Genomic DNA, 72,089 nt, shown 5'->3' on the forward strand with positions numbered 1-72,089 from the left:
TCATACTTTGGTTCAGCGTTATTGTTGGATGAAGCGGCCCAGACCGACATTACGCATACGCTTACGCGAGACCGGTTCTCCCGACGTGCTTTGCATAGAGGTGGCTTGTGGGTGACAGTTTCTCCAACTTTAGTTGAACCGAGTATGGCTACGCCCGGTCCTTGCGAAGGTTAAAACGGAGTCAAATTGACAAACTATCGTTGTGGTTTTGATGCGTAGGTGAGATTGGTTCTTACTTAAGCCCGTAGCAGCCACGTAAAACTTGCAACAACAAAGTAGAGGACGTCTAACTTGTTTTTGCAGGGCATGTTGTGATGTGATATGGTCAAGGCATGATGCTGAATTTTATTGTATGAGATGATCATGTTTTGTAACCGAGTTATCGGCAACCGGCAGGAGCCATATGGTTGTCGCTTTATTGTATGCAATGCAATCGCGATGTAATGCTTTACTTTATCACTAAACGGTAGAGATAGTCGTGGAAGCATAAGCTTGGCGAGACGACAACGATGCTACGATGGAGATCAAGGTGCCGATGACGATGGTGATCACGACGGTGCTTCGAGGATGGAGATCACAAGCACAAGATGATGATGGCCATATCATATCACTTATATTGATTGCATGTGATGTTTATCTTTTATGCATCTTATCTTGCTTTGATTGACGGTAGCATTATAAGATGATCTCTCACTAATTATCAAGAAGTGTTCTCCCTGAGTATGCACCGTTGCGAAAGTTCTTCGTGCTGAGACACCACGTGATGATCGGGTGTGATAGGCTCTACCTTCAAATACAACGGGTGCAAAACAGTTGCACACGCGGAATACTCAGGTTATACTTGACGAGCCAAGCATATACAGATATGGCCTCGGAACACGGAGACCGAAAGGTCGAGCGTGAATCATATAGTAGATATGATCAACATAGTGATGTTCACCAATGAAACTACTCCATCTCACATGATGATCGGACATGGTTTAGTTGATTTGGATCACGTGATCACTTAGAGGATTAGAGGGATGTCTGTCTAAGTGGGAGTTCTTAAGTAATATGATTAAATTGAACTTAAATTTATCATGAACTTAGTCCTGGTAGTATTTTGCAAATTATGTTGTAGGTCAATAGCTCGCGTTGTTGCTTCCCTGTGTTTATTTTGATATGTTCCTAGAGAAAATTGTGTTGAAAGATGTTAGTAGCAATGATGCGGATTGGATCCGTGATCTGAGGTTTATCCTCATTGCTGCACAGAAGAATTATGTCCTTGATGCACCGCTAGGTGACGGACCTATTGCAGGAGCAGATGCAGACGTTATGAACGTTTGGCTAGCTCAATATGATGACTACTTGATAGTTTAGTGCACCATGCTTAATGGCTTAGTATCGGGACTTCAAAGATGTTTTGAACGTCATGGAGCATATGAGATGTTCCAGGAGTTGAAGTTAATATTTCAAGCAAATACCCGAGTTGAGAGATATGAAGTCTCCAACGAGTTCTATAGCTCAAAGATGGAGGAGAGTCGCTCAACTAGTGAGCATGTGCCCAGATTGTCTGAGTACTACAATCGCTTGAATCAAGTGGGAGTTAATCTTCCAGATAAGATAGTGATTGACAGAATTCTCTAGTCACCATCACCAAGTTAGTAGAACTTCGTGATGAACTATGATATGCAAGGGATAACGGAAACAATTCCCAAGCTCTTCATAATGCGGAAATTGACGAAGGTAGAAATCGAGAAAAACATCAAGTGTTGATGGTAGACAAGACCACTAGTTTCAAGAAAAGGGCAGAGGGAAGAAGGGGAACTTCAAGAAGAACAGCAAGCAAGTTGCTGCTCAAGTGAAGAAGCCCAAGTCTGGTCCTAAGCCTGAGACTAAGTGTTTCTACTGCAAAGGGACTGGTCACTGGAAGCGGAACTACCCCAAGTGATTGGCAGATAAGAAGGATGGCAAAGTGAACATAAGTATATTTGATATACATGTTATTGATGTGTACTTTACTAGTGTTTATAGCAACCCCTCAGTATTTGATACTAGTTCAGTTGCTAAGATTAGTAACTCGAAACGGGAGTTGCAGAATAAACAGAGACTAGTTAAGGGTGAAGTGATGATGTGTGTTGGAAGTGGTTCCAAGATTGATATGATCATCATCGCACACTCCCTATACTTTCGGGATTAGTGTTGAACCTGAATAAGTGTTATTTGGTGTCTGCGTTGAGCATGAATATGATTTGATCATGTTTATTGTAATACGGTTATTCATTTAAGTAAGAGAATAAATTGTTGTTCTATTTACATGAATAAAACCTTATATGGTTACACACCCAATGAAAATAGTTTGTTGGATCTCGATCGTAGTGATACACATAATCATTATATTGAAACCAAAAGATGCAAAGTTAATAATGATAGTGCAACTTATTTGTAGCACTGCCGTTTAGGTCATATTGGTGTAAAGCGCATGAAGAAACTCCATGTTGATGGGATTTTGGAATCACTTGATTATGAATCACTTGATGCTTGCGAACCATGCCTCAAGGGCAAGATGACTAAGACTACGTTCTCCGGAGCGAGCAACTGACTTATTGGAAATAATACATACTGATGTATGCGGTCCGATGAGTGTTAAGGCTCACGGCAAGTATCGTTATTTTCTAAACTTCACAGATGATTTGAGCAGATATGGGTATATCTACTTGATGAAACATAAGTCTGAAACATTTGAAAAGAATTTCAGAGTGAAGTGGAAAATCATCGTGACAAGAAAATAAAGTTTCTACGATCTGATCGCGGAGACAAATATTTGAGTTACGAGTTTGGTCTTCAGTTAAAACAATGTGAAATAGTTTCACTACTCACGCCACCTGGAACACCACAGCATAATGGTGTGTCCGAACATCATAACCGTACTTTATTAGATATGGTGCGATCTATGATGTCTCTTACCGATCTACCATTATCGTTTTGGGGTTATGCATTAAAGACAGCTGCATTCACGTTTAAAAGGGCACCATCTAAGTCCGTTGAGATGACACAATCTGAACTGTGGTTTGGCAAGAAACCAAAGTTTCGTTTCTTAAAGTTTGGGATTGTGATGCTTATATGAAAAAGTTTCAGCCTGATAAGCTCCAACCCAAATCGGAGAAATATGTCTTCATAGGATACCCAAAGGAGACTATTGGGTACACCTTCTATCACAGATCCGAAGGCAAGACATTCGTTGCTAAGAATGGATCCTTTCCAGAGAAGGAGTTTCTCTCGAAAGAAGTGAGTGGGAGGAAAGTAGAACTTGATAAGGTAATTGTACCATCTCCCTTATTGGAAAGTAGTTCATCACAAAAATCTGTTCTTGTGACTACTACACCAATTAGTGAGGAAGCTAATGATGATGATCATGTAACTTCAGATCAAGTTACTACCGAATCTCGTAGGTAAACCAAAGTGAGATCCGCACCAGAGTGGTACGGTAATCCTATTCTGGAAGTCATGTTACTAGACCATGACGAACTTGCGAACTATGAAGAAGCGATGGTGAGCCCAGATTCCGCAAAATGGCTTGAGGCCATGAAATCTGAGATGAGATCCATGTATAAGAACAAAGTATGGACTTTGGTTGACTTGCCAGATGATCGGCAAGCCATAGAAAATAAGTGGATTTTTCAAGAGGAAGACGGACGCTGATAGTAGTGTTACTATCTACAAAGCTAGAATTGTCGCAAAAGGTTTTCCACAAGTTCAAGGTGTTGACTACGGTGAGAGTTTCTCACTCGTATCTATGCTTAAGTCTGTCCGAATCATGTTAGCAATTGCCGCATTTTATGAAATCTGGCAAATGGATAAACAAAACTGCATTTCTTAATAGATTTATTAAAGAAGAGTTGTACATGATACAACCAGAAGGTTTTGTCAATCCTAAAGGTGCTAACAAAATATGCAAGCTCCAGCGATCCATCTATGGACTGGTGCAAGCATCTCGGAGTTGGAATATACGCTTTGATAAGTTGATCAAAGAATATAGTTTTATACAGACTTGCGATGAAGCCTGTATTTACAAGAAAGTGAGTGGGAGCACTACAGCATTTCTGATAAGTATATATGTATGACATATTGTTGATCGAAATAATGTAGAATTAATCTGCAAAGCATAAAGGAGTGTTTTTAAAGAAGTTTTTCAAAGAAAGACCTCGGTGAAGCTGCTTACATATTAAGCATCAAAATCTATTGAGATAGATCAAGACGCTTGATAAGTTTTTTCAATGAGTACATACCTTGACAATATTTTGAAGTAGTTCAAAAATGGAACAGTCAAAGAAAGAGTTCTTGGCTGTGTTACAAGGTATGAAATTGAGTAAATACTCAAAGCCCGACCACGGGAGAAGATAGAAAGAGAATGAAAGTCATTCCCTATGCCTCAGCCATAGGTTCTGTAAAATATGCCATGATGTGTGCCAGATCTATTGTATACCCTACACTGTGTTGAGCAAGGGAGTACAATAATGATCTAAGAGTAGATCACTTGACATTGGTCAAAATTATCCTTAGTGGAATAAGGAAATATTTCTCGATTATGGAGGTGACAAAAGGTTCGTCGTAAAAAGTTACGTCGATGCATGTTTTGACACAGATCTGGATGACTCTAAGTCTCAATCTAGATACATATTAAAAGTGGGAGCAATTAGCTAGAGTAGCTCCATGCAGAGCATTGTTGACACAGAAATTCGCAAAATACTTACGGATCTGAATATGGCAGACCCGTTGACTAAAATTATCTCACAAGCAAAACATGATCACACCTTAGTACTCTTTGGGTGTTAATCACATAGCGATGTGAACTAGATTACTGACTCTAGTAAACCCTTTTGGGTGTTGATCACATATCGATGTGAACTATGGGTGTTAATCACATGGTGATGTGAACTATTGCTGTTAAATCACATGGCGATGTGAACTAGATTATTGACTCTAGTGCAAGTGGGAGACTGAAGGAAATATGCCCTAGAGGCAATAATAAAGTTATTATTTATTTCCTTATATCATGATAAATGTTTATTATTCATGCTAGAATTGTATTAACCGGAAACATAATACTTGTGTGAATACATAGACAAACAAAGTGTCACTAGTATGCCTCTACTTGACTAGCTCGTTAATCAAAGATGGTTATGTTTCCTAACCATGAACAATGAGTTGTTATTTGATTAACGGGATCACATCATTAAGTGAATGATCTGATTGACATGACCCATTCCATTAGCTTAGCACCCGATCGTTTAGTATGTTGCTATTGCTTTCTTCATGACTTATACATGTTCCTATAACTATGAGATTATGCAACTCCCGTTTGCCGGAGGAACACTTTGGGTGCTACCAAACGTCACAACATAACTGGGTGATTATAAAGGAGTACTACAGGTGTCTCCAAAGGTACATGTTGGGTTGGCGTATTTCGAGATTAGGATTTGTCACTCCGATTGTCGGAGAGGTATCTCTGGGCCCTCTCGGTAATGCACATCACTTAAGCCTTGCAAGCATTGCAACTAATAAGTTAGTTGTGAGATGATGTATTACAGAACGAGTAAAGAAACTTGCCGGTAACGAGATTGAACTAGGTATTTGGAATACCGACGATCGAATCTCGGGCAAGTAACATACCGATGACAAAGGGAACGACGTATGTTGTTATCCGGTCTGACCGATAAAGATCTTCGTAGAATATGTAGGAGCCAATATGGGCATCCAGGTCCCGCTATTGGTTATTGACCGGAGACGTGTCTCGGTCATGTCTACATTGTTCTCGAACCCGTAGGGTCCGCACGCTTAAAGTTACGATGATAGTTATATTATGAGTTTATGCATTTTGATGTACCGAAGGTTGTTCGGAGTGCCGGATGTGATCACGGACATGACGAGGAGTCTCGAAATGGTCGAGACATAAAGATTGATATATTGGAAGCCTATGTTTGGATATCGGAAGTGTTCCGGGTGAAATCGGGATTTTACCGGAGTACCGAGAGGTTACCGGAACCCCCCGGGAGCTATATGGGCCTTAGTGGGCTTTAGTGGAAAAGAGAAGGGGCAGCCCAAGATGGGCCGCGCGCCTCCCCCCCTCCCCTAGTCCTATTAGGACAAGGAGAGGTGGCCGGCCCCCCTCTCTCTTTTCCCCCTCCGCGAATCCTATTCCAACTAGGATTGGGGGGGGGATCCTACTCCCAGAGGGAGTAGGACTCTCCTGGCGCACCCTCCTTTGCCGGCCAGCCTTCCCCCCTTAGTCCTTTATATACGGAGGCAGGGGCACCCCAGAGACACACAAGTTGATCCACGTGATATATTCCTTAGCCGTGTGCGGCGCCCCCAGCCACCATAGTCCTCGATAATATTGTAGCGGTGCTTAGGCGAAGCCCTGCAGCAGTAGCACGTCAAGATCATCACCACGCCGTCGTGCTGACGGAACTCTTCCCCGACACTTTGCTGGATCGGAGTCCGGGGATCGTCATCGAGCTGAACGTGTGCTAGAACTCGGAGGTGCCATAGTTTCGGTGCTTGATCGGTCGGATCGTGAAGACGTACGACTACATCTACCAAACGCTTCCATTGTCGATCTACTAGGCATGTAGATCATACTCCCCCCTCTCGTTGCTATGCATCACATGATCTTGCGTGTGCGTAGGAAATTTTTTGAATTACTGCGAAACCCAACACTTCGCCACGGAAGTAGTCGTACATGTTTTCATAGAGGTTCGGGGTCAACGACACGACACTTGACGTCCACGGGGTCTTTGCGGGTCGACGGTAGTGGTACACGGCGGCGTAGTGGAAGTAGTTGTTCAGGGTATCGACGGTAGCCGAACTTGGCGAACCGGAGGGGTACACTTAAGTCGTTGAGGGAACTTGATGAATCCGAGGGCTACGGGCGTCGTGGTACTCCGAACAAATCCACGAAGGCAGTATTGGCGTTCCGGGTCTTGCAGTGCTGTCGAACTTGGCGTATCCGAAGGGGTACTTGGTCTTGAGGGTCGACGGTAATCGTGCATTCGATGTTGTGGTACTTGTCGATCTCTTGCCTCGGATGGTGGTCGTACAAGGTTCTGTGTCGTCAGTAGAGGTACTTGGCGAATCCATGGAAAACGGCAGCTGCAGTTTCTTTGTTGGCTTGAGCAGGGGACGGCCGGTAGGCGAAGTAGGCACTTCGCTAGAGGTGCGCGGTGGCCGCTTGGTGCTCTGGTTGTTGTTGCGGACGAGGCAGAGCTTGGCAGGGTCGGGAACGGCACAGGATGCCCGTCGTCATCTCCTCGAACGAGGGCAGAGGCAGGAGGTCAACGCGAGGGGAGACTCGCTGCGAAGCAGGCGCGATGCGGCGCTGAACTTGACGAAATCCGGCGAGGCTGGCAGGGGCACGCGGGGTCGGACGGGTCTGGATGGAGGCGGCACGGACATGCTTGAGGCCGCCGGCTGGTGAGATGGTGATGGTGCTGTAGCAGCGGAGGACCTGCGAGGAGGGAGAGGGCGGAGGGCGGAGCATATCCGGCGAGGACGATGCAGGGGAGGCCCAGCAGGCTGTGGTGCCCGGCGTCCCTGGCGATGTGGCAGGGCGGCGAGCTCGGCCCTCGCGCCCATGGAGGCAAGGAAGGAAGGCCATGGAGGAGGCGCGGGGCGGGGTAGAGCAGAGGGAGGCAACGGTAGTGGGGATGGCAGGGGCGCGCGGCTGCGCAGGGCTTCATGCGGCGGAGGAGAAAGGACGCACATGCTTGGCTCCTGTGGGTGCAGCGTGAGGAAGAAGGTGAGGGAGAGACGAGGGTACGAGCGATGGGATCGGGCAGCGCTCTCCCTGTGGCGGCGCGAGGGGAGAAGCTCCCTGGCGCTAGGTTAAGGAGGAGGTGGGCCGGTGCGGGAGTTGGCCTAGGGAGGAACAGTGGAGAGGGAGGCGCCTAGGCGCAGATGGGCCTGCCTGTCTGGGCTCTGAGGCCGACTGGGCTGCAGGTTTTCTCTCCCTCTCTCTCTTTCTCTGAATTCTCTTTTTCCATTTAAAAACAAAACAGAAAAAGAGAAAGAAAAGAAAGAGAAGTTAGGGATGGAATCTGGGCATGGGGATAATTTTCACGGACTCGCAAAAATGCGCATGTTCCAAGAAAAATGGAGTGGGCATTTTTGAAAGTTTTAAATTCAAACTCATTTGATTTAAAATCAAATGGTTTGAATAGGAAGTGAGGGTTAGAAAGGTCAAAAAATGTTCGGATTTTTGGTGGAGCTCCGGAAAAAGATAAAAGAATTTATGGGCGAAGTTTGAGGAGCAAACTCGAAGCAGAAAAGACATGTGATTATTTGCAAGTGTGTTCATGGGTGATTCTGAAAATGGAATATTTAATATAGCTCCCTAATATCGGGAGGATATGTTATAAAGAGAAGTCACCATGTGAATTCCCTCGATTTAAATGGATCAAAGATCCATGCCATTTATTTAGATGAGATGCAAAAGATTTATGAGAAGATGGCATGATAACATGATGCAATGATGAATGCAACAAACCAACAACTCACAAGACGAACCCCGAAAAACATGGAAGGCGTCTGAAGCTCCGGCCTTGGGGCGTCACAACACTCCACCACTACGAGAGGGTCTCGTCTCGAGATCTAGGATGGCACCAGAGGGAAAACGGAAGAGAAAGAGAAGAGGTAAAACTAAATTGCTTCTTTGACAAACGAGTGAAACCAAAGAACCTTGAGAGGTTGAACAAAATGAAAGAAAGAATACAACGAAGATGAACAAAGTTGAAAACAAACCGGTAGAAAAGAGGAACAAGGAACATTACGAGAACCTTGTAGGTTGAAAGACATAATAAAAAAAGGTTGCAATGGACAATAAGTACATGCAAGCACTCCGGTTGAAACAAGATGTACAAGGAACGATAAAGATCAGTTACGACAACACTCCGGTTGAAAAGAGATGCAAGACTTTATAAGGAGAAAAGAACTTGAGCAGAGGGCACAACATTCCGGTTAAATGGATAAGCACGAAAAGAAAAACACAATCCTCAACATTCGAGATGATGAGAGGAGAGAGCAACAACACAATGCCTCCGGAACGAAAGAATAGAAGATAAATGGAGAAGAAAATGGCAACTTCTTCCACAATTGGGCTTTAAAAGGCATCCTTAGGAGAAGGGTCGAACGGAGTTGTTGGAAAACCAACAACGAAAAGAGTAAGCTTGTAGTGGGCTTATAGAGAACATCTCAAAATTAAGGTGTGAAATTCCGCCACTAACAAAAAACAATGGATTTGAATTGATATGAATAAGGAGGTGAGAAACTATTTCACCTGCAGGATAAAAGAGCTTGGGTCATTTATAAGCACCATAAATAGCAACAATCCTTAGGGAAAACTTTAGGTGAAATATAACCCAAGATAATTCCAAAGAAGAGATTGATGGATTGAAAAGATGTCTTGAACGAAAAGAAAATGATGGATTTTAGATATGTCACTCTTGAAAACTTGTGAATCATGAAACACGAAGGGAAATTATCAACAATGACATAACACCACCTCAAAAGATGAGATATAAAAGAATTGCACTTCGGAATGCAAGACGAAGAATACTTGAAGTATAGCTTGGCAGATCATAGCTTCGAGAGATATCTTGAAGAACAAATGAAGAATGAAAAGAATCCTTGCCGAACCACCATGTAGCCTTCATGAAGAACTCCGGTAATAAAAGAATAATGAAAGAAAGATAAGTCGAAAGCACAAGGTGAAGCCTTGCAATGATTTAGATGGAGCTTGCGACGAGATAAAGTGGAAACTTGGAACTCCGGAAGAAAAGATAAAGCATCTCGAACCGAGAATGTGATATGATGAACCACTCCAGAAAGAAGAAATTAGATCACTTGTATGAAACAATAATAAGAATTACGTTATGCGCATCCTTCACCAATTTAGATTGATGGCAAACAATGGATTTGGCATACTACTTATTCTCGTTGAAAAGGATTAAGATAGATATAGCGCAAACTAGAGAAAAGACTTGAACGAACCACCGGTAAGATTGGAAAGAACGAATAAATTGATATGATACCAAGAGAAAAGGAATCTTGAATGAACCACCATGTGAATTGAATATGAACGAAGAAAAGATAATGAAACACTGGGAAGAAGTACAGAACGAATGAAGATACTTGAGGGAATTTAGATACAAGAGAACGAAGAGATCACGAACTGATTAGAGAATATTTTGAATGATGCACCGGTAAGATTTAGAGAGCGAGAGCTGAAAAACTGGAAAGAATAATTCTGATATGATGGCCTCCGGAGAATCAAACTGAAAAGACTTCTGAAATGATCCGGATGAATGAAAAGAATTCTCACAATCAAAATAATTATGGGAGGATGGCATCAAGCTAGAATCATGAATCTTTGGGAGAACGAATAAGATTTGGAAGAAAAACTCTTCTTCGGTCTTGAAATGTTGAGAATGGCGATGAGAAACACCACCATGAATAGTTGAGATACTCCGGGATGACGAATAGAAAGGTTGAGCCAACGATGAAAAGAATTTGACAGATCTTGGAGAAATACAAATGACTGATGATAATCCATTCTTACGTCATGCTTGAAATGAATTTGAGAAATAACTCCGGATGAAATTAGAAGAGTCAGGTAAGATCCTGGAAAAAGACCTGTGGGTTAGGGCCCACTCAAGAGAAACACCGTTGAAATAATTTGAAGAGAGAGATTGCACCGGTTGAATTAAAAGGCTTGAATGAGATAACATCCTCGAAAGAGCTTGAACGAAAGCAGAGTGGAAACACGAATCTTTGAGATATCTTGAGCACTCCGGAACGATAGAATAGCGAGCGTGGAATGATTATGAGGTGCACCGGTCATGGGAAAAGCATTTGAAACGAGGAAAAGATATGATCAACACTGAAAAATTGCATTGAAAACACCGGGAAAGATAAGAGAAACAAAGGATGATAAACTTGAAGCTTCATTTATCATCTTCATGAGAATCACATGATAAGAACATGAAGGAAAAGAATGGAGAGACTTCCATCGATAAAATGGATACTTGATTAAGAAATCTGAGTCCTTGAAGAAAAAGGGTGGGTGGGCGGGAAAAACAAAGGCAACTTGAGGACAGATGAAATGAACAATGTTAGGAAAACCGAGAGGTGATCTTGCGGATGTTGAAAAAGATCGGATCCACTTGAAGAGAAGCATGTTGGTTGAAAAGGATTGACACGACAACCTCGATGATCAAGAAGGATTAGTATGCATATAGAAGTATGAGAACACCGCTTAGGAAAGGTATGGATTCCACATTTGACTTTGAAGCAACCGAGTACCACAATGAAAACAAAACAAAGGATTGGCTTGCAGAATAAGCCGGAACAAACATATGATAGAGATTTCGTCTGAAGTTTTCGTGGTGGGGCCCACACGGGCTCGATCGTATAGCACCATCATGTACAAGGCAGTGCACATGACATACGAAGCATCCCCGAGTCAGCATAGCCAAGGACTCTTTAAGACACAACGAGACCACTGTACAACCAACCGTGGATGGGCGGACCACTAGACATCGAACCCCAATCTCATATCATGCATTTGTCGAAAGATATCCTAGGAGCTACTTGAATTCCCACTTATATACTCCCGAAATTTTCCGGTTATGCAATCAGGTGTTGGGGATACAGGGGAAGCATAATATCTCACCCAAAACTAACAAATCCTACATCCAGTTGTATCCATCCTTCAACACATAACCAAGAAACCTTCGGAAATCATTTACCTCAACCTTCGAAAGCATCCGTTATACGAGTTATCGCAATACTCCCGAACTCCCGCCCCAGTACTGGGTGGCGTCGAGGTTATCTCACCAACAACTGCATAAAAGAGATTTTCAATGTCGGCAAAACTCAGGTATTCCAGAATCTCAATGATAAAATTGTGACGACAACACCTCGGAGCTCAACTCCCCGGGACACTGCCACAACCCCTAAATGTCAGGAGGCACCAAGAACAATGTTCTCGTCACAAAACCATCAGAATGATTCTAAGATACCCGCGTGATCCTAAAAAAAATTTAGTGAAATTTGAGAAGAGAAGAGTCAAAACTCTACGTCAGGATGCCTCACCAGAGCGACGAAGGGACTGAGGAGTAAAAAGAATCCTACTCTCCGATATATATAATCCTATAAGACTCAAAACATTTTTCTAGACTCCACAACGCCAGCGATTCGATCAAGCAGGGGGCTCCTAAGTCGGGGATGGCTCTGATTACCAACTTGTAATGCCCACGATGCGGCTATATCTCCCACGTGTCGAAGCACGACTTAGAGGCGTAACCGCATTGTAAGCAATGTCGCAAGAGAGGTAATCTTCACACAACCCATGTAATGAATAAGGAAAGGGATACATAGTTGGCTTACAATTGACACTTCACACAATACATGAATAAAGCATTACAACATACAGATACAATCAAGGTCCGACTACGGAACCAAAATAGAAGAAGACTACCCCTAATGCTACAGATCCCCGATCATCCCAACTGGGCTCCACTACTGATCAACTGGAAACGGAAAACAACATAATGAACACGATCTTCAACAAGCTCCTCCTTGAGCCCGGTTGCGTCTTCTGCACGGTCATCATCGGCACCTGCAACTGGTTTTGGAAGTAATCTGTGAGTCATGGGGACTCAGCAATCTCACACCCTCGCGATCAAGACTATTTAAGCTTATGGGCAGGACAAGGTAATGAGGTGGAGCTGCAGCAAGCACTAGCATATATGGTGGCTAACTTACGCAAATGAGAGCGAGAAGAGAAGCAAAGCACGGTCGTGAACTAAAAGTGATCAAGAAGTGATCCTGAAACTAGTTACGTTCAAGCATAACACAAGAACCGTGTTCACTTCCCGGACTCCGCCGAAAAGAGACCATCGCGGCTACACACGCGGTTGATGCATTTTAATTAAGTTAAGTTTCAAGTTCTCTACAACCGGACATTAACAAATTCCCATCTGCCCATAACCGCGGGCACGGCTTTCGAAAGTTCAAAACCCTGCAGGGGTGTCCCAACTTAGCCCATCACAAGCTCTCACGGTCAACAAAGGATATTCCTTCTCCCAGGAAGACCCGATCAGACTCGGAATCTCGGTTACAAGACATTTCGACAACGGTAAAACAAGACCAGCAAGACCATCCGTTGTGCCGACAAATCCTGATAGGAGCTGCACATATCTCGTTCTCAGGGCACACAGGATACGCTAAGCGTACCAGAGCCGACGTAACCCAAGTTGCCAAGGGATGGCCCTGCACAGTGCTCTAGTTTGGACCAACACTCGGAGGGGCACTGGCCCAGGGGGTTTAAAATAAAGATGACCCTTGAGTCTGCAGAACCCAAGGGAAAAAGGCTTAGGTGGCAAATGGTAAAACCAAGGTTGGGCCTTGCTGGAGGAGTTTTATTCAAGGCGAACTGTCAAGGGGTTCCCATTATAACCCAACCGCGTAAGGAACGCAAAATCAAGGAACATAACACCGGTATGACGGAAACTAGGGCGGCAAGAGTGGAACAAAACACCAGGCATAAGGCCGAGCCTTCCACCCTTTACCAAGTATATAGATGCATTAATTAAAATAAGAGATATTGTGATATGCCAACAAATATCCATGTTCCAACATGGAACAAACTCCATCTTCACCTGCAACTAACAACGCTATAAGAGGGGCTGAGCAAGCGGTAACATAGCCAAACAATGGTTTGCTAGGACAAGGTGGGTTAGAGGTTTGACATGGCAATATGGGAGGCATGATAAAGCATGTGGTAGGTATCGCGGCATAGGCATAGCAAAAGAGCGAGGAACTAGCAAGCAAAGATAGAAGTGATTTTGAGGGTATGGTCATCTTGCCTGAAATCCCGCAAGGAAGAAGAACGAGTCCATGAAGAAGACAAACGGACGTAGTCGAACGGATCCTCACAAACGTGACGATATCGGAACTAACCCAAAGAAGCAACACCGGAAAGAAAGCAAACAACATGGTAAACAACCATCACATAAGCATGGCATGATGCACAAACAAGTATGATGCATGTCCGGTTTAAATATGCATGACATGGCAAAAGTGCAACAACCAAAACTACAAATTAAGTGGAGCTCAATATGCAACGTGTTGCATATTGACAAAACACCACATCAATTATTTAGTTCTCTCCCGGTTAGGTACTCAACAATATTAAATGTTGGTAAACATGGCAAGAGATGAAGCAAAAGTAAACTACACAATCTAAGCAATTTAAACGGGGCCGGATATAACAAACAACGAATCCGGTAAATCCCCATATGCATTTAGCAAATTGGTGCAACAACAAAGTTAAACATTTAAATGTTATTATCATGATGCGGAGGACATGTCCAAGATTATGCAATTTTTATTAAAAGTTGAGAAGAGCATTATGAAGCATTTTGTCATCGTGGCGGAAATGAAAAAGGGTGCCACGGCAACGATAACGGTAACGGTGCCACGACAACGTTCCGGTTCCGGTACTTGATTGAGATACCGATGCAAAGGGGAAGTGTGCGGATGCGTGTAAAAGATGGTGGGGCGCTCCCGGATTCCGGGTGTCCCACGAGTTGGCGACAAGGAAACGAGTGACAATTTGAACAGGGTGCAAAACACGAGCATCTCGAACATCGCAAGCATTCGTTCACGGACGTCGTCTCGAGGTTATACCTTCGAAGTGTGTAAACAGGACGGTTCTCGTTCGGTGCCAAGTAGAGGAAGTAGACGTTCACTCGACGGCCTTCGGCGACGGCAGTTGTACACGGGTCTTCGGCCACGGAAGTAGTCGTACATGTTTTCATAGAGGTTCGGGGTCAACGACACGGCACTTGACGTCCACGGGGTCTTTGTGGGTCGACGGTAGTGGTACACGGCGGCGTAGTGGAAGTAGTTGTTCAAGGTATCGACGGTAGCCGAACTTGGCGAACCGGAGGGGTACACTTAAGTCGTTGTGGGAACTTGATGAATTCGAGGGCTCCGGGCGTCGTGGTACTCCGAACAAATCCACGAAGGCAGTATTGGCGTTCCGGGTCTTGCAGTGTTGTCGAACTTGGCGTATCCGAAGGGGTACTTGGTCTTGAGGGTCGACTGTAATCGTGCATTCGATGTTGTGGTACTTGTCGATCTCTTGCCTCGGATGGTGGTCGTACAAGGTTCTGTGTCGTCAGTAGAGGTACTTGGCGAATCCACAGAAAATGGTAGCTGCAGTTTCTTTGTTGGCTTGAGCAGGGGACGGCCGGTAGGCGAAGTAGGCACTTCGCTAGAGGTGTGCGGTGGCCGCTTGGTGCTCTGGTTGTTGTTGCGGACGAGGCAGAGCTTGGCAGGGTCGGGAACGGCACGGGATGCCCGTCGTCATCTCCTCGAACAAGGGCAGAGGCAGGAGGTCAACGCGAGGGGAGACTCGCTGCGAAGCAGGCGCGATGCGGCGCTGAACTTGACGAAATCCGGCGAGGCCGGCAGGGGCGCGTGGGGTCGGACGGGTCTGGAAATAGGCGGCACAGACATGCTTGAGGCCGTCGGCTGGCAAGATGGTGATGGTGCTGCAGCAGCGGAGGACCTGCGAGAAGGGAGAGGGCGGAGGGCGGAGCAGGTCCGGCGAGGACGATGCAGGGGAGGCCCAGCAGGCTGTGGTGCCCGGCGTCCCTGGCGACGCGGCAGGGCAGCGAGCTCGGCCCTTGCGTCCATGGAGGCAAGGAAGGAAGGCCATGGAGGAGGCGCGGGGCGGGGTAGAGCGGAGGGAGGCGACGACAGTGGGGATGGCAGGGGCGTGCGGCTGCGCAGGGCTTCATGCGGCGGAGGAGAAAGGACGCGCATGCTTGGCTCCTGTGGGTGCAGCGCGAGGAAGAAGGTGAGGGAGAGACGAGGGTACGAGCGATGGGATCGGGTAGCGCTCTCCCTGTGGCGGCGCGAGGGGAGAAGCTCCCTGGCGCTAGGTTAAGGAGGAGGTGGGCCGGTGCGGGAGTTGGCCTAGGGAGGAACAGTGGAGAGGGAGGCGCCTAGGCGCAGATGGGCCTGCCTGTCTGGGCTTTGAGGCCGACTGGGCTGCAGGTTTTCTCTCCCTCTCTCTCTTTCTCTAAATTCTCTTTTTCCATTTAAAAACAAAACAGAAAAAGAGAAAGAAAAGAAAGAGAAGTTAGGGATGGAATCTGGGCATGGGGATAATTTTCACGGACTCGCAAAAATGCGCATGTTCCAAGAAAAATGGAGTGGGCATTTTTGAAAGTTTTAAATTCAAACTCATTTGATTTAAAATCAGATGGTTTGAATAGGAAGTAAGGGTTAGGAAGGTCCAAAAATGTTTGGATTTTTGGTGGAGCTCCGGAAAAAGATAAAAGAATTTAGGGCGAAGTTTGAGGAGCAAACTCGAAGCTGAAAAGACATGTGATTATTTGCAAGTGTGTTCATGGGTGATTCTGAAAATGGAATATTTAATATAGCTCCCTAATATCGGGAGGATATGTTATAAAGAGAAGCCACCATGTGAATTCCCTCGATTTAAATGGATCAAAGATCCATGCCATTTATTTAGATGAGATGCAAAAGATTTATGGGAAGATGGCATGATGACATGATGCAATGATGAATGCAACAAACCAACAACTCACAAGACGAACCCCGGAAAACATGGAAGGCGTCTGAAGCTCCGGCCTTGAGGCGTCACATATTACATTCAAGATAATTGGGCGTTCAACAAGTTTTTCAATTCAAGGATACTCAAGTCAGAATCAGCATAAGTTTTTTTTTGCGTGAGAGGAAGTGACTCCATTGTACATAGATGTCTTGATCTATTCACACTATTTTAGTTTACATTTAACCGTCCTACAATTTTATACTATGCAAACAATAATTGCTGAAAATAGCAATGAGAGATAATCTATTATACAACATTTTTTTGACTTCACCAAATGATGAGTAAGGCTAGTCATTGTGGGGAGTAACTTGAGAACGGCACTTTGGAGCTCGGCCTCCATTGAGGCTGATTTTTTTGGAAAAAATAATCAAAATTCATACCTCCTGGTCTTGGGTTTTCCACGGCTGAGAAGAAAGTTGGGTCCATGGCGGCAGATGATGATCTCGTGGGTATGATGCAAGAGTTGGGAATAGAAGACGAGGATCTGGATGATATTGTCATCGAGGATGAATTCCCGGAGCTGAACAAGGATTCTGTCCGCTGGCTAGCTATTGGCAGGGTTCACACTACGAAGGAATTTGGGGACTTCTGGTTCTACAAAAACATGCGCAACGCATGGGATCTGGCGCAACAAGTCAAATTCAGATCATTGGGTGATAATCTTTATACCATGCAATTCTATTGCCTTGGTGATTGGGATAAAGTGATGGAGGGGGGGCCTTGGACTTTTCGAGGCAACCCTGTTCTGCTAGCCCCCTACGATGGCTTCTCAAAGCCATCGTCCATTGATCTTCACAACTTTAGAATCTGGATACAAATACATGACCTCCCTGATGGTTATGAGCCTTTAGTTAAATCCCTTGCAGGCAAGGTTGGGGAATTTTATTCCCTTGATAATAGAGGCCGGGACATAGCAAGAAATTATTACCGGGTTAGGATCACACTGGATGTCAGGAAAAAGCTCAAGAACCATGTTTCGGTTGTAAAACGGCAGAAAAGGCAGATCTTCAAGGTGAAATATGAGCGGTTACCGGATTGGTGTGCAGTCTGTGGGATGATTGGACACTTATACACAGAACATGGTGACGGTGTTCACCATCCATCAACAATGATTTTCAGAGAACTCCGTGCTACATGGGGTTCAGGTGGCTCAGGTGGTCGTGGGCTTGACACACGAGCACCCGCTACAGATGGTGTGACTATAACCGAGGTTCAGGAAAATAAAAGCATGGAAATAGACCCGAGCAAGGGAGCAGCGGTGGAGGATGATGCTGCAGATTCAGAGTCTAATAGAAAACGTGCTTTGGCTGCTCACTCAGCTCCTGATACACCTCCTCTTGCCACAATTTCAAAGGGTCAGTTGTTACTAACTAATTCTGGTCAGGTTGTGTCACCTAGTCCATCCGGCGAGCAGGATCCGAAGCGAACGAGAACTGAGCAGAGCACACTCAATACAAAATACTTGACAACAACGGCGGGTTCCAATCAGGAACGCCGCCAGGACAAATGAATCTCCTAAGTTGGAACTGTCAGGGGGCGGGGAACTCCCGGACAGTTTGTGATCTGGCGACTCTTGTTCAGTCGCTTTCCCCTACTTTGGTCTTCTTGTGCGAGACCCACCAACCCAAGTCCCGGATGAAGCGGTATCGAGCAAGGTTAGGCCTCAAAGGATTTCATGGTGTTGGTAGTGAAGAAAATAGTGGTGGTTTGTCACTCTACTGGCATGAATCTCTCTCAGTGGAAGTAGTCTTCTCAAACCAACGATGTATTGACGCTCAAGTTAAATTGGGGCCGGATGAACCAGCGTTGCGTCTTACATGCGTGTATGGGGAACCAAGAGTGGAGAACAGGCACAATATGTGGTCTCTTTTACAAAATCTAAGTGTGCAATCAGATTTACCTTGGATTGTTGTGGGAGACTTTAACGAGTGCATGTGGGATTTCGAGCACTTCTCGGCAACTGCCAGGTCAGTAGCACAAATGCAAGCTCTTCGAGATGTCTTGGAGGTATGCGAGTTGGTTGACTTGGGTTTTATTGGCATCCCGCACACATATGATAACATGAGGGCCGGTAGTGCCAATGTTAAAGTTCGGCTGGACAGGGCAGTTGCAAATCATGCTTGGAGAAATATGTTTGATAACACTTCTGTCAAGCACCTCATATCCCCATGTTCAGATCATGTCCCAATTCATATTTGTCGTGACGTACATAATGACCAGCCCACTAAATCACGTATAAGGAGGTACGAGGTTATGTGGGAAAAAGAACCGGCTTTGCAAGAAGTAATAGCGAAAGCATGGGCTGATGCTGGCACGAAAAACTCGCTTGGTGATGTACATGCAGCTCTCAGAGGTACTATGCGCAGGCTGTGCGAGTGGAGTAAGTCCAAATTTGGTAGTGTCACACGCGAGATAGAAAAATATTGAACTCAGCTGGAGCAGCTCATGTCAATGAATGCAGATAGAATGGAAATACAAAGTGTGATGGACAGAATGAATGAGCTTTTATATCGAGAAGAGCTCATGTGGATGCAACGCTCTCGTATTACCTGGTTGAAAGATGGCGATAGAAACACGAAGGTTTTCATGCAAAATCAGTGTGGCGTGCAAGAAAGAACATGATTAAAAAATTGGAGGATGCTCAAGGGAATTTGTTCACTACCCAGAAGGAGATGGGAGGGGCGGCCACATCCTACTTCCAGAATCTGTTTGAGGCAGACATAACACTTGATGCTTCTCCGGTTGTTGGGTTAATTAATCCCGTTGTTACGGCAAATACAAATGATCTCCTGTGCGCTGACTTTACAGACAAGGAAATCGCTGATGCTCTATTCCAAATTGGACCATTAAAGGCCCCGGGGCCAGATGGGTTTCCAGCCAGGTTTTTTCAAAGAAATTGGACAACTCTGCGGGATGGAGTTATTGCATCCGTAAAGGAATTCTTCCGTACTGGAAATATGCCTCCTGATGTTAATGATACAGTGATTGTGATGATCCCAGAAATTCAAAATCCAATTAAAATTACAGATTTCCGCCCTATTAGCCTTTGTAATGTTATCTATAAGGTAGTGTCCAAATGTCTTGTTAATAGACTCCGCCCAGTTCTTGATGATATTATTTCACCATCGCAGAGTGCTTTTATCCCGGGACGAATGATTACCGACAATGCACAAGTGGCGTTTGAATGTATCCATCACATCAAGCAAGAGAAGGACCCAACAAAAAGTTTCTGTGCTTATAAGCTAGACCTTTCAAAGGCATATGATAGAGTGGACTGGGTTTATCTTAGGCAAACGATGGAAAAGCTTGGTTTTGCTCACCGGTGGGTTAATTGGATCATGACTTGTGTAACTTCGATGAGGTATTCCGTGAAATTTAATGGAGCCATCTTGGAATCTTTTGTACCGTTGCGTGGTCTTCGGCAAGGTGATCCATTGTCCTCTTATCTGTTTCTTTTTGTGGCTGATGGTCTCTCTGCACTAATTGGTAAAGGCATTGTGGAAGAACATATCTCTCCTCTGAGAATTACAAGAAGCGCCCCTGGTATATCCCACTTGTTGTTTGCGGATGATACTTTGCTATTCTTTAAAGCCACACTTCAGCAAGCTAATTATGTTAACCATATTTTGGAGGTATATGGAAAGGCCACGGGACAACTTATAAATCAAGCAAAGTGCTCTTTGCTGTTTGGTGATGCATGTCAGCAAGACATGGTTACTTCTGTAAAAGATGTGTTGCAGGTAACTTCATTTGGCTTTGAGGAGAAATATTTGGGGCTACCCACCCCTGATGGAAGGATGACAAAAGGGAAATTTCAGAACCTCCAGGTCAAGCTCACCAAGAGATTATTTGCTTTTGATGGCCATCCTACACAAGCTGGAAAAGAAGAGCTCATTAGGTCAATTGCACAATCCATTCCTACTTACTTAATGAGTGTTTTTAAGCTCCCTTTAGCGGCCTGTGATGATCTAAACCGGATGGTACGTAACTACTATTGGGGTGCTGAGAAAGGTAAACGCAAAACACACTGGTACGCTTGGGATAAAATGACAAGGCCGAAGTCCCTTGGCGGTCTTGGGTTTAGGGACTTTCGACTCTTCAATCAAGCGCTACTAGCCAGGCAAGCATGGAGATTGATTGCGTTCCCAAATAGCCTTTGTGCTAGACTCTTGAAAGCAAAATATTACCCTAATGGTAGACTAGATGACACCGTGTTTACTGGTAATCCATCCCCAACATGGCAGGCTATCAGTTATGGGTTGGATCTGCTGAAGAAGGGGCTGGTTTGGAGGATCGCAAATGGCCAGAATGTTAGAATATGAAGGGACAGATGGGTGGTGCGCGAGCCCTCAGGCGGATTGATCTCGAGGAAGGGGTGTTGTAGGTTCAAGTGGGTGTCTGAGCTCATGGATTATAATGGAACATGGGACCAAACCAAAATAGAACAATTCTTTTTACCCGTTGACATATGTGAGATCTTGAAAATACGGCCATCTCCACGACTTGGTGTAGACTTTCTTGCTTGGGCACCAGAGAAGTCGGGCATCTTTACTGTGCGCAGTGCTTATCGACTTGCGTCGGATGAAGTGAGCAATACTTCAATCGCTACTTCCAGTGAACATGCTGATGGAGCACGGGTGGGATGGAAGCACATCTGGTCCACTCCAGCTCCACCAAAGGTTATGAATTTTGCATGGAGATTGGCAACAGATTCATTAGCTACTTGCAAGAACAAACAAAAACGGAACCTGCAGATAAGTGCTATGTGTCCGATTTGTAACTGTGAGGAGGAAGACTCTTTTCACACCTTTTGCTCATGCATTAATGCAAGGCGACTATGGAGAGAAATGTTGGTTGTATGGGACCTTCCGGATGTTACAAAAATAATGCCAACAGGAAGAGAATGATTTGTTCAGATAGTTTCAGATTTGAACGAACATGTACGGCTAAGACTGATGATGCTACTTTGGCGTATTTGGTATGTCTGAAATGAGCTAGTTCATCATAAACCTGCGCCACCAGTGGACGTCTCTTGCCGCTTCCTAGCCAGCTACGTCGCGTCGCTACACTCCATTGCTTTAAACCCACAGGCTGACCACTCAAAGGGCAAGTACCCAGCTATGGTGTGTTTTCCTTTGGCTGCTCCTACATGCAATATAAAGCGTCTTGATCCCAGCCCTTGGGCTCCTCCTGTGGCTGGTAGGGTAAAGCTGAACACCGACGGATCTGTGCTAAATGGAGTAGCAGGTATAGGTATGATTCTTAGAGACCATGTCGGCAATATCATTTTTAGTTCCTGTAGATATTTGTTTTCTTGTAATGATGTGCTTGAGACGGAGATCATGGGCATTCGAGAAGGTCTCTCACTAGCATTACAATGGAGCAATTTGCCTATTGATGTTGAATCAGACAACCTTGAAGGAGTGAAGATGATTCTTACTGGGGATATGAATAGATCAAAATATGCTTTTCTGATAGAGGAGATCAAAGCTAGTTTGATCGAGCGTAATTCTTGTATTACTCATGTTGTGCGCAGCAAAAATAATGCTAGTCACTTTTTGGCAAATTTTGGACGATCGCAATGTCGAACCGTTGTGTGGCTTGGATCGGGTCCTGATGAACTCCTCGACATTGCCGGTCGTGATTGTAACCCTGGATAGTTTTGAGTAATACAAGTATTATCCTGCAAAAAAATCTGAATTTTTTTTTGTATAAGTACACAATGATGTGATGTGTATGTGTGCAAAATTTCAGAATGAAATACCTTGAAATGCTATCTGTGCAAAAGGAACAAATTAATGGACTTTTGGGATGAATAGTATCATGTGTTCAAAAGCCACAAATTTGTCCTTTTTGCCCAGCCCTCATCTCAATGTATTTCGTCCTGAAAATTTACACACATGTGTATTATGCCTGTACTTTTGTTCAGAATTTTTTTAATATAAAAATATGGATTTTGTTGAATTTGGAATTTTTCAAAAACCGGCCTCCATGGAGGCCGAGCTCCAAAGGCAATTTTCGGAGTAACTTAGACCATATAACACTAGTCTGTTACTATATTCATAGTTCCAAATATCATACCTGTAGTATCATATACTTGCATTTATAGGTTGTAGACTCATTGTTTCTTAGGTTGTTTTATTATGTTACAAGAAACGACTCCCTCATTATTAATTACTTATCACATTAGCAAACTTGTTTTAGATTGCGTTATGTTACTAGCTTTCTTTTAGACATTCTCACTAAGCTTTATTCAGACTCCAGAACATTTAAGTGTAGCTCCCCAGGTTTGCCCAACCACATATGACGACTAAACCCGAGTGTTATGTTTAGCGAAGATTATGAGCCTCGAAATTTGAGCTCCTAAATTCGTGTACTATGTTAAAAGAATTAAACACCTACTTCGTAATATTATTTGATGTACTATGGCAACGTACTCCGCTTGCTATCCGAAGCGATGTGAATCTGATTGACATAAATATCTTCTGCTAATGCTTGCCCTTCTCGAATAGCCAAAGCTTCGAGAGAAGTTGATTCTGCGATGAATCTAAAAGTGATCGCTGAAGCTCCCAGGAAATTTCCACCATGGTCACGGCATACCGCCGTTGCTGCACCATGGGACCCTTCTCTTGAGACTGCCGCGTCCGTGTTAAATTTCGCATTGATGGAGGCAACCAAATTATAGGCCACGCGCTAGCATTCTTAAGCAACACCGGAGTTCTGAGATGTGTCGGAAAAAAAACACCGAAGTTCTGAGGAAAGAATTTTAGGGACTCCCAAAGATATCTACATGGATAGCTCTTCTTGCGCGCCATGTCACCACCATGCGTGTCAATTCTCTATGCGGTAGGATGACATAGTGAAAAGCCAATTATTTTCTCCGTACTAAGTTACTGCTCACTAGCTATGACCAGTCTAATACAAATACTACCGACCCGGCAAACAAGCATTGCGGGCAAACAAGCATGATTTTGCGGATATGTCGGCAATTCATTGGTGTTTGCCCTCCCCTTAGTTGAAAATGTTCAAAAATTTAGCTACATCCCTTTGGTACAAACTTCTAGTTTTAGCTACTGTACATCCTAATAAGAGATGCGAACGTAACACAAAATAGAAGAGGCACTTTGAGGTGAAACCCACATAATATAGGTGAAATCCACATAGAAGGTCTTCCAGTCACGATAGTAGGAACAAAGCAACTAAGGCCATTACAGCAACCACACGCAGCTGACCCACCACGGTCACAACATAATAGAGTTCACACCGCACACAAAGTCACACCAACAACACGCTTCACAGCAGTTCATAAGCAAACCACGAGACACAGTGGAGCAGCACAACAGCAGTACCACTCGTCTCATTATTTACGCATAGATAACGAGATATAGATAACTAGGTGCTCGAGAGCACACGATCTTCACTTGTCCTTCTTCTCCCTGGCGATGAGGTCCATCACAGCTCGTTTGATGCTTCCTCCATTCTTGGCAAGCAGCTCCTTGTTCGTCTCCCTGTCATCAAATCCCTGGAAGAGGAACAGCACTAGGCTCAGGAGCTTGCCACAGCAATCATCATTTCAACGAAATCCAGAGTAGGGCATGTATCTTACCATTTCATTCAGTTCCGCCAGCAGAGGGTCCCATTCATTGACACCACACAGATCGACACCACACAGATCATCCACGGACTGCTCCAGGTTGTACTTATTCTGCCTCAGTATCTCCTTGTTCAGATCAACCTGCTTAAAGCCCATTTCCTCCAGCTCCTGCAGCAGTTTCTCTTCTGTAAGACTGTCGATGTCAAGCGGCGCAGATGCTACATCCACAGGTGTGGTTGCAGCTACAGGTAGATCCACAGGGATACTAGTAAGCGAACTTGTGGGCACATCAGCAGGTGTAGTCACAGCAGGTCTCGGAATGACTTCAGGTGCAAGTACAGTAACACTTGGCACAAAAGCAGCTGCATTTTCACTGGATGACGGAACATCGAGCATGGGGTATGGAGGAGCTGCTGAAAATGCTGAGGGGGATTTCTTGGGCTCAGCAGCTTCACGGTATATCAAAGGCTCCAGCAGTTCCATTCTAGTGCCGTTGACATGTTCATCTAGGACTTGGTTAGCAGGCTCCATGTTGACATCAATCAAATTACTTGTGTTTGTCATGTTGCTTTCCTGAGGCAGACTACTTGTGTTTGTGATGTTGCTTTCCTGAGGCTGATTCAAGTTAACAGCAGCAGTCTTGTTGTCACTGACAAAAGATGGATCTTCCACCTGCAGATGCATTCAGGATTAAGGTGATAAAACAAAGGCAACCATCTAGATTATACATCCACATACGAAAAAGAAATGGTAGGATACCCAACCTGGATATGAACCCAAACTCGCTGACCAAATTTTTGACCAGAAGGTGATGCCAGTCTCCAGTAAGATATATACCTCCCAGGCCTTGCAGGTGCCACAAAATCAACAGCAACATCCATCTCTTGATCCACCGGAAATCCATTCAATGGAATCTGCACAACTATACCAACTCAGAACTGGGGAGTTTTTTTTTATCACAGCTGATATTCAGCCTTAACATGCAATTCATAGCAGAGCTTCAAACAATATGCATGGTAACTATACCTCTAGTGGGACAGAGGTCTGCAGTGCAAATTGATCTCCACCCACCCAAATTAGCTGTGTGCCCAAGGGCCACATGATAGACCCATTGTTGTGCATGCGCCAAATCTTAGTGAACGGGCTTGAAGGTGACATAAGTGTGCCATCCAGCACCGTTACATCCAAAATGAAGCGGCTTTCGAGCTTCTCACGCTTTGACTTCATCGGAGCACGTGAATGGATTTTCCGGCACTGAAATAAAGAATATAATTAATCTACTACTAGGCCCAGTTGCAGCAAATTAGTCTCTGAAGGCTTTCAAGATTGATCAGCTCCTACTTAAGGGCAGAGCACCTCCATTACCTTTCACCTAGCAATTTCACCTAGCAACTTATTATACCAACTATAAAGCAACTCACCAAATTAGGGTCCCGAGATAACTTGTGTGGCAGGATCGGCTTGTCTATTCTTGTGTACTCAACCTCACTGCCCATACGACAGAAGCAGGTATCACACAGATCATAATCTTCTTTCCTGACGGCAGAGACAGAAGACGTCAGATTAAGGACACCAAGAAATAGCTATGACAAATAATTTAGTTCTGAGAGTAGTTGCATTTAAGAAGATCTTACACATTAGACTTGTAGCGTGGCCCAACAATTGGTTGAACTCCACAACCATCACACTGAATCCACCTATGTGAAATTCGTGGTGACCTCTCACTGTTATTACCAAGATTCTCATACAGACGCCCAGCAGATAGCAGACGGCCAGGGTAAGGAAATTGTGGAGAATGTCCATAGCCCAAGGGTGCATGGGGAACTGGTGGGGATGGGTGAGGCGCTTTATACATTGGAACACGCCATCCAGGATCACTAGCTGGTTTGACATTAGTTTCAGGTTGCCAAATGGATCTCGGCTGGGACCATCCATCCACCGATCTTCGTGTCTGGAACCATTCATTTCCAGATGCATTTGGATGACTTGGACGAAAACTGGGAACAGTGTTACGAGCGAGTGGTTCAGCAGAGGGCATGACAGACTTCCCCTTACTTTGAGCATCAGTCATATCCTTGCAACCAGAACTGTTACCACCAGAATTGGAGGTGTACAGCAAATCCTCAACAGAAGGATATAACGATCCTTGGTGGCCTTGAGAGGCTTCAGTGATGACTGCAGCGGGAACTTCAACTAACACACTCTTAAGACCTCCTGTCTCAGATGATACAGGGTTTCGTTCATTCAAAGGTCGTGAACCCAAACTTGCCTCAACTTTAGGCTGACCATCAGCTTTGAGATCAACCCGTGCTTGCTGCACACCCCTGGAGGAGCCAGGTGAACTTTCAGCATGCCCAGCAGATTGGCTACTGTTGGTTGATGTGATCAAGTTCACGAAAGGTTTTATCAGATCAGTTAATTGTGGTGGTGCTGCATCAAGTACTTCACGTGACAGTTTTGCAAGGGATTCAGGAACTGGCTCATGGATAGACTTCATAGCTTCATCAAGAGCTGATTTTAAGTGAGCTAGTGGATCTTCCCTTGCAGTGGATCTCAAAGGTTCTGATATGGGCTTTAAAGCTTCATCAATAACAGATTTGATCTGAGCTATCGGATCCTGAGTGGTGGCCTCAAGAGGTTTAGGGCTTGAATCCTGCCGGTTAATGTGAGATGCCCCAGCATGGCTATTCTTTAACTGAACATTAATCCTTAGAGGGTTCAATTTCTGATGGATAGCTGCATCATGCAAGTCCTCGTCGTCATCCAGCATAACAACATCCCCATCCTCATCAGTGTAAGTGAGAATGAAGTCAGCATCAGGGGCAAACTTAAAAGCACTTGCAATTTTGGAACGGAGAGCAGACAGATTCAAAGTGAAGTGCGTTCCGTTGACATAACCATTGAACCTCTTAAGTGTGTCACCATATTTGACCTGGAATATTGAGAAGGGAGAAATGAGAACGCTATGATAGAACACAATTAGATCATATGACACGTAAACCATGAGGACATAATAATGATCCAAAGCACAACAAATTTTTACACGACCTTGATGCATAGCTAACTATAGGAGATCAGGTCCAAAAAATGGTTGAGGAACTCACTAGTCCTTATACTACAAAAGTCAAAGGATTATCGAAAGGATCAATACTCAGAAAGCATATGGTGATGGTAATATATGGTACAGACAGTCATGCCCATCTGATAAGTAACATAAGAAGATAGATCATAATTAGTTTCAGTTACGTTCGCAGCAGTACGATATGCTAGAGGAATTGTGATGTCCGGAGCACAACTGAGGTGCTGATTTCAAACTGAATGGTTGCATTAATCATAATTTCTTCTCTTCCATACCAATTAAGTAAGAGAATAAACTACTCAATCATAGTGCAAGTCTTATGGTTCTAGATTATAGATGTACAAAGACTGATCATAATTTCTTCTCTTCTACCAATTAGGTAAGGGCCATAACGAGAACACAGTTTACACAAATGTACAGAGAGAAAATGTACCAATTTAACTTATGTGACAATAGCCTATACGAGAGTCAAAACATTATTAACCATAAGAGTCTATGTGAACCAATTTAGCTTATGTGACGAGCTGACGGCAGCCTATACAAGAGACCGAAAACTATCATAGATAAGATTGGTCTCCTAATGGATGAAATATTAGCAATCTCTCACTACACGTTATGAAAGAAGATGAAATGTAAACAAAATTCAGATCATCAAAGAACAACCCATATTGAACTCGTAATAAGTCATGAAGTTACAAAATATACAGAAGGATTGGTGCATGGGAATACTCAATCAGAAAGTAACTAGAACAAACTAGACAACTTTATTCAAAGAGCCATAAAGTGAAGGGCAAAACTACCATGACATGTGATGGACAAAGGACTGGTCAGCTGACTGGTGATTACATGCATCGATGATACACTTAACCCCATAATCAAGATTGCCATAAACAATATTTGATACCAGTACTGACATACTCCCTCTGTTCCTAAATATTTGTCTTTCTAGAGATTTCGACAAGTGACTACATACGGAGCAAAATGAGTGAATCTACACTCTAAAATATGTCTATATACATCTGTATGCGCTAGTTCATTTGAAATCTCTAAAAAGACAAATATTTAGGAAAGGAGGGAGTAGAAATTATGAGTTTTAAGTTTTAACCCACCAATGAACTGGATTTAATTGCTCAGATTTGAGGTTAGATGTCTAATATGTAGTATTACTTTGTGCTACGCCTATATCCTAGAGAGAAGCACAATACGCACCGATCCATGAAGTTATTCAATAGAAAACATGATCTGACAAACATATTTTGGAGTAAAACCGGGTCAGGTGCATATTTTAATAACAAACATGAGCAAGGCCGTGCCCGTCAATTGTATTCAAATATTGTTTATGGCACAACCTGTGTGATCAATTTTATTCTACACATATTCGATCGTAAGAGATCGATTATTTAACTAAAAACTAAGAAGAAAGGTGCAGAAATTAACCACAAAACCAAACACGTAAAATACGTCCGATCAGCGAGCAAACCCCAACCTCACACCTAAGCCACGCCCAATCAACCAGCAATCGTGAAGCCGACCCCTTGAACAAACCCTTCTAAAAGCGGTTCCCGTCCCTCGCACATAATCCCCTTACTGGCGAAACAAAACCACGGCTCGAGACCAGGAGAAGGATCACCTTGACGACGACGTCCCACGGATCGGGCCCCGACGCGAGGCCGTCGAACGGCGGCGCGCTCAGGGCGGACATGGCGGCGGGGAAACCCTCGGGGGGAGGCGGAGGAGTAGGCGATCGTGCGGAGGAGCGGGTCAATCCTAGACGAGACGAAGTTAGCGGCCGGAAACCTCGGAGGGCGGCGGCGGCGTCGAGGGGCGCGAGTGCTGCGTAGCCGTAAGCCGCAGCGGCGGTGGTGGCGGCGTGTGGGAGAGTGGCGATGTGCGGGTGCGGCCAAGGCTCTTGTGCCAGAGTCCTCTTTTATCACGCCTTTTCCTTCGGTGCGAAGGATGGACACCGTTGGGGCAATTAAGTCGTGGGGGTGCGGGGCCCAGGCGCCAGCGGCGAGGCCTCGCACCGCCTGCGCGGGCCCCAAGGGTTTCCTTTGGATTTCCTGTCAGAGTTGCGAAGTAGTAGAGGGTGAGAATGCATTTAACGCCTGTCCGGTGTCGCGTCTTGTCGCGTGGGCTCCACGCTTCCGACGCACGCGTCAGCTGCTGCACATGGATAGGCTGGTTACAGCGGGGAGTAATTTAGACCAACAACTCCAACGGGCCGATCGAAACGGTCGGCGCATTTATCCGTTTGGGTTGGCCGTCCGCCTTCTTTTGTATTTGATTGGCAGTGTGTCAAACGCGTCGATTCATTTCATGTCCGCGTGCAATTTTTAAAAAATGCCGATGGCCATAGATCATGCTAGCTGCCATGTCGTCGCCTGGTTTTGGGGCTCTAGTGCGCGAGCTTGGAAAAATCGGCCTAGCGTGCTGGTTTTGGCGCGCCGCGTCCAGCGCGTGTTAAGAAGGCGCTCCCTCCACATTCTGTCCGCCGCTCATTCGCCTCGTCCCCTCTCACTAGGCTCGCCGCCTCTGCGTTACCATGTCGATGCGTTGTTCTGGATGCTTCGAATTTTCGCAGAGTCCGCGAGCACCGCTCCGGCGGCTTCTCCTCCGAGATCTGGTTTGGCGAAAAACGCCTCAGTCTCGGCACCTTCGACACCGCACAGGAGGCGGCCTACGCATACGACGCAACGGCGTGGCGCCTCCGGCGGCCTCGTTGGAAGATGAATTTTCCCGACGTGTCGACGAGCCAGCGGGCGCAGGATCTCGCGTCTCTCCCACGGCTTTTCACCGACGAGAATCGTCGTGGCAACCAGAGGCGGCAGCGTCGCCTCGCCATCGCCGAGATGGACGAGGAAGCCATGGCGGTGCAAACGCTTCCCGCAGGATATCGTCAACGAGCGCCAGTTCTACAAGCAAAGGAGGACGGAGAGGGAGGCGAGGAGGACGGAGCGAGCCGCCTATCGGGAGGACAAGCATTCGCGCAAGTAAGCCGCTCAATTGAACATGAAGCTAGGAGAAGCGTCGTCCTGAAACTCCGAGGACGAGCGGTATGTTGACGCCTATATTCAGACGTCAGAGGATGACATTAACGAGTCGGAATCGGAAAACGACGAGTAGTTGATCTTTTCTTTTATTTGTCTATGCTAGAACTATCTATGTATCTCTTTTTATCGGGAAAAATGGCCGGCGGTGTCGGCGGCGAAGAAGGTGGCAAGGGTGTGCTATTCGATGGGGAAAGACCAATGTGCCACCGACCAGCGAGCCAGGGGAGGGGAGAGGGCGAGCGCACCCGCGTCCGTCTCGTGTCCGCGCCGACGCAAATCCGGCTCAAAAATGGGTCAGGAATGGGTCGGCAGGCGGACGAGCGTCCGTTTGGGTCGGTGCATTAGGCCAAATTTTTTGTCCGCGCCGACTCAAACGGATGGCCACGAACGAAATGGGTTGCCCCATTGAAATTGCTCTAACATGTATATGTTGCTGCTCTATGTTATTACCTTCATAATAGGTAGTAATATATGGATGATACTCCCTCCGTCACGGTTTAGAAGGCACAGTTAAATTTGCGTGTGTTTTCACAATAGACAAAGTTTAGGGCGCATTGCATTTATTTCTAGTAGCTAATTAGTACTCCGTATACTATTTTCTATATGCATACGTAGTGTGAATGCTATTTTTAACCCCATCTCACAACCAATAGATAACCACCTAGGTCCCAGAGAATTTCCAAGCGTGCCTTCTAAACCGTGACGGAGGAAGTAACATACAAGCCTTCATTAATTGAGATATAGACTTATTTTGCTTTGGGATGTGTTATTTTACAGTAACATATTATTATCATAAACATCTCTCCTCATTAATTTCATGTCACATAAGCAAATTTGTCTTGGAATATGTTATGTTACAATCTAAATTACTCCCACTATGACTAGCCTAAAAGTTACAGATTTTAACATATTTTAGTCCTGCCATCATCAAGTTGAAAGAAAAAATACGGCCATCTTCTTTGTCCGCATGACAGAACCTCTTGCATACTTGGTCCGGCCGATCCTGTGGTTCGATGACGACTGAACACGTGGTATTACTTTACTCGGCTGGAGAGCATTCAATCGAGTGGCCCATACTCCCTTCATTTGAGTTTACTAGTAAGCTTGCACGTGCAACGCACGTCTCACTTGACATAAAATAATTATCAAAATAGTTGTCTACTATTTACATAGTTTTTCATCCATACATGTTCATTTTATTACCAATAATAATGTTCTTCATGTGGAGGCAAAACTAAATGACATTAACAGATGAAGGAGGTGCAAATAAGCTGAAAGCTCAACCTAGATATATGAAACATATGGTGCTACTACCTAGTGATCACTTATTAGCTTTTTTCGTAGTCATGTTATAAGTCCCCTTAGTTTTTCACCTAGCTCGACGAATGTATTCATAGAAGATTTTTATCATAAGTCTCGAAGAAGAGACAAATATCCAAATCGAAACTTCAGAGCCAAATTAGAGTGTACAGACATCCAAATCCCCACTTTGCATTTTCCAAAGTAAGTCCAAATCAAAAAAAATTGTTAAGAAACATAACACATGATGTCTACCAAAAAGGAAATGACTGAAGATAATAAAAACATATGATAGTATGGTAATATTTGATACGCTACAATGCTTCTTTATTTCTCAATTATTTATCATAAAGAAACATCAATAAAAAGACATCAAATTAAAATGGTATTTATAATAGACTCATGGGATCATCGCTATCTTATAGCAGTTCACACTCCTAGTTTCCCTCTCCTTTTCCCACTTCTTTGCTTCCCAAGCCTTCCTCTCCCCCTCTTCAGACGCTCTTCCTCAATTTCCTGAAAATCAAGAAATTTTTTTTGAGACAAACTCACCAAGCTTTTATTCAACCGTCACGAGGTTTACAGGAAAGAAACACAAGATCTTCAGGCTGTCCTAACCAAGCATGGCGGCCTGTACCCAGTGTTAAAGCATATGCGATGTGCTCGACTTGATAGCCTCCACAACCACTTTGCAATATGAAGCAATAGCGATTTTTTGCAAGTAAAGATCATCTGAGAGAGCTAGCGCTTCACGAATTGCCAAAGTCTCCAATACCTCAAGTTCGTCGATATTTCTGAATACCACCGCCGAGGCCCCATGATAGCCTCCTGCATTGTCACGACATATCGCTGCGACTGCTCTGAAACCTCCATCTCGCGCTGCCGCAGCATCAACATTCACCTTTACATGTTGTTTCGACACACTTCAGAAAGTGGCAAAGCTCAGCATACCTATTGCTCGGTATCTGAAAGTGCGTTATATCGACTAGAGGGGGGTGAATACGCGATTTTTATGAATTCTTCACTGAGGAATTTGCAGGTGAGGAAATTCCTTAGTGAAGAACTACTAGCAGCGGAATATACTCAAAAGTAGACATAACAGAACACAAGCATAGTCATCATGATGAAATGAAGACAAGCACAGAGTACAAAAAGCGTAAACACATGATAACACAGGATGAAAACAAACAAACTGAAGAAATTGAACTGAGGAAATTGAGAAAGTCTTCAGTCAAAGTCTTCAAACACAGATATGAACAAGCACTCAACACAGTTATGAGGAAACGAAAGAGTTGAGGAAATAGAACCAGTGAGCTTGGTGAAGACAATGATTTGGTAGACCAGTTCCAATTGTTGTCTCAGTTGTACGTCTGGTTGGAGCGGCTAGGTATTTAAACCTGAGGACACACAGTCCTCACCGTATTCTCCTTGAGCTAAGGTCACACAGACCTCGCCCAATCACTCATGGTAAGTCTTCAGGTGACTTCCGAACCTTCACAAACTTGGTCACTCGGTGATCCACAATTCCTCTTGGATGCTCTAGACCTTGACGCCTAACCATCTAGAAGAAGCACGGTCTTCAAAGGTAATAAGCGTCGGATCCACGCAGGATCAATCTCTTTAGTGATGCTCAATCACTTTGGGTTTGTAGGTGTTTGTGTTTGCGTTTTCCTCACTTGATGATTTTCGCTCAAAGTCCTCGGAGGATGGGGTGCTCTCAAATGACAAGTGTCAGTTTCTCTCGGAGCAGCCAACCAACTAGTGGTTGTAGGGGGCGGCTATTTATAGCCTAGGGAGTAGCCCGACATGATAAGACATAAATGCCCTTCAATGATATGACCGTTAGGTGGGTAGATATTTTGGGACAGCTGGTGCATAGCACAAAAACGGTCGGAAATTTGAGTATTAAATTCCTCAGGGCTATCATGTTCCTCACTGTGTAGGCAATCCGCACTGGCGAATTCCTAACTCCTCAGTCAGAACAAATTCCTCATAGACCAGAAGAACTTCGTCTCTGTCACTGAAGAATATGACTGAACTGTATGAGGTTTCCAATGGCTTCACTCGAAGGGATTGGTAGGTGTAGGATTTTGAGTTGAGCATCACATGGAAATTTTTCCTTAGTATTTCCTCGACCCCCTTTAACAGTACGGTGTTTCCTATGACTCAAGAAAGAGAAAATGAAACTACGATAATAAAAGTCTTCACGCTTCATGTTCCTCGAATGAATGCCAAGTCTTCAAGGTCACACCAATTTCTTCACTTTCAAAGTCTTCAAAAAGTCTTTAGAAATTCAAAGTATTCAGTCAAAGAACTTCATTTTTAGGGGTCTTTAAATATCAAACTCCTGATAGACTTATAGTCCTGTGTACACTCATAAACACATTAATCCCTTAACCTATAAGTCTTCAATACACCAAAATCACTAAGGGGCACTAGATGCACTTACAATCTCCCCCTTTTTGGTGATTGATGACAATATAGGTTAAGTTTTCAACGGGGATAAACATATGAAGTGTAAATACTAATATTGAGGAATTTGATTGCAAGATATAGAAGAACTCCCCCTGAAGATGTGCATGATGAGGAATTTGGTTTTAAAGCATTGCACACTTGAAGAGTAGAATCATGGAGATCTCCCCCTATATCTTGTAATTCATACATGCATTTGACATATCATAATGAAGAATTTGAAATGCATGATGAAATATGGTGACTGATGTAATTCAGCATGCGTGCATTAACATATATGAGGAATAAGCATGCAGAAAAACACATCAAAAGTATCAGAGCACCATCGGGTTTAAGTTTACAACTCGATCCAATAAAGTTTCAGAAGAACGAGAGTTGTAACTTAGAAAAAAAAACACCCATATAGACAGACCCGCTTGAAGACTAACTCAAAATTCTCCCCCTTTGTCATCGAATGACCAAAAGGATCTAAAATGAGGACTAACGCCCCTAAAGAATATCAAGTTGATGAAGGAGAGCCAGCGTTGTTGGGGTCGTTTGTCGTGGAAGGGCCTGCTGCAGTGTCGTCCAAGTCTTCATACTCGTCGGTATCGCGTGATGAAGAATATGAGTTGGACACCAAAGAAGGAACCTTGAACTTCTTGAATTTCTTCAGTGGAGGTGCAGACCAGTCAAAATCTTCCTTGAGACCCATTTTCTTGAGATCTTCTTCACCATACAGATGTGATAGAATGGCCCAGGTGCGACCGAAGACTTCATGGAGGTAGTAATGGTTTTTCTTCACTGCATTGTGTGTAGCAGTCATGTTGTGAAGAAATGAACCAAACTGACGCTTAACCCATTTATGGTTTCGATCCACCTTCTGGTGAAGACTAAGCAGAAGCCCACGGTCAGTCATCACACAAGGAGCAGTGGCTTGAGGAGTAGACTTGAGTGCATTGGCATCAGAGTCATGTGTGGCAGAGTCATCATTGGTGGAATAAGATGCAGCTTTGTGAAACTGACCATCCAATGGACGAATGCCTTCATTAATGACAGCAGGAGCCTTGCCCTTTTCATCAGTTGAAGTAAAAGTCTGCTTGAGGACTTCAATCGGGGGTAGATAGCTAAGGTGATTCTGAAAATCAGCCTTGTAGTTGAGTGAAGACCTTGTCCTAAGGAATCTCATAATCCAAGGTGCATAAGGTTTCAGCTCAAACGGAGAAAGTGCAGCGTTTGCCAGGGTCCTCATGAAGAAATCGTGATAGTTGATAGGAATGCTATGAATGATGTTGAATAGCAGATTCTTCATGATCCCAACTATTTCCTCATCAGATGAGTCGTGGCCTTTGATGGGACTCATTGTCCTCGTCAGAATGCGATAGACGGTTCTGGGCACATAGAGTAAATCCTTCACGAGGAATTTGGTCCTTGGGGCTTGACCGGGCTTCAAAGGCTTCATTAACACTTGCATGTAATGAGCTGTGAGTTCTGGTTCATGATACAGGCAGCGAGCTCCTTCACTGGGTGGACTGATGGGCAAGGCATGAAGCAATTCAGAGGCCGGTGTCCTTATAGTGAGTATTTTCGGTCATCCAGTCCAAGACCCAGGTGTTGATATCTTTAGGATCACCAGTGATATGCAATGTAGCGTAGAACTGAAGAATAAGCTCTTCATTCCAATCAACAATGTCAGAGCAAAAGTTGAGGAGGCCTGCATCATGAAGAACACTGAGCATAGGAGAGAAGCAAGGTAATGATTCCATGTCCACGTAAGGAATATGCTCATGGTAGAAGATTTTGTCTTTGTTGAAAACCAGTGAAGAATAGAAGTTGGCCTGGCTTGCAGTCCAGAAACGCTTCCTCCTTAGACGAGCAGAGTCATAAGGATTGTAGTTAGTGAAGAACACGTGCTCGCTGAAGAAATCATCAGCCTTGAATTTTTGCTTCTTTGAGAATGGATCCTTTGGCTTGGGTTGTGGAGTGTCAGTCAATTGCATCACAACCTCCGGGATCTCGATCTCAGGTTCCACAGGCCGAGGAATTTCAGGTGCTGCTTCAGTGGCAGCCTGGGACTTCAATTCTTCATTTACATGATCTTCAGCACTAGTGTCTGGAATTTCTTCATGGACAGACGGTGTGGCATGTGGTTCATCAGATCCCATTTGTACAGTTGTTACTAGGGACTGAGGAATTTTTTGCAATGGTGTGAAGAGTGGAGAGATGGGGTGCTGACTTTCCCAAAATTCATCACTTAGCACGGGTGTGGTACAGCCAATGTCCACATCTTCATATCCCATTTCTTCAACGCCGGCCTCTTCAGCAATAAACTGAGGCATAGGCGAGGAGACAACTGGTGTTGAAGGGATTGCATCCACTTCAATTTCTTCATCCATCTGCTCTGACGAAGCAGCAGAGGGATTCTCTTTATCAGATTCACTTGGAATCACATATTCTTCATCAAAAAGAACAAGGTCCTTTGATGACATGGTTGAGATAGGAACAACATCAATGGGGTTTGCAAACGAGCTAGTCAATGGCTTCATCTTCTTATGAGTTGAAGAATCTGATGTAGTTGATGCCTTCCTTTTCTTCACCGCTGCACACTCTGCAGTCTTAGTTTTCTTCACATCTGATGTAGATGGAAGGATCAGAGTTGGTGTAGGCGCAGGAGCAGAGGAATTGGATTGTATTTCTTCAGGCGCAACACTAGTGGTTGCCCTGGCAATTTCATCAGCGGCTGGAATGTAGTCATCAGCCCTGGTACTAGCATTTTCTTCAGCAGCCTGAGTATCATCAGCGGTGCTGGCATTTTCTTCAGTAGGCTGAGCAGATACTTCAGCCTGAGGGTTTTCTTGTTGCGTTGGGGCTGCAACATTGGAAGTGAACTGTTCAGTTATCTTTATAAATATGACTTTGGCTCCAAGCCAGTCAGCATAATAGTGATCAAATTCATCACTCGGTTTCTTGATTTCAGATTGAAGAGCAACAAGTTCTTCAGGTGAAAGCTTCAGAATGTTTTGCTTCAGAAAGCGCTCTTTCTTGTATTGCGCTTTCTTCACCCTCCTTCCCCATTCAAATTTCCATTTCTCTTCATCAATGAAGTGAGTCAGTATATGACTTTGACCAGGAGTGAGGTTCAGCTCAGGCAGAGGTGTGTTGGGGTCTTTGTGCCACAAGTCAATGAAGTCTAGGATCAACTTCGGATCCAGCATTAATGGGACATTACTGCCTTTGGCTCTAGCGGCCCTGAGTTGCCTGTCCCTGATGATTTCAACAAGTTCTTCATCATCAGCTTCGTCTTCATCAGACAACACTTGAAAGGCGACCTGCTTCTTGTGAGGACTTGGTCGAGGACCTTGTCCAGCAGTGGTCTTTTTCTTCAGAAGAGTGGGAGTAGCTGAGGAACTTGGAGCAGCTGAGGAACTTGCAGAGGCTCCTAAGGCAATAGATATGCCTGTGGTCCTTTGGCACGTGGCGAGATGCACAGGTGCTGAGGATTTGGTCGGAGCAGCCGAAGACCTTGGCGGTGGAGCTGAAGATTTTGTAGGAGCAGGAGCAGCGTGAGGAATTGGCCGTGAGGGCTTTGAGGAATCTGGCCGTGAGGGCATAGCTGAGGAACTCGGTCGTGAGGGCATTGCTGGTGAAGCACTGGGCTTGTGAGCAGGCTTCTTTGGCATGGCCTTCTTCGGCTTTATAGAGGCCTCAACAACAGCAGCGGCAGCAGAGTGTTCGTTGAATTTCCTCACTGCATCTTTTGCTTATTTGGCCAACTTGGCCTGGCGCTTGGCCCATTCATCAGGATAATCCTCACTATGCTTGAGGCTGGTGGGATCATCTATTTGACCATGTGCCAACGGAGGTCTTGGGCATGGAGGATTTAGTGCAAATTTCTTCATATATTTGGGAGTGACATATCTGTACTCCCTCCACTCTCTTGCCCATCTCCTCTCAATCTTTTGAATGCGCACCTTGCGCTGATTTTTATCTTCCTCAGGGGGTGTGCAGTACCCAGCATAGATGTCCTCAGGTATTTCAAAAGCAGTGTTGACCTCTGATCTCTTTCCTCCTTTCGGTGGCTTCTTACCATAAGCCATTTTCTTCAGTTGAGAAATTTGAACAATTGAATTCTCTGAAGAAGTATGCAACTTTTCTTCGAGGAACGCTGCAAATGAGTTAAGTTGATGAGAACCTAGTGATTCAGCAGCTGGCATGAGTACCTGTGAACAGAGTATAGTTGCGAGGAATTTGGAGAGGTCATATGCGTTCCCAGAGGTTTTTCAAAAAGAACAAGTTTGAGGAATTTGACCAGATGAGTCTTGAAGAATTTCACTAAGCGTTCTTTGTCTTAGGTTCTAGAGATGTATAGATCGAAAATCCACACATTTGAGGAATCTTGAAGAAAAACATAGCTTAGAGAAACGAATCAAGAACAGATGACATGTGAGGTGTTTTAGTGTGTGAAGATATGAAGAAAAACACCTTTGAGGTTTTTGTAGAAATCATTTGAATCAAAGAGGGTAGTAAAAGTAACTTTTAATTACCCTGTACGAAGAACACGACGAACTGGAATGGAGATGTGAAGTTCGTCAGTGCAGATCTTCCACGCCCTAACTTGGCGGAGGAAGATGGCTACGGCGGCGGCGGAGTGAAGATTTCCGCGGCCGGCCCGAGTACGATGGCGACGAGGTTGAGGCAGTGAAGCTCTTCCTCACCGGCGACGATGATGTAGCGGTGGCGCTAGGGTTTGAGAATCTTGAGCTGGAGAGAGGTCGAGAGGAGTAAAGGAAGTGAGGAAGGGGGGTATTTATAGCCACAGTGAAAAACTGTTCGCCCGAAGAATTTGGACGAACATGCCCCCGACCCTTCTCATTCGCTTGACATGTGTCACCCACGTACTGAGAGGTGGAGATCGTGTGCGATCATGGGTGAATAGATAAGTATATCGTGGGATGCGGAATGGTTTGGGCGGCAAAACCGAAAATTTAGATAAGATAGGTTTTAAAGTTCCATTCGCAATTTCTTCAGCTGACAAGGACATAGTGAAGATTTTGAACGAGTTTCAAATAGAACGCACATGAAGAATTTGTGAACATATTGGGCTGAGTATAGCATAGAGGGGAAGGGTCCGATCACATTCACTTAGCAGAAAAGCCAACTTGAAGAAATAGCCATAAGTGAATGCTGTAGAGGACATAAACTAATATATATATATATATATATATATATATATATATAGCCAATGAAGAAAAACGACGGAAACAATGAAGACAATGCAAAGTTGAAGAATTTGAACAACTGAGGAATTTCGAAACAAAAAAAACTCAAATTGAAGATTTTCAACTTTTGGTGGTGGCGTGACCCACCGTATAAGAATGATGATTTCAGACACCGCGTACAATTGTCGTAGGGTTCTGAGAATCAAATTCTTCGTTAATTTCTTCACACTTAGAGTGTTATTCTTCATTGATTAAAGAAAAACGTTTCTTCATGTGTTGCACATCTAAGTCATCAATTTTGCATAAGTGTTAGGATGAGTGTCCTTTTCAAAGAACATTCAAAGATTTTAAGATATTTAGCTCACACCGCAACTTGCTAAATCTCTTCTCATCCAAGGGCTTTGTGAAGATATCGGCTAGCTGTTCTTCAGTCTTCACATGCTCAATAGAAATGTCGCCCTTCAACACATGATCACGAAGAAAATGATGACGAATCTGAATGTGCTTTGTCTTCGAGTGCTGAACTGGGTTGTGAGCAATCTTGATGGCACTCTCATTGTCACAGAAGAGAGGCACATTCTTCACGTTGACGCCGTAGTCCTTGAGAGTTTGCTTCATCCATAGCAACTGAGCACAGCAAGAACCAGCGGCAATGTACTCAGCTTCAGCAGTAGATAGTGATACACAATTCTGTTTCTTCGAGGACCAACATACCAAAGATCGTCCGAGGAAATGACATGTACCAGATGTTGACTTGCGGTCCACACGATCACCAGCATAGTTAGAGTCAGAATATCCAATGAGATCAAAAGCCGAGCCCTTGGGGTACCATAATCCAAGTGTTGGTGTGTGAGCTAGATATCGAAGAATATGCTTCACAGCCTTATGGTGTGATTCCTTATGGCATTTGACCAGTTCCCAGACGTTGTTGAGCTCGAACTGATGTAATTCTTTTTGCATGGCCTGAATCCACTCAGGCTCCAGAAATGCTTCATCTACCTTAGTGGGCTCTGTGACAGAGACAAAAACATAGTGCCTACAAAAGTTAGATAAATGTGAAGCTTTTGAGCGTGTGAGAGGACCTGGTGCTTTAATGTCATCGATGATCTTTTCAACTTGCACTTCTTTTGCAAAGCGAGGATGAGCTGGTTGTCGTTGAGGAATTTGATCAGCATTTTCTTCAGCACCATATTCTTCAGTATTTTCTTCAGGTGCATTAGCTCGACGTTCTTCATGTCCTGGAATGAATTCTTCAGCAGATTCTTCGGTAGGAATGACATCCTCAGTAGCCTTGAACTTGATAGTTTCCTCAGGTGCTGGTTCATCTATCACAGAAGGTAGGTGCTCTCTTTGCGAGCCATTAGTTTCATCGAACCACACATCTACAGTTTCAACAACCTTGTGAAGAACGTTGTTGAAGACTCTGTAGGTGTGCGAGTCTTTTCCGTAACCAAGCATGAAACCTTCATGTGCTTTTGGTGCAAATTTTGAGTTGTGAAGAGGATCTCTAATCCAACATTTAGCACCGAAGACTTTGAAATAACTTACATTGGGTTTCTTGTCAGTGAGGAGTTCATAGGCAGTCTTCTTGAAGAATTTGTGAAGATATACTCTATTGATGATGTGGCATGCAGTATCAATTGCCTCAATCCAGAAATGACGAGGCGTTTTGTATTCATCAAGCATAGTGCGAGCCATCTCATCAAGAGTCATGTTCTTGCGCTCCACGACGCCATCTGCTGAGGAGTATAAGGAGCAGATAACTCATGAGTAATACCAAGTTCATCAAGATAGTCATCAAGACCAGAATTCTTGAACTCAGTTCCATTGTCACTTCTGATGTGCTTGATCTTCACACCAAAGTTGGTTGAAGCCCTCGAGGAAAAACGTTTGAAGACTTCCTGCACTTCATGTTTGTAAGTAACAATGTGTACCCATGTGTATCGAGAGTAATCATCAACAATAACAAAGCCATAGAGAGATGCATCATTTGAGACTGCAGAATAATGGTTAGGACCGAAGAGATCCATGTGAACCAATTCAAATGGACGAGTGGTGGTCATGATAGTCTTTGCTGGATGCTTAGCCTTTGTCATCTTCCCAGCTTCACAGGCTCCGCATAAGTGATCCTTGAGGAATTTGACATTCTCGATGCCAATGACATGCTTCTTCTTCGCAAGCGTGTGCAAATTCCTCATGCCTGCATGACCAAATCGTCGATGCCAGAGCCAGCCTTATGAAGCTTTTGCAAGTAGACACACGGCTGGTTGCGGTCCTATAGAGAAATCAACAATATACAAGTCTCCTCTCCTAAAGCCTTCGAAGACTTTGGAATTGTCAGCTTCCATAACCATAACACAACGGTACTTGCCAAAGACAACAACCATATCAAGATCGCAAAGCATTCAGACATACATGAGGTTGTATCCTAAGGACTCGACAAGTATGACTTTGTCCATGTGTCGATCCTTTGTGATCGCAACCTTACCTAGACCCAATACCTGACTTTTGCCTTTGTCAGTGAAGATGATATGCTTCAGATGCGATGGTGATAAGGGAGCTTCCATCAATAGATTCCTGTAACCAGTCATGTGATTTGTACATCCACTATCGAGGACCCACTCAGTGGCTTTGGGTTGATCATCCTGCAGATGAATTAGTGCAACTTACGAACTCATATACTTCATCAGTGAAGAATATGACATCAATTCATCAGGTCAATTCATCAAGCAACAGAACAGATAAAGCAGTATGAGGACGTGAGAAATGAAAGTTCATTTCTTCATGATTAGCCTGCGTCCTTTTAGGCACACATAGGTCTCCAGCAAATTCTTCAGATGATTACGTACGTCTGGAGACCTGACCCTGCAGAAGAGATTAGTTCTTTTTCTTCACCACCCACATCTGAAGGGGTGGCAAAGAGTTCATCCCTTTGCGAGCTCCATACGAGAAAGGTGGCATGGAAGCCAGTCCATTTCGTTTCACATAAGAGGAGTTAGGGTAAGCATAAGAGTAAGCAGAGAAATTCTTCGAGGACTTATGAACATAATGATTTGAAGAATAATGCACATATCCATAATCCTTAGATCTTCCCTGCGAAACAGACGGGTTAGCATGATGATAATCATGCGAGTACTTTGATCCTTTTGAGGAATTTGATCCTCGTGAGGAGTTTGGTCCGTATGAGGACTTGGATCCAAATGAAGAATTTGGTCCATATGAAGAATGTGATCTGGGGTTCCTCTTCTTCACAGGTGGTGTCATGATGACATTCACCTGAAGATTTTTAAGGCATCCTTTGGGAACCCAGATTTTCTTCATAGGAGAACCGTTCCTGCAGTTAGTGCCAACATATCTAGCAAATACTTCACCATTCTGATTTTTGAACAGTTTATAGTTGGAGTCAAATGACTCATCATCAGAATGAGGAGATTCACATGCAAAGCCAGATAAGTTATATGGATCAATTGGAGGTCCATTTGCAGCCACCCATGAGGTTTTGGGGTACTGCTCAGGCTTCCAATATGTACCATCAGCATTGAGTTTCCTCTCAAAGGCAATACCCTCTTTCCTAGGGTTCCTGTTGAGGATCTGCTTTTTAAGAACATCACAAAGAGTCTGATGCCCTTTGAGGCTTTTGTACATGCCTGTCATGTACAATTCCTTCAGCCCTGCATCGTTAGTGATACTAGCAGTGTCCTCAAATGAGGAATTAGTGATAGCAGAGGCAGGTGAAGAATTTGAAACATTAGCAGCATTTGAACATTCAGGTGAAGAATTAGCAGATTCATGTTCAATGAACTTCAAGCATGGATGAACAAATTCTTCCTGAGAAGCGATGATTTGTTGAGCAAGTAATGAATCGCGCTCCTTCTGAAGATCTTCATAACTCACTCTTAGCTTTTCAAGATCTTGCTTTATTTGAAGAAATTCATATGAAAGCTTCTCATGATCAGATAAGAGAGTGTTATGATGACCTTGAAGGTTGTCAAACCTAGACTGAAGTCTCTGAAGATTTTCAGTCAAGGTTTTAGTGCGATCCATTTCTTCACCCAACATATCATCAGTTTTGTCTAGCATGTTTTGAACCTTTTCAAAAGCCTTTTGTTGTTTTACAACAATCTTAGCAAGTTTGGAGTAGCTGGGTTTGAGGTTTTCGTCAGATTCATTCTCACTTGATTCAGAGGAGGGGTATTTGAGTACCTTGTCACCTTTTGCCATGAAGCAATAGGTGGGAGCGTAGTCATCATTGTTTCCATCAGCCGTGTTGGTGAATCCATTTTCTTCAGTGTTGAAGATGGACTTGCTGACGATGGCAGTAGCGAGAGCCAGGCTCGCCACACCAGACTCAGACTCCTCAGATGCCTCCTCTTCCTCATGTTCCTCAGATTCAGCCTCAGAGTCCATTTCCTTGCCAATGAACGCCCGAGCCTTCTTGGAGCTTCTCTTCTTGTAAGACGAAGACTTCGAGGATTTTGATGATGAAGATTTTGAGGATTTCTTCTTTTTCTTCGCATCATCAGAACTGTAATCCTTGTATTTCTTCTTATTTGATTCCTTTTCCCACTGAGGAAAATCTTGAATATAGTGTCCAGGTTTCTTGCATTTGTGACAAAGCCTCTTCCTATAGTCACTGGATGAGGAATCAATGCTCCTTGAGGATTTTCCAAAGCGACCACGTCTTGAGAACTTCTGGAATTTCTTCATGAGCAGTGCTAGCTCATGGCTCAGTTCTTCAGGATCACCAAGGCTGCTACCAGAATCTTCATCTTCAGATTCAGACACTGCCTTGGCCTTCAGGGCACGTGATCTGCCATAGCTCGAACCATAGAGATCTCTCTTCTCAGCAAGCTGGAACTCATGAGTATTTAGCCTCTCGAGGATATTAGCGGGATCAAGTGACTTGTAATCAGCACGTTCTTGTATCATCAATGCCAGAGTATCAACTGAGGAATCAAGCGATCTCAACAATTTCTTCACCACCTCATGGTCCGGTGATGTCAGTGGCACCAAGTGCTTGAAGCTCATTTGAGATGTCAGTCAGGCGATCGAAGGTCCGCTGAACATTTTCATTGTTGAGTCTTTTGAACCGGTTGAAGAGATTGTGAAGAACATCAACTCGAGAGTCACGTTGTGTTGAGACTCCTTCATTGACTTTGGACAGCCTATCCCAGATAAGCTTAGCAGTTTCCAAAGCACTCACTCTTCCATACTGTCCTTTGCTCAGATGGCCACATATGATATTCTTCGCTTGAGAGTCGAGTTGCTTAAATCTCTTCACATCAGCAGCATTCAGAGAAGGTGTGACTGAGGGAACACCATTTTCCACAACATACCAGAGATCATTATCAATTGCCTCAAGATGCATTCGCATCTTATTTTTCCAGTAGGGGTAGTCTGTCCCATCGAAGGTAGGACACCCAGCAGAGACCTTGATCATACCTGTGGTCGACATAACTAAAACTCGAGGCGGTTAAACCGAAATCACACAGAACAAGGGAGTACCTTGCTCTGATACCAATTGAAAGTGCGTTATATCGACTAGAGGGGGGGTGAATAGGCGATTTTTATGAATTCTTCACTGAGGAATTTGCAGGTGAGGAAATTCCTTAGTGAAGAACTACTAGCAGCGGAATAGGTACTCAAAAGTAAACATAATAGAACACAAGCATAGTCATCATGATGAAATGAAGACAAGCACAGAGTACATAAAGCGTAAACATAGGATAACACAGGATGAAAACAAACAGACTGAAGAAATTGAGCTGAGGAGATTGAAAGAGTCTTCAGTCAAAGTCTTCAAACACATATATGAACAAGCACTCAACACAGTTATGAGGAAATGAAAGAGTTGAGGAAATAGAACCAGTGATCTTGGTGAAGACAATGATTTAGTAGACCAGTTCCAACTGCTGTCTCAGTTGTATGTCTGGTTGGAGCGGCTAGGTATTTAAACCTAAGGACATACAGTCTCGGACACACAGTCCTCACCGTATTCTCCTTGAGCTAAGGTCACACAGACCTCGCCCAGTCACTCATTGTAAGTCTTCAGGTGACTTCCGAACCTTCACAAACTTGGTCACCCGGCGATCCACAATTCCTCTTGGATGCTCTAGACCTTGACGCCTAACCGTTTGGAAGAAGCACAATCTTCAAAGGTAATAAGCGTCGGATCCACGCAGGATCAATCTCTTTAGTGATGCTCAATCACTTTGGGTTTGTAGGTGTTTGTGTTTGGGTTTTCCTCACTTGATGATTTTCGCTCAAAGTCCTCGGAGGATGGGATGCTCTCAAATGACAAGTGTCAGTTTCTCTCGGAGCAGCCAACCAGCTAGTGGTTGTAGGGGCGGCTATTTATAGCCTAGGGAGTAGCCCGACATGATAAGACATAAATACCCTTCAATGATATGACCGTTAGGTGGGTAGATATTTTGGAACAGCTGGCGCATAGCACAACAACGGTCGGAAATTTGAGTATCAAATTCCTCAGGGCTATCATGTTCCTCACTATGTAGGCAATCCGCACTGGCGAATTCCTAACTCCTCAGTCAGAACAAATTCCTCAGAGACCAGAAGGACTTCGTCTCTGTCACTGAAGAATATGACTGAACTGTATGAGATTTCCAATGGCTTCACTGAAGGGATTGGTAGGTGTAGGATTTTGAGTTGAGCATCACATGGAAATTTTTCCTTAGTATTTCCTTGACCCCCTTTAACAGTATGGTGTTTCCTATGACTGAAGAAAGAGAAAATGAAACTACGAAAACAAAAGTCTTCACGCTTCATGTTCCTCGAATGAATGCCAAGTCTTCAAGGTCACACCAATTTCTTCACTTTGAAAGTCTTCAGGAAGTCTTCATAAATTCAAAGTCTTCAGTCGAAGAACTTTATTTTAGGGGTCGACTTTCTCTTTAAATATCAAACTCCTCATAGACTTATAGTCCTGTGTACACTCATAAACACATTAATCCCTTAACCTATAAGTCTTCAATACACCAAAATCACTAAGGGGCACTAGATGCACTTACAGTATCAAAGTTAAATTGTTGTAAACATAAAGGCTATAGAGACTTTACTCCATATGGGATAAGGAATATGAATCAAATATTAAGTACTACCATGTAATTCTACTACCACAAATTATATATGTTCTTTTTGTAAAAAAAATCATACTCTTCATACCATAGGTGCAATGTCATAGGCAAGGTTTTGAGATCATTTTTTTAGTTAGAAACTTATGCTTCAAATATTTGTGAGGTTGGTAAGGAAAAGGTTGCATGCGCAGTGTCGTCATCTCTCTCGGGACAACCAAAATGCTTCAATATTTGTGAGGAAAGACAAGAGATGTTAGCTAATAACAGCTTCATATCTAGAAAAAAATTTGTCCATTTTTGCATGGTTTAGGTAACTACAACACGCACACCTGAACACAGCCAAATAATTAGGAAGTTGCAACCAATAATCATGTACTCGTCTCACTTACTCCTTTCATACTTATACTCCATATAGACTGGCAAGTGCCAGCTATAACATCAATGGAACAGAACAATGCAAGTGAAAGAATATGGGATGATATAGCTGTTTTCACCGAATTAAACATGAATCACTAAAAATCGGATGCCATCACTGCAGCATTAGTTCCCTTGGATTCCATTCAACCATGTGCTTCCTGAACCGGTGGAACATGTGCCGCATCATGCCCAACCACAGAAGAAAGGGGGTAAAAGTTCAGACACATGCTTGTACTCAATTCAAAGAGGGAACAAAAATGCATCTGATCCATCGATCATCCGGAAAGGAGAGAGAGTACCATACCATTGGCGATTCGGGGATTAGGTGGAAGGCGCCATGAATTGGAATGTCCAATAACATGATGAGGGTTGCGGGTCTACGATGCCGCTCTAGCGGCGGTGGCACATGTGCCCATGGCGGTGGCAGGTGTCTCACGCTTCTCCGGCGACGGCGGGCGCGACAGCGTGCCAGCGGCAGCAGCATAGGCAGGCCACTGCAGGTGTAATAGCGCTGCACTGCGGGAGCATCAGAGGCACGACAGCGACGGGGCGGGCTCACAGTCGTCGGCGGACTTGCCGCCCTTCTTGACAGGAGAATTGTCCTGTGGCAGGAAGGACTCGTCGTCGTCAATGGACTCCTCACAACAACAATAAAACTCATTTTTCAGCAATTTCTACAAATGAAGTTCTGAAGAAAAAACACAAACAAACCATCACCTATGTTTGGCATTGGTACGAACAAGTACAGAGCAACTGTTGGGGAATGCAGTAATTTCAAAAAAAATCCTACGCACACGCAAGATCTATCATGGTGATGCATAGCAATGAGAGGGGAAGAGTGTTGTCCACGTACCCTCGTAGACCGTAAGCGGAAGCGTTATGACAATGCAGTTGATGTAGTCGTACGTCTTCAGGATCCGACCGATCCTAGTACCAAAAGTACGGCACCTCCGCGATCTGCACATGTTCGGCTCAGTGACGTCCCACGAACTCTCGATCCAGCTGAGTGTCGAGGGAGAGCTTCGTTAGCACGATGGCGTGATGACGGTGATGATGAACCTAACGGCGCAGGGCTTCGCCTAAGCACTACGACGATATGACTGAGGTAGATTATGGTGGAGGGGTGCACCACACAGGACTAAGGGATCAATGATCAACTTGTGTGTCCTAGGGTGCCCCCTGTCCTCGTATATAAAGGAGCAAGGGGGAAGGCCGGTCGGCCCTTGTGGCGCGCCTGGAGAGGAGGAGTCCTCCTCCTAGTAGGAATAGGACTCCCCTTTGCTAGTCCTACTAGGAGGGGGAAAGGAAGGAGGAGAAGGGAGAAGGAAAGGGGGAGCCGACCCCCTTCCCTAGTCCAATTCGGACTAGAGGGGGAGGGGGCATGCGGCCTGCCCTGGCCGGCCCTCTCTCTCCCTCCAGCACTCCGGTTTCTCTAAAATCACCCGGAACACTTTCGGTGTCCGAATATACCTGTCCAATATATCAATCTTTATGTCTCGACCATTTTGAGACTCCTTGTCATGTCCGTGATCATATCCGGGACTCCGAACTACCTTCGGTACATCAAAACACATAAACTCATAATACCGATCATCACCGAACATTAAGCTTGCGGACCCTACGGGTTCGAGAACTATGTAGACATGACCGAGACTCATCTCCGATCAATGACCAATAGCGGAACCTGGATGCTCATATTGGTTCCTACATATTCTACGAAGATGTTTATCGGTCAAACCACATAACAATATACGTTTGTTCCCTTTGTCATCGATATGTTACTTGCCCGAGATTCGATCGTCGGTATCTCAATACCTAGTTCAATCTCGTTACCGGTAAGTCTCTTTACTCATTCCGTAATGCATCGCCCTGCAACTAACTCAATAGCCACATTGCTTGCAAGGCTTATAGTGATGTGCATTACCGAGAGGGCCCAGAGATACCTCTCCGATACACGGAGTGACAAATCCTAATCTCGATCTATGCCAACTCAACAAACACCATCGGAGACACCTGTAAAGCATCTTTATAGTCACCCAGTTATGTTCTGACGTTTGATAGCACACTAAGTGTTCCTCCGGTATTTAGGAGTTGCATGATCTCATAGTTATAGGAACATGTATAAGTTATGGAGAAAGCAATAGCAACAAACTAAACGATCATCGTGCTAAGCTAATGGATGGGTCAAGTCAATCACATCATTCTCTAATGATGTGATCTCGTTAATCAAATGACAACTCATGTCTATCATTAGGAAACATAATCATCATTGATTCAACGAGCTAGTCAAGTAGAGGCATACTAGTGACATTCTGTTTGTCTATGTATTCACACATGTACTAAGTTTCCGGTTAATACAATTCTAGCATGAATAATAAACATTTATCATGTTATAAGGAAATATAAATAACAACTTTATTATTGCCTCTAGGGCATATTTCCTTCAGTCTCCCACTTGCACTAGAGTCAATAATCTAGATTACATTATAATGATTCTAACACCCATGGAGTCTTGGTGCTGATCATGTTTTGCTCGTAAGAGAGGCTTAGTCAACGGGTATGCAACATTCAGATCCGTATGTATCTTGCAAATCTCTATGTCTCCCTCCTTGACTTGATCGTGGATGAAATTGAAGCGTCTCTTGATGTGCTTGGTTCTCTTGTGAAATCTGGATTCCTTTGCCAAGGCAATTGCACCAGTATTGTCACAAAAGACTTTCATTCGACCCGATGCACTAGGTATGACACCTAGATCGGATATGAACTGCTTCATCCAGACTCCTTCATTTGCTGCTTCCGAAGTAGCTATGTACTCTGCTTCACACGTAGATCCCGCCACGACACTCTACTTGGAACTGCACCAACTGACAGCTCCACCATTTAATATAAACACGTATCCAGTTTGTGACTTGGAGTCATCCGGATCAGTGTCAAAGCTTGCATCGACGTAACCGTTTACGACGAGCTCTTTGTCACCTCCATATACGAGAAACATATCCTTAGTCCTTTTCAGGTATTTCAGGATGTTCTTGACCGATGTCCAGTGATCCACTCCTGGATTACTTTGGTACCTCCTTGCTAAACTAATATCAAGGCACACATCAGGTCTGGTACACAACATTGCATACATGATAGAACCTATGGCTGAAGCATAGGGAATGACTTTCATGTTTTCTCTATCTTTTGCAGTGGTCAGGCATTGAGTCTGACTCAACTTCACACCTTGTAACACAGGCAAGAACCCTTTCTTTGCCTGATCCATTTTGAACTTCTTCAAAACTTTATCAAGGTATGTGCTTTGTGAAAGTCAAATTAAGCGTCTTGATCTACCTCTATAGATCTTGATGCCTAATATATAAGCAGCATCACCGAGGTCTTTTATTGAATTTTTTTATTCAAGTATCCTTTTATGCTATTCTGAAATTTAGTATTATTTCCGATCAACAATATGTCATCTACATATAATATCAGAAATGCTACAGAGCTCCTACTCACTTTCTTGTAAATACAGGCTTCTCCAAAAGTCTGTATAAAACCATATGCTTTGATCACACTATCAAAGCGTATATTCCGACTCCGAGAGGCTTGCACCAGTCCATAAATGGATCGCTGGAGCTTGCACACTTTGTTAGCGGATCAACAAAACCTTCTGGTTGCATCATATACAACTCTTCTTTAAGATATCCATTAAGGAATGCAGTTTTGACATCCATTTGCCAAATTTTATAATCATAAAATGCGGCAATTGCTAACATGATTCGAACGGACTTAAGCATCGCTACGGGTGAGAAGGTCTCATCGTAGTCAACTCCTTGAACTTGTCGAAAACCTTCTACAACAAGTCGAGCTTTGTAGACAGTAACATTACCGTCAGCGTCAGTCTTCTTCTTGAAGATCCATTTATTATCTATAGCCTGCTGATCATCGGGCAAGTCAACCAAAGTCCACACTTTGTTCTCATACATGGATCCCATCTCAGATTTCATGTCCTCTAGCCATTTTGCGGAATCTAGGCTCATCATCGCTTCCTCATAGTTCGTAGGCTCAGCATGGTCAAGTAACATGACCTCCAGAACAGGATTACCTTACCACTCTGGTGTAGATCTCACTCTGGTTGACCTACGAGGTTCGGTAGTAACTTGATCAGAAGTTTCATGATCATATCATTAGCTTCCTCACTTACTGGTGTAGGAATCACTGGAACTGTTTTCAATGATGAACTACTTTCCAATACGGGAGCAAGTACAATTACCTCATCAAGTTCTACTTTCCTCCCACTCGCTTCTTTCGAGAGAAACTCCTTCTCTAGAAAGGATCCATTCTTAGCAATGAATATCTTGCCTTCGGATCTGTGTTAGAAGGTGTACCCAATAGTCTCCTTTGGGTATCCTATGAAGACACATTTGTCTGATTTGGGTTCGAGCTTATCAGGTTGAAGCTTCTTCACATAAGCATCGCAGCCCAAAACTTTAAGAAACGTCAACTTGGGTTTCTTGCCAAACCACAGTTCATAAGGTGTCGTCTCAACGGATTTAGATGGTGCCCTATTTAACGTGAATGCAGCTGTCTCTAAAGCATAACCCCAAAACGATAGCGGTAAATCAGTAAGAGACATCATAGATCGCACCATATCTAGTAAAGTACGATTACGACGTTCGGACACACCATTACGCTATGGTGTTCCGGGTGGCATGAGTTGCGAAACTATTCCGCATTGTTTCAAATGAAGACCAAACTCGTAACTCAAATATTCTCCTCCACGATCAGATCGTAGAAACTTTACTTTCTTGTTACGATGATTTTTCACTTCACTCTGAAATTCTTTGAACTTTTCAAATGTTTCAGACTTATGTTTCATTAAGTAGATATACCCATATCCGCTCAAATCATCTGTGAAGGTGAGAAAATAGCGATATCCGCTGCGAGCCTTAATGTTCATTGGACCACACACATCAGTATGTATGATTTCCAATAACTCTGTTGCTCGCTCCATTATTCCGGAGAACAGAGTTTTAGGCATCTTGCCCATGAGGCATGGTTCGCAAGTACCAAGTGATTCATAATCAAGTGATTCCAGAAGTCCATCAGAATGGAGTTTCTTCATGCGCTTTACACCAATATGACCCAAACGGTAGTGCCACAAATAAGTTGCACTATCATTATCAACTCTGCATCTTTTGGCTTCAATACTATGAACATGTGTATCACTACTATCAAGATTTAGTAAAAATAGACCACTCATCAAGGGTGCATGACCATAAAAGATATTACTCATATAAATAGAACAACCATTATTCTCTGATTTAAATGAATATCCGTCTCGCATCAAACAAGATCCAGATATAATGTTCATGCTCAACGCTGGCACCAAATAACAATTATTTAGGTCTAAAACTAATCCCGAAGGTAGATGTAGAGGTAGCGTGCTGACGGCGATCACATCGACTTTGGAACCATTTCCTACGCGCATCGTCACCTCATCCTTAGCCAATCTCCGCTTAATCCGTAGCCCCTTTTTCGAGTTGCAAATATTAGCAACAGAACCAGTATCAAATACCCAGGTGCTACTACGAACATTAGTAAGGTACACATCAATAACATATATATCAAATATACCTTTCACTTTGCCATCCTTCTTCTCCGCCAAATACTTGGGGCAGTTCCGCTTCCAGTGACCAGTTGATACGTCCATTTTGCATCATGCTTTTATACCAATATTTATTGCATTATGGGCTGTTATTACACATTATGTCACAATACTTATGCTTATTCTCTCTTATTTTACAAGGTTTACATGAAGAGGGAGAATGCCGGCATCTAGAATTCTGGGCTGGAAAAGGAGCAAATATTAGAGACCTATTTTGCGCAACTCCAAAAGTCCTGAAACTCCACGTGAGTCATTTTCAGAATATATAAAAAACATTGGGCGAAGGAAGTACCAGAGGGGGGCCACTCACCATCCACGAGGGTGGGGGCGCGTCCTACCCCCTGGGCCCGCCCCCCTGCCTCGTGGGCCCCCTGGCAGGCCTCCGGTGCCCATCTTCTGCTATATGAGGTATTTCGTCCGAGAAAAAAATGATAAGCAAGCTTACGGGATGAAACTCCGCCGCCACGAGGCGGAACCTTGGTGGAACCAATCTAGGGCTCCGACAGAGTTGTTCTGCCGGGGAAACTTCCCTCCGGGAGGGGGAAATCATCATCATCACCATCGATCGTCTCATCGGGAGGGGGTCAATATCCAGCAACATCTTCACCAGCACCATCTCATCTCAAACCCTAGTTCATCTCTTGTATCCAATCTTTGTCCCAAAACCTCAGATTGGTACCTGTGGGTTGCTAGTACTGTTGATTACTCCTTGTAGTTGATTGATGACCCACAAGTGTAGGGGATCTATCGTAGCCTTTTCGATAAGTAAGAATGTCGAACCCAACGAGGAGGAGAAGGAAATGATAAGCAATTTTCAGTAAGGTATTCTCTGCAAGCACTGAAATTATCGGTAACAGATAGTTTTGTGATAAGGTAATTTGTAACAAGTAGCAAGTAATATAAGTAAATAAGGTGCAGCAAGATGGACCAATCCTTTTTGTAGCAAAGGACAAGCCTGGACAAACTCTTATATGAAGGAAAGCGCTCCCGAGGACACATGGGGATTATCGCCTAGCTAGTTTTCATCACGTTCATATGATTCACGTTTGGTACTTTGATAATTTGATATGTGGGTGGACCGTTGCTTGGGCACTGTCCTTACTTGGACAAGCATCCCATTTATGATTAACCCCCATTGCAAGCATCCGCAACTACAACATAAGTATTAAGGTAAGCCTAACCATAGCATGAAACATATGGATCCAAATCAGCCCCTTACGAAGCAACGCATAAACTAGGGTTTAAGCTTCTGTCACTCTAGCAACCCATCATCTACTTATTACGTCCCAATGCCTCCCTCTAGGCCCAAAAAATGGTGAAGTGTCATGTAGTCGACGTTCACATGACACCACTAGAGGGATGACAACATACATCTCATCAAAATATCGAATGAATACCAAATTCACAAGACTACTTATAGCAAGACTTCTCCCATGTCCTCAGGAACAAACGTAACTACTCACAAAGCATATTCATGTTCATAATCAGAGGGGTATTAATATGCATAATGGATCTGAATGTATGATCTTCCACCAAGTAAACCAACTAGCATCAACTACAAGGAGTAATCAACACTACTAGCAACCGCAGGTACCAATCTAAGGTTTGGATACAAAGATTGGATACAAGAGATGAACTAGGGTTTGAGATGAGATGGTGCTGGTGAAGATGTTGATGGAGATTGACCCCCTCCCGATGAGATGATCGTTGGTGATGACGATGGTGATGATTTCCCCCTCCCGGAGAGAAGTTTCCCCGGCAGAACAGCTCTGCCGGAGCCCTAGATTGGTTCCGCCAAGGTTCCGCCCGATGGCGGCGGAGTTTCTTCCTGAAAGCTTGCTTATTATTTTTCCTCGGATGAAAGACTTCATATAGCAGAAGATGGGCACCGAAGGCCTGCCAGGGGGCCCACGAGGCAGGGGGGCACGCCTAGGGGGTAGGGCGCGCCCCCACCCTCGTGGCCAGGGTGTGGGCCCCCTCTGGTGGATTCTTTTGCCAGTATTTTTTATTAATTCCAAAAATAACTTCCGTGAAGTTTCGGGACTTTTGGAGCTGTGCAGAACAGGTCTCTAATATTTGCTCCTTTTCTAGCCTAGAATTCCAGCTGCCGTCATTCTCCCTCTTCATGTAAACCTTGTAAAATAAGAGAGAATAGGCATAAGTATTGTGACATACACTACAAAAAAAATACACTTCCGTGATGATACGTGTTTGTCACAGTAGGTCGTGTTTTTTGTCATGCATGTACATCCATGACGATTTTATGACAGAATCAAGATAGTCATACCTGTGCTGTCGTAGAAGTGTTCCATGACATTACCAAAATTATCATCACGAAAGTGTGCACTTCCATGACGATAAATCGCGCGTCACAGAAGTGCTTTCGTCAAGGGTGACCGACACGTGGCATCCACCGTAACGGAACGATGTTAAGCTATCGGGTCGGGTTTTGGATCTGATAACCCGTTAACAGCCCCGACCAATGGGGATTTTCCATGTGTAAAATCATCATTGGCTGGAGGAAACACGTGTTGGCTCATCGTTGGGACAGATGTCATCCACTCATTGGACAAAAGGCGCCTATGATACGTCGACACGTGGCACGACCCAACAGAGGCCCATTCCTGTGAAAAGGCCGTCCCGTTTGACTTGGTCAAAAGGTGGCGGGCCGGCCCATGGAAAGCCTCTTAACGGCCTGTTCGCATATAACCCATTTACAGCCCGCTAACCCAAGGCCCGTTACACCCTATCCGAATTAGGCCCAATAGCGTCATATGGGCCATCCAATATGATTCCAGCCTGCACTTCTGGCCCATGTATGGCCCATGACGTCTTTCGGCCCATATGAGGCCCTATGTAACTCTTGCCCTATTAACGGCCCGTGGTGAAACTGGCCCGTAATGAACAGTGTATCACTTTATACCCATTAATGGCCCGTTATTCCATTGGGCAGTTTCCAGCCCATGTTATCTTTCGGCCTTCTCAGAGCCCATTTATTCTTGGGCTCATTTCCAGCATTCGTTTACTTACGGCCCGTTACTGTCATTTTCTGCTTGTGGGCCAAATTCAGCCCGTGGTTAAAGTTGGCCCGTTTGTGGTCCGTTAATACGTTGGGCCGTTTTCATAGCATCATCAAATACGGCCTATTAACGATGGCCCGTTATGGTCGGCCCATGAACGGACGATTCCAACTCTAGCCCGTTTACGGCCATAATGCGGCCTGTTATGGGCCCATGTTTGGCCAATTGATCATACGGCCCGTATAAGGCCCATTGATGATACGGCCCGTAGAAGGCCCATTGTTTCTACGGCTCGTAGAAGGCCTACTGTTTCTACGGCCCGTAGAAGGCCCACTGCTTCTACGACCCGTAGGAGGCCGAGTGTCACTACAGTACATATTAGCCCATGGTTATTGTGGCCTAGTTTTAAAAAATAGGTTATTGCAGCCACTAGCAAACCGCGGAAAAAGAACTGCACTGACTACAGGCAAACAAATAAACAAGACAACAAGGAAATAAATAAGCAAGCAACTTATGCTAGGCTATCACGACTATTACACATATTACATCCACTGGGCATCAAAGTTCACCACCAGTGCAAATATAGGGAACAAAGCAGCATATAAACGCCGCAGCAAAACAAGTCCAGAACTGAAACCACTTCAGAAGAGTTCAAGAAACAATATCCTGGGTACCCATAATGCTAGCAAGATGCTTAGCAAGCTTATTAACTTTCTCTTGTTTGGCGCTTAAATCCTCCAGCGCTTGCTGTTGCACAAGAAAGTACGCATCTGAATTCTGCAGGTACTTCCTCAGTCCTTCGGCTTCTTGCCGCAGCTCAGCTGACTAATGCCTTTCAGCTTGTAGCTGAGATTGAAGAAGCCGAAGTGATTCAGGCAGCGAGTTCGAAGAGCTTGTGCCAGCGGTACTGGCCAGTAACTCGAACACTACATCAACGCAGGACTGTGGGGTTTTCTCACTGTCTACAAGATCGTTTTTATCACCTTTCTTGGAGACCAATAGGGTTGTCTCACTATCTTGAACCTTATCTGCATTACTTTCTCTACCATTGCATAGTGGGGTGCTCTTCTCCAATATTCTGTTTGCATACTACAAGAGAAACAAGCAGACACATCACAGGTTTAGCTTGTAGTATACGAAACTCAGTTTGGTAAACCGGTTCAGTAGTATGGTGGACAGGATAACATCCTGAAACAAACATATATCTATGTACTATGGTCATTGTATTGTCCATATCATTCTAGTTTATGTTCCCTAATCAAGATAGAGACACAGTTCAACTCATATATTTTGAAGACACAGCAGCATAGACAGAATATAAGTGTGAGAAACTACACAGCATTGGCAGCACTTGTAATGTGCATCACATGAGAACATAACTGTTTATACAACTTAAACTGAAATCAACATAGAGCAAGAAGTTAGAACATCAATCCAGTTAAAGAAATAGGTTTAAAACATACCTGTTGCGCCATTGGAGTTTCAATTGGATCCTTCAAATTCGAAAGTAGTTGGTATGAGTAAATACAGTGATGCAACAACAAAGGAGTATGGACCATAGCTACGGAATCTGACCTGAGAACAGTTGCTCTTCTGCTTTAAACGTGGAGTTTGGGTTAGCTGTGGTGGTCTTCGTGCTTTGGGCACTGCAGTAGCTTTACAAACTGCTCGTGTGGGGGTACTCTGTGGTGGACATGGTGCTTTATCAACTATAAGTGGGTTACTATCTGCTGGGGTTGCGGTTAGATGGGTTGTAGCTGGTTCTCTGCCCAACGGTGTAAGTGTGCAATCTGGAAGAGTCTCGATTATGTGTGGTGGGGCTATTTTGTGGGCCAGTACAACCATGGTTCTATCTGCATCGACGGGTAGCACTGTCTTTTGTGAAGAACGGGTTTTTGCTCCCTTAGATACTGCCATCACCCCCTCCAATTCAAATGGCTGATAAACAAGAAAAGAAATTGAACGTACATACATTGTATGATAGACAGATGTGGTAATTCACATATATGTTGTCTAACCAAATAGGATAGCATGACACAATTTCAAATATATGATGCCTAACTAAACAGGATAGCATGACACAGTTTCAGATATATGATGGATAACTTAATAGGATATAATGGCATAATTCAACATATGATGAGTACCTAAACAGGATGACATGACAAAACTATATGATGTCTTTCTAAAATAGGTTGGGATGAAATAATTCACATACATGTTGTCTAAGTATACATGATGGCATGATATAATTCACATAATTGATTCATATACTAAGCAGCTGGCACTCGCATGTATGATCTCTAAACTAAGCAGATAGAATTCAATATTGTGCATATGATGTCTAAACTAAGCAATGCAAGACACCATATGCATCATATGAGAAATATAAACATTGCAACTTAGAGGATACACCTCAGGTGGGATATAGGACTGATCATCTGTCTCTGAATCCTCCTCTGAGGAGCTCCCTGTAACCATCGAGATATATGCTTCAATAGGTACCATTGCTTGCTCTGAAGACCTTGTTTTCACTCCAGATTTTTCCATAACCGGCTCAAATGGCTGATACACATGAAGAGTAGTTCAATATACACAGATTGTCAACAAATGGAATACGTAATGAAAAAAAGATGGCATGAGATAATTCACATATATGATGCCTGGCTCCATGGCGGTGCATAATTCACATATATGATAACTGGCTGAAAAACATGGCATTGCATAATTCACATATCTGATATAGAAAGCAAACAGGAGGCATTCACACAAAGCATGTCTAATCTAAGCAGATGGCATGGCAATGCAAGACACCATATGCATGATATGAGCAATAACCCAGCCAAGTTAGAGCATGCACCTCGGGGGGGGGGGATACAACCGGTCATCTCTCTCTGAATCCTCCTCTAAGGAGCTATCTGTAACATGCAAGAAATCTACATCGACAGGTAGCACTGACTGCTCAAAAGACCTTGTTTTCACTCCAGATTTTCCCATGACCGACTCAAATGGCTGATGCACAGGAAGAGTATGATATAGAAACCAAACAGGTGGCATTCACACAAAGCAAATCTAAACTAAGCTGATGACATATAGATGTATAATGTAAGCAATGCAAGGCGCCATATGCATGATATGACCAACATCAGCATGCCAGGTTAGAGCAAACACCTCAGGTGGTAAACAGGCGTGGTCGGCTCCTTCTGAATCTCCATCTGAACAGTTATCTTCCTCTGGAATACAATCTGGAAATGCAGGAGGGGGGGCACTTCGCCCACCATGGAGCGGCGTCTGCATGACATTATATTCGCACACAATGGTCTTCTCTTTTTCTCTACATGTTCAGTACGATTGTGTACAATATCTGACATGCATAATAATAAAAATAGTTAGATTTTGTAAGGCCTAAGGGGTGCATGCAAAAATCAAGACTGATGGTAGCAAACGAGTGGATGGATCCAAAACTAATGATAGCAGGTACATTATAGCTTCAGTTTAAAAAGATAGACAATGGATCATCTATTGTTTGTTGCCCACCCAACATGAACCACATAGAAGACCCCAGATGAACCAGATAGTAGACAGATACTATTCGTTGTTGGCTCGATATGAGACCCATGGGTAATTCAAAACTCAAGATTGAACGATAAAGTAGCAGGTAATAATAACCGATGTATAACGTAAGCAAACACGAAAGACTACGACCTCTCTTCCGGAACTGTGTAGTCCTCAGGTTCATCTGCTCAGTCGATGATGGTAATGCAGTTGGCGTGGCTGCCGTCAACGGGGAAGATGATTTGAGGTGGCGAAAGGAAGTCTGCAGGGGGATCTCTGCTGCAGTGAACACTTTTGTCGATGGTGCACCTCAGGTGGGGTGGATGACGGCACGGCAGGAGCAGGACATAAAACACAGAGTTTTCTTTGACGCCTATCTGAAAATGAAGTAAATCTGTAAGGGCTCCTTAGAATTGGGGGATTCTATAAATGTAGGGACAGGAAAAACACATGAATAGGATAGGAATGCACGTGCAAAACGGAGCATTTGGAAACATAGGATTTCAGTCAACCGGGGTGTTTGGCTCACATGAATTGGAAGAACAGAGGAATGGAGAAACAAAGTGATGTGACGAGTGTACAACCTCTTTAGCATAGCCTTGTGGACCTCAGCATCATTGGGTTGGACATGGAGGATGGTGATGATGCTGGTGTGACTGTCGGAGGTGGGGAAGAAGATCCGAGGCCTCTGGAAACGGCGCCGAGGGTACTGCTCCGCTGTGATGGACGGTTCCGTCGTTGGAGCAGCTCCGCTAAGGTGTACGACGATGAGGCTGAAGCATGACAAGACAGACAACGTTAATCTGAAGTGGGACCCTAATATCATCTGCAATAGATGATGTAAAATACATCACCAAAAGTGCTAGATGTAAAACGCATCAGCCGCGCCATGGCCGCTCCGACAGATGCTGTAAGTACTATTCACTCTAAACTTAACTGAAGAAAATGAACTTCACAGTCGAAACTGAATTTTACTGTCGAAACTGATTGAACTAGTAACAGAGCATTGCAATAGATGTTTAGGGCGTTCGAGCACTAGTAGCAGAGAAGCAGTGATCTAAATCAGCAGACGCTCGAGCAGGGAACGCACTAGCAGAGAGCAAGTCATGCAGTAGCACCGCGAGCGAGTGCTAAAGCAGCAACTCCTATAGCTGCCGGAGGTCGTGCAGCAGCAGTAGCAGCGCAAGCGAGAGCAAGAGCAGAGCAGCATCACGAACGAAAGCAGGAGCAGTGCAGCAGCGCGATCGACAGCAAGAACAGAGCCGCAATGCAAGCGAGAGCCGGAGCAGCTGCAGCTAGTGCCGTTGTGAAAGTCGCTGCCGAGGAAGCAACGACATGGGGGAGAGACGCAGTGGATGATGTGGCCGGCGACGGCGCCGTCGATGGAGACACGCCATGCCTACTCGGTATCGAGCACCAGCAGCCCCGTGAGATCGAATAAAAGATAAAATGCAGCGGTGAGTGCAGAACCTCCTTGGTGGCGCCGAGTTGGCCTCGGCTTCATCGGAGGAATTGGTGAGGGTGTTGCGGTTTCGGTGGGGCAGGTCAAGACGATGCTGTGGGGATTGAGGTGGCGCGATAGACGAGGCGAACATCGGGGTAGCTCCTTGGAGGTGGAGGACGGGACGAATGATCCAGCGGGACGACGAGATCGACAACGGATCCTCATCCGGTGCGGTGGATGAGGGACGGCGAGCTGTTGCGGTGGACGACGTAGTCGGGGAAGAGTCTCCGGCTGGGCAGCGTTCGGGAGGCCGACAGAGGAGCGTGGGGTTTCACGGGTTTTGGCGGCCTCGGTGTACGAATGGGGGGGGGCGAAGGGGGAGGGGGAGCCAAGCTTAGGGACGCGCTTGTCCGAAATGTAGGGTAAGTTACCAGCGTACCCCCACCGGTTTTGACACCGTGACGTGGAGCTTCATTTTCGGCTGAGGGGTAGAAGGGGGATTTCGCGTGTCTGGGCTGCGGGAGCGATTTCGGATGAGGAGGGAGTTCTCACACGCGTCCAAATTTCGGGATAATAAGGCGCGGCGCGGGTTGAAGAAGCAGGAGTTTCAAAGCAGGTGAGACAAAAGATACTCGAGCTTGAAAATTTCGGGATAACAAGGTGCGGATTCCTTGTTCGACAGAACAAACTTAACGTGTAAAAAACAATTCATACAAGACACAAGAGAGTCATGTCCCCTTTTACTATATTGCTACAGATGCCATTGAAAAAACTACAAGAAAAATGTAACAAAAAATCAGGAGAACAAGATTACCCTGCACAGTACCAAATCGATTCACACTTCCCTCAACAACAACAAAAAACAAAATCAATTCCCACCAAAGAAAGTGTAATGTCCCTTTTTATATGATTACATATGCCATGATCTTGAATTTTAATTTTTGAATTCACGTTATGTTGAATTCGAATATATCGTTAGGTGACCTTGCGGTTTATAATTGATGTAGTCGTACATTTTGATCTTCCATCATATATGAACATTTTACTCCACCATGTGAACATATATATTGCCGTCTACCATATGGACTAAATTTGAATCAATTTTCCTTATTTGAATACGATTGTTGTCAAGTTATACAATAATTTAAATATTATCTTGAGAACAAAAAACATACATATAGCAGTAATCATATTTCAGTATGAACTACATGTACCATACGCTCTCCAATTCAAATATTTGTATCCATTTTATGTTGAATTCAAATCATAATACATTATTGGTCTAGGTAGCGAGATGTTCGGGATAATCTAAACCCTGTTTTCATAAGTATAATTTTTGGCTGAATTGGGACAAGTTTTGGTATAAGCCTCTTGCAAAACTGGAGATTCTCTCAACAAGCCCCGTGGTTCCGAGAGGGAACGTGTCACCTTTGTGTGTGAAACGATATACGCTGCCTCCCCCTGATTTTATTTACAGAGGCAACATAGAACTATATGAGTGCCCTGTTAAATTTTGGAATTATTTCGGGTTCATTTGGCCTTTTTATACATTACTTGAGTTTCTGGACTTTTAATGTGCATAATCTAAATATGAATTGCATGCACATGCTCCGGTGCACCAAAGTGGGTTGAAAAATCACATGTGTGTCCTTGGTTGAATTTCTAGGTCCCATGGAAGAAATGAGAATGAAATTCAAACATCTGGGCGTCATGACTCGGCCGAGAACATCGAGAAACTTTGATTTTAAATTCATGTAAATCCAAAACTCGCCTGGAAATCATGAAACTTGGCATGGTGTCATGTCATGGAACTAACATGTTGTGGTAAAAAATTGGGCCGATTTGGAAGCTCGTGGTTCTAAGAGGGAACGTGCCACCTTTGAGTGTGAAACGATATACGCTGCCCCCTTGAGTTTCTTAACAAAGGCAACATAGAACTACATTAGTGCCCTGTTAAATTTTGGAATTATTCCGGGTTCGTTTGTCGTTTTTTATAAATTAATTGAGTTTCTGGTCATTTAATGTGCATAAGTCAAATTTGAACTACAAGCACATGCTCTCGTGCACCAAAGTTAGTTGAAAAATCACATTTGTGTCCTCGAGTGAATTTCTAGGTCCCATGCAAGAAATGAGAATAAAATTAAAACATCTGGGCATCGTGGCTCGGCCGAGAACATTGAGAAACTTGGTTTTAAAATTCTTGTAAATCCAAAACACGTCTGAAAATCATGAAACTTGGCATGGATGTCATGTCATGGTACTACCATGTTGGGGTAAAAAAATTGGCCGAATAGGAACAGATTTTGGTATAAGCTTCTTGCAAACCGACGCTTCTCTCAAGAAGGCTCGTGGTTCTGAGAGGGAATGTGCCACCTTTGAGTGCGAAACGATATACGTTGTCCCCCTTGAGTTTATTTACAAAGGCAACATAGAACTACATGAGTACCCTGTTAAATTTTGGAATTATTCCGGCTTCGTTTGGCCTTATTTACACATTAATTGAGTTTTTGGTTATTTAATGTGCATAATTCAAATTTGAACTACAAGCACATGCTCCCGTGCACCAAAGTTGGTTGAAAAATCACATTTGTGTCCTCAGGTGAATTTCTACTCCCTCCTTCCATCTATATAGGTCCTAATGCGTTTTTCGAGGCTAACTTTGACCAAACGTTAGAGCAATAATATATGACATGCAACTTACACAAAGCATACCTTCAAATTTGTATGTCAAAGGAGCTTCCAATAATATAATTTTCATAGTATACATCTCATGTGCTATTAATCTTGTCAATAGTCAAAGGCTGTCTTGAAAAACACATTAGGCCCTATATAGATGGAAGGAGGGAGTAGGTCCCATGCAAAAAATGAGAATAAAATTCAAACATCCAGGCATCATGGCTCGGTCGAGAACATTGAGAAACTTGGTTTTAACATCATGAAACTTGGCATGGTGTCATGTCATGGTAGTAGCATGCCATGGTAAAAAAAATTGGCCGAATAGGAACAAATTTTGGTATAAGCTTCTTGCAAACCGGAGCTTCTCTCAAGAAGGCTCGTGGTTCTGGGAGGGAACATGTCACCTTTGTGTGCATAATTCAAATTTGAAATACAAGCACATGTTCCAGTGCACCAAAGTTGGTTGAAAAATCACATGTGTGTCCTCGGGTAAATTTCTAGGTTCCATGCAAGAAATGGGAATGAAATTCAAAATTCTGGGCATCGTGGCTGGGTTGGAAACATTGAGAAACTTAGTTTTTTAATTCCTATAAATCCAAAACACGCATGAAAATAATGAAACTTGGCTTGGTGCCATGACATGGCACCAACATGCTGTGGTAAATTTGCAGTCCGATTTGTGAAGGCGCACACATTAACAATCAACAAAGTCATTTTGGAACAAGTGCTGTCACGTTACAATCGGAAACACAAGTATTATTGAAACCGTGGGCGTTCTACTTACTAGTACCATTTACGTGCCGCCACGCATCCCCATTTTTTATTAGCTAGGAGGCGCCGTGCAGGGTTGCTATTTGAGTATGAGAGGCGTGCGACTAGACCCCTGCGCGTGCTTATCGGGAGGAGAGCCCTTTGACCTCCATCTGCCATCCACCTCTCTCCCAAGGTCTCCATTAATGGCGCCTGAGCCTCTGTTTAATGGCGTGGCTATGTCTCACTCGACTGAGATTTAAGAGAGAAAAAAGAAAATCTGAAAGCACGGATCTTGATGTAAGATCCGACGGACCTATATAGCATCTACTGTGACTTATAGCAAGACTGATGAATATATAAGGATGATTATTTTTTTTGATCAAAGAAGGGCTTGCCCCTTCCGATTTTCATTAATGAAAACCACCACAATTCACAAGAAGTTCAGCACAACTCCAGCCTAACACGAAGGACTAAAAGCTACCAGATTGAAATCACAACATCCCAAGAGGCCAACAAAGGCCAAACATCTGCGCTAGAACCCAACATTTCACAAATGACGACACAATCCACATCCTAAAACGATTATTACATCAAAAGAAACCAGAAAGTTAGTCTCCGCGGCGAGTGGCGATGAGCTCTTTCGTGTCCTCAAGACGCTGCTTGAGAACATCCACAGATTCCTCCAACAGCCTTTGGCGCTCGTTGCGAAGCATGTCATTCTCGTCCATAAGTTTCTTGACGATGACGCCGGTCCTCTTCAACATGGCACTAGTCTCCTCCTGCTGGTCTGCACTTCGGACGATCTTCTCCCTCAACAAGTCGCGCTCGGCCCGGAGCCTCTCATTGCCCTCCCTTAGTTGCTGGATGACGCCGGTAGCCTGTTTAAACAAGGCTATAATGTCGTCCGACAACCTCGCCGAGTCGGACATCTGATCCATCTGGCTATGGACGATCGCATGCATGCGCCTGTAACAGTCGTCGCCTGCTCGCGAGAAATTCTCCCAGGCTGCCGCGGCGCGGCGGGACATCTCTGCTGCATTCGTGGCGCCGCGGGACATCTCTGCTGCTTCCGTGGTGCGACCGGACCAGTCTGCTGCATCAACGGCACGGCGGGACCTCTGTGCTGCTTCAGCGGCGTGGCGGGACCTCTGTGCTGCTACTTCCGCGCGGCGGGAGATGTCGGCTGCTCTCGCAGCGAGGCGAGACATCTCTCGTGCTTCCGCTTCCATGCTCGCCTCTCCCTGGTGGCAATCTCTCGACCCAGAACTCACGCTGGCCATGGCAGACGCAAGGGAAGGATGCTGAATGACTTGTTTGTTTTTGTGGATGAGGAGTTGAGGAGGAATGTGCAGTCATCTTGGCATACTAGTATTTATAACCGAGTACTAATACGCTCCTAAGTGGGAAACCGTTTAGGTTGTGATCGGTGTGAATAGGTTTGCAATTCAATATACTCCCCTTTTGTAAGGCCCCGCTTTGGAAAGGTGCATGCATGCAACCATTTCATTGGTTGCATTGAAAGCCATTGTTGTTGGTGCCATGGCTGAAAAATTAATATACTTCATGCATGCTTTTTCATTGGCTGCATGCATGTGAGAGAGTGCATTGGGAGTGAAATGAAAGAATTAATGTGAGCAAATTACTATGTGTCTTGGTCTAAGAGAAATTGTCTTTAGGCCTAATAAACCCGAACGGAGGGAGTAGCGTGGTACTAATACACTCCTAAGTGGGAAACCGTTTAGGTTGTGATTGGTGTGAACAGGTTTGCAATTCAATATAGCGTGGTACTAATACGCTCCTAAGTGGGAAACCGTTTAGGTTGTGATCGGTGTGAACAGATTTGCAATTCAATATAGCATGGAGTAATTTGCAATTCAGATTTTAGTTTTTCCATTTTATAAGGCTCAATTTGGTTGTTCCCCAACACATGTTCAGATTCCAAGGTGCATTAAATCATTGCATGCAAGTATTAAGAGAAAATTGACCAATGCATGTACTTTATGCATGCATGCATTGCAATTAATGCATTGATAAACATATTTTTTTGAGAAAAACAAGAGCATTAATTAGGTGCTTTTGCAAACTATAAAAAATATTCCACCACTCACCATCTTGGTTGGTGAGATCTTTGAATTAAGCCCTATAAACCGGAAAGGAGGGAGTACTGCTGTGTACGTGCAATAACTAGCACCGCCGTATACATATCTTACGGTTAATGGGGCATTCGACAGGAATAGCCGCGTGGCGAGCTCTAGGCTAGTCTTTTTTTCAGATGCATTAAACCTATCTCTCGGGACTTCTCGCACGCACCATCGTGCCACCCACAAAAACTTGTACTCTGAGTTTAGTAGTACGTTATACAGGAAGAGAAGAGGTGCACGCACGCATTCGTCCTCTCACACACGCGTCTGTTTTTTCTCGGAAAGGAGGATGATGACCCCCGGCCTCTGCAATCTAGGAGTCACACACGCATCTGTAGCTATGAATTGTAGTGTTCTCAACCATCCTATTGGCTCTATCATGGATGTACCTATATACTAAAACATGTCTAGATACATCTATATTTTGACAAATGGAAGGCATGTATTGTGGAACGGAGGGAGTGCTTGTCATCAAAATGGATAAAAAGGGACGTATCTAGAACTAAAATACGTCTACATACATCTCCTTTTATCCATTTTGATGACAAGTAGTACTTCTTACCCAAAGGAATTTTATATCCAACAAACACAAAAATATCCATTCGACTGTTGGAAATTACTGATCTGATGTCGAAGTAATTGCTGCATCGCCACCAAAACCCACCATTTCTTAAGCTAAAGTAGGCCAAGGCAATCCCTCTATTAGCATATTACTAAGATAAACAGAAGGCACTGTAGAAACATTTAGGACGTGAGCTTGTCAATCTAAATGTGGAGGAACACAAGCTTAGCCCCGGCCAGCAGCTTGGGCGGAATTGTCAAGAAGGTCAGCTCCTGCACGTAGACGTCGCCGGGATCCTTGCTGCTTGTCACCTCCATTTCCACCTTGACGGCGTCGGTCGTGCCTTTGGGCTCCCCCGGCAGGCCGTTCGCCCACAGCTTGGCCACGTAGTGCGGCAGTGGGGACGCCCCTGCTCTGATGCAGACGTCCGACACGGCGATAGGCGTGCCGATGTCGAGCACGCCGCCGACCAAGAAAAACGCGCGGCGGTCCTCCTCCGCGAACAGCAAGAGCTGTGGCTCCGATAGTGGCACTTGCAGCTGGAGCACCTTGCCGTACTGGATCTTGTGCACGGGCATGGGATGCGCGGTGCTAATGTGGTGGTAGAGCGCTGGCGGCGGGCCTTCGTAGCCATAGACGGGCACGGGGCATTTGCAGGGCGCGAGCGGACACACGCTCTGGTGATCGGCGAGCTTGTGGTAAGTGACGTAGAGCCCACAGCCTTCGTGCGGGCACTCCACCCTCACCGATGAAAGGACGGAGTCCACCACCGTGTTCCGCATGTCGAAGCCACCGCCGCGCTCTCACTTCTGGCACTGCCGCTGGTTCCCGGGGCGCTCGACGCGACAGTCCGCACAGGCCAGGTGCCCTCCCTTGCACTGCAGAAATCAATTGAACAACACATCAATCAAGAAACCTGCACCTTGCTCAATCAGCCGAACGGACGAGGTGTATTCAAACCTCATACACTGGAGGTGTCAAGGGGCGGAGGCACAAGGGGCAGTGGAGCACGGTGAGGTCCATCGAGACCTTAGAGAGCTCCATCGTCGGGTCCTGTTCGGTCTGCATGATCTCGCCCTCCTCGTGCACAACCATCTCTCGACTTGGGCCGGGGTATTACAAAGGTTTACCGTCACATATTTTATACTACTTCATGGTGCATTAAATCAACACATGCAAGTACTCCCTCCGGTCCTTTTTACTCTGCACATTAGCTTTGTCTGAAATCAAAGTTTGCTAAGTTTGACCAAATTTATATTAAAAAATATTAACATCTATAACATCTAATAAATATAATATGAAGATATATTTCGAGATGGATCTAGTAATAAATATGTTGTTATGTGAATGTTAATATTTTTTGTATAAATTTGGTCAAAGTTGGATGAGATTGACTTCAGACAAACCTAATATGCAGAGTAAAAAGGACCGGAGGGAGTATCAAAAGGAGAGTCACGGCATTCATGCATGCGTTGTAATTAATGCATCAGTAAACGCAAATTATTGAAATATATCGAGTGCAGTGCTTTGATGTGTCGCGTCAACTCGTACATCAACGAGAAGTTTGATTATCCTCTCCCTCGTGGACTTAACTGCACCTGCCTTTGGCTGTATGACAGGTTGGCCACACACCTATCAGGCCCACCTGTCATACATGCAAAGGCAGGAGCGTCCCTCCCTCGCCCATGAGCATGGTGGCTGGCAAGACTAGGAGAAGCTTTCGCTACACGCTCTCCCTCCCGCACGCGGTGGACATGCAACAGTTCAATCGGTGTCAGATGGCCAGAAGCGTACTGTAGTACTCCTCCAGTGTAGTAGTACTCCATCATTGTTTGACTTCCCGAAGAGGCGAAGAGCCAAGCGCAGCCCGGACGCTCGTGTGACAGTTTCATGTGTAGAGTAGTCTAGGATAGCGTGTACCGTGCCTGTAAGCTTAAAATCGTTGGGGTCGGCTCCATGCTATGTGGCCGTCATGAAGTTTAAAAAAAAATTAAAATAGTCTTCTGGTCCTACCTGACACCCTAGTGATTGTAGTTTGCACGCTCATTTGGTCAAGACAGGAATATATATTTTAATTTGGTTTTTTTCGAAAAGGGGGGACTCCCCGGCCTCTGCATCAGAACGATGCATACGACCACATATATTTTAATTTGTGGTGGGTAAATGTTAGAGGTTGCAGCAAATATATTGTCCACTGCGGGTCTTTCAGCCAAGTTTAGAGGCAAGCATGTGGGGCCAGTGCTATGATGTGTCGCATCAACTCGTACAATGAGGAGAAGCTTGATTTTACTACACGCCTTCTCCCTCACCCATGCGCGCGGTTGCTCGCAAACGAGGACATGCTTTTGCTTAGTAGTACTTCTACAACAAGCTATCTGTCCCGCCCGCGGTGGACGGACATGCAGCAGTGGATTCGACACTGTAGAAGCAGTAGTAGTAACATCATTGTTCGTCTTCTCGAAGAGGCGAAGAGCCAAGCAAAAACCGAACATTGCAGTTGCGAACATTGGAGCACGCATATAGCCAGGCTCTTGCATGAGACAAAATTGCTATGTGAGCCCACTATTGTACTAGTACGTACAACTACTTGCTAGTATAGCCCCACCACTCCAATCCATCTACTCCCAAGTCTCTGCGCAACACTGCTCACTCCAATCCAAGACCAAGTGACCAGAAGCCACAATTACCTATGGAGGTGATGGATGCGAGCGGCAGTCGGCTGTGCCAAATCATCCAAGGCGCCGGCCTGCGTCCCCGCACCGCGCAGCGTTTCCAGACGGTGCTGGCGACCGTAGGCATCGTTCATGTGGTCATCGCCGCCGAGGGAGGAAACCCACAGCTACCGGAGGGGCCCGATCCTCTACCCATGCCGTTCTCTCCGACACAGCGCCGGCTTGGGAGGTCCTCCGACCCTTCTTCCTTCCTGCCGTATTGTCTGCAGATCCGACTTGCCGCCGCCAACATCCCAACGACCCTCAGGTATAAGTTCTTCGAAAGCGGCCTTGCTCTATTGCCCCAGCTCCCCACGTGTCTGCATGTGCATCTTTTTCTACTCCCATCAGCTCTTCCAAAGCCACCTAAATTTTTAGTATTATTAGAGGTAAAACTACTTCATGCATTCGAATCTAGGGCTTTGTTCAAACAACGAAGAAAGGGGGGAAAGTTGTAGCATGAATCTAGGACTTGATTCAAAGAGGAAATAATATGGTGAAAGTAGTAGAGATCGGATACCCAACCGGTCTCTTGGTTGAAAAGGGAAATAATGGGAAAACGCAGTACAAACTGGATACGGAACAGATCTATTATTGGTTTAAAAAAGGATAGAAAGTGGCGGCTGGTGGACAAGTCAACAGAGTATGTAGAGGATTAGATTTGCTGCCCTCACATAGTAAAAGGTCTCCAGGATTAGATTTGCTGCCCTCACATAGTAAAAGGTCTCAGGATTAGATTTGCTGCCCTCACATAGTAAAAGGTCTCAGGATTAAATTTGCTGCCCTCACATAGTAAAAGGTCTCCAGGATTAGATTTGCTACCCTCACATAGTAAAAGGTCTCCAGGATTAGATTTGCTTCCCTCACATAGTAAAAGGTCTCCAGGATTAGATTTGCTGCCCTCACATAGTACAAGGTCTCCAGAATTAGGTTTGCTGCCCTCACATAACATGAACAAACTCGACATCACCACTTTATGCCTCCTTGTACGTACATTGTGCTGATGCGTCCGCTGTCGCATGTCCTTATACCAACATTTTTCTGTTGTTAATGTAAGGGCGCATGTAAAATGAAGCTATCACACTGTTACCTTAGGGATATGTCTAACCAGTGTTATTGTTAATCTAATGCCTCCAGTGATAGGATGCAATTAAACTGTGTTACAAATGGCACTCCTGCTGTTTTCCCCGGTATGATAAGTAAGTTGCTCCTTTACGCTGCTGAGTGTCCTGGTGTCCCCACGGTCCCATGCCCTTAAATCAACTCTTTAGCTGCTGTTGATTACTGTGTCTGGTAAACAAGCAATGCCACCATTAAAGTAATCCCATATTTGAGGAATCTCATTGTTGATCGTAATTCTTCTGGTAACATGAAGCATTGCTGGCGTTTTAAAATTTCTACTGTCCTTGCGTGATTGCCATGAACATAATTAAGATTCTTCTTTTCATTTTGTATATGTTTCGTATATTCTTATTGACCAGCAACTGTTTACTTTCTATCTTTTTGTGCAGATAGGGATATCCATTTCACCTTGTTGCTATTGTGACCTTTTGGTGAACTGCACAAAACACCTTTTTTTGGAATGAGTATCTTGTGCAGTTCAACTAAAATGTCACGTGGGCAACATCTCTTAATTTTGGTGAAACTGCACAAAATGGTGATTGGAGTTTCCAAAATCTCCGTCAAGTTCTGCTGGTAATCTCGTGCAACATTTTATTAGCCTTTGCAAGATGGAGCCATCACTATCACCACAATGGCACTTTATTTTAGTGGAACTGCACAAAAGTATAAGAAAATTATAGTTGCACCTTACATGAGCCGGGCAGCCAACCTTAATGTTCCTCAATTTTAGTGCAACTACTAAAGAAGAACCTGCCAGCTCACAAGAGCAAGTACTTCTTGCTAGCTGAATGATGCAATCTTTGCTTCATTTCATGTGAACTGCAGAAAAGGCGCATGAATTGAATCATGGAACTCCAGGCAGACCTCATCCAAGTAGAGCTGGAGGTTGAGTTCAAGGAGGCCGCTATTAAAGCGAAATCATGCTCTCCTGTCTCCTTGTTTGTGCTGTGCAAATAGGAATACTCAACTACACATGTTGTGACAGTCAAGAGCATTCGCCAAGTTCTTCGATTGTATGACATGGCTAGCCAAGATGGATTTAATCCTGATATTCACTTTATCAAAAGGCTCTAATGGGTTGGTTCTGAATCTTGCAAGCTGGCAATCAGTGAGATGTGTAGGCATCTTTGTTGTACTTATTATTTGAATCTTATTTGTTGGTTCTGAATCTTGCAAGCTGGGAATCAATGAGATGTGTAGGCATCTTTGTTGTACTTATTATTTGGATCTTATTTGTTGGTTCTGAATCTTGCAAGCTGGGAATCAATGAGATGTCTAGGCATCTTTGTTGTACTTATTATTTGGATCTTATTTGTTGGTTCTGAATCTTGCAAGCTGGGAATCAATGAGATGTGTAGGCATCTTTGTTGTACTTATTATTTGGATCTTATTTGTTGGTTCTGAATCTTGCAAGCTGGGAATCAATGAGATGTCTAGGCATCTTTGTTGTACTTATTATTTGGATCTTATTTGTTGGTTCTGAATCTTGCAAGCTGGGAAACAAGGCATGATGATGCAGAGGACAACAACCATAACAAACAGTTCAAACTTGGTAGTATTATCTTTGT

The 72,089-nt window shown here is 44.3% G+C and overlaps 1 protein-coding gene across 1 annotated transcript; it reads right to left on the bottom strand.

Annotated features, from left to right (window-relative positions):
- Positions 1-23,810: 23,810 nt before the first annotated feature.
- Positions 23,811-29,300, bottom strand: LOC125513678 (protein JOKA2). Its single transcript, XM_048678845.1, has 7 exons — positions 28,991-29,300; positions 25,916-27,213; positions 25,703-25,817; positions 25,308-25,535; positions 25,046-25,195; positions 24,294-24,953; positions 23,811-24,209 (listed from the first exon to the last, which is right to left on the bottom strand). Exons 1-7 carry the CDS (start codon positions 29,060-29,062, stop codon positions 24,105-24,107), a joined length of 2,628 nt encoding a protein of 875 aa, XP_048534802.1. The 5' UTR covers positions 29,063-29,300; the 3' UTR covers positions 23,811-24,104.
- Positions 29,301-72,089: the final 42,789 nt, after the last annotated feature.

The sequence above is a fragment of the Triticum urartu genome, chromosome 6 (assembly GCF_003073215.2).
Source record: "Triticum urartu cultivar G1812 chromosome 6, Tu2.1, whole genome shotgun sequence".
Classification (NCBI taxonomy): domain Eukaryota; kingdom Viridiplantae; phylum Streptophyta; class Magnoliopsida; order Poales; family Poaceae; genus Triticum; species Triticum urartu.

What these genes read in the sequence shown, in the direction of transcription:
- LOC125513678 (XM_048678845.1), bottom strand. Translation starts at nt 29,062, where the DNA reads ATGTCCGCCCTGAGCGCGCCGCCGTTCGACGGCCTCGCGTCGGGGCCC. An exon ending in TATCTCGGGACCCTAATTTG is followed by an intron (nt 25,536 to 25,702) that starts GTGAGTTGCTTT and finishes TCTTTATTTCAG; the next exon opens with TGCCGGAAAATCCATTCACG. An exon ending in AGACCTCTGTCCCACTAGAG is followed by an intron (nt 25,196 to 25,307) that starts GTATAGTTACCA and finishes ATAGTTGTGCAG; the next exon opens with ATTCCATTGAATGGATTTCC.